At 39.7% G+C, this 72,089-nt stretch overlaps 1 protein-coding gene across 1 annotated transcript; it reads right to left on the bottom strand.

Moving 5' to 3' along the window:
- Window positions 1–1,112: 1,112 nt before the first annotated feature.
- LOC139447104 (uncharacterized) lies at window positions 1,113–31,283 on the bottom strand. Its single transcript, XM_071228271.1, has 16 exons — window positions 31,212–31,283; window positions 30,920–31,040; window positions 29,686–30,466; window positions 29,434–29,564; window positions 27,420–27,499; window positions 27,228–27,291; window positions 25,692–25,747; window positions 16,021–16,093; window positions 15,778–15,827; window positions 15,484–15,541; window positions 14,609–14,847; window positions 13,633–13,693; window positions 12,979–13,082; window positions 12,576–12,639; window positions 9,787–9,843; window positions 1,113–2,977 (listed from the first exon to the last, which is right to left on the bottom strand). The coding sequence occupies exons 1-16, from the start codon at window positions 31,281–31,283 to the stop codon at window positions 2,298–2,300; spliced, it is 2,691 nt and encodes an 896-aa protein (XP_071084372.1). The 3' UTR covers window positions 1,113–2,297.
- Between the last annotated feature and the right edge of the window lie 40,806 nt (window positions 31,284–72,089).

The raw sequence follows: 72,089 nt of genomic DNA on the forward strand, positions 1-72,089 counted from the left end.
TCTGTCATCATAAAGCAGGAAAGGTGCTGAATGCGGCGTTAAACAAACAAACAAATCTGTAAACCACAACATGTGTCCTTTTGATGTCTCCATTTAACATAGTAAAGGAAACCCATTATGACCATGGACACAGCAGGTAAATGTACAACTGGCGAGTGAATGAAGCACAACTTGCCTACCTTCCATTTGAACTGATATATCGGTTTTTGTTTTAATTATATATGACGCTGGAAAATACAGAGGTTTTTTTAATAAACAACGACACTGATTCACACAAATACTGATAACTTGAGTAATATGATCGAATGTAATTCAGTGACCGACTGGTTGCAACTTCACCATTATAATGATCAATGATTAAAGTTTCCAATTCACATTCCAATTGTTGCTGTTACTAATGGTTTCAAAGGGATTCAGACTGCTTCCATGGTCTAGTAGAGCATCCGCTCAGAGAGCAGAAGGTCGTGGGTTCCATCCCCGGCCCTGTCATACCTAACAACGTTAAAAGATGGTACTTGTTGTTACCCTGTCTGGCGCTCGGCATTAAGGGGCTCAAACAAGGACTGGTCGGCTCGGAGTCGGTATACTGTTTCTGAGTAGGGTATTCATGTTTAACTGTGGCATGGAATCTCAATGAGCTAGCACTATAAATCGGCATCAGTCTGGACTAGTACAGGCAGCCACACATACACACACACATGCATGCATGGCGCTGTATTAGTGCAATACTCTTGGACGCGACTTAAACCACATTACACCTCACCTCACCTCACCTCACCTCACCTCACCTCACCTCACCTCACCTCATAGAGATTCATGATATGTTTGTTTGCATGGCACTGTAATCTTTACAATCTCCGAAATTATATCTAAGCCAATGTATTTCTTAGTCATACTACAAGTAAGTACATGCTTATGAACAATGTAAAATACATCAACAAGATATAAAAGAAAGACACCAATATGCTTTGAGATATTCACCAGATTTAATTTTAAACAAACATTTTTTTCGCAGGTCAGTATTTTATATGCCTCACTAAATAAATATTGACTATATAGATAAAATTAAATATGTGGTCTCAATATCTACATGTCACACATGTACATACATATACAATTACCGGGGTAGAATAGATCTTCAGCAACCCATGCTTGCCATAAAAAGCGACTATGCTTGTCGTAAAAGGCAACTAACGGGATCGGGTGGTCAGGCTCGCTGACTTGGTTGATGCATGTCATTGATTGCAATTGCGTGGATCGATGCTCATGTCACTCACTGGATTGTCTGGCCCAGACTTGATTATTTACAGACCGCCGTCATATAGCTGGAATATTGCTGAGTGCAGCGTTAAACAACAAACAAACACACAAACAAAACAAACATATACAATTACATATATACGTGACTAGGTACAGAACACCACTAGGGTCCCTGTATCAAGTACATCACCGTGGAATACTCATTTCTTGTTTGTTAAACATTTTGCCAGCATCAGACATGGAGGTTGACTTTCATTTTCTGTGGCAGTTTATTTTCCACAACAACATCAACAATCTCATCTAAACAACCTAATGTGTGGTTTTGAAATAATTATATTATAGCATTAAATCAATATATGCTGAAGAAATCTGTTTTGAAGCAACTTTTTTTTACATTTGGTCTGTGCTCATTTTTGTCTGGGCATAATTTCAGCAACTACAGCAATAATTTCATCATAACAAGTCATGTGGGGATTTAGAACACTAGTTTTATAGTATTAAATCAATATAAGCAGAAGAAATCTTGTTTTGAAAGAAAACATTTTGTCTGTGCACTCACTTCTGTTTCACATCAACATTTCAGAAAGATGTTGCTGTGGCATAATCTCAGCAACTACAGCAATAATTTCATCATAACAAGTCATGTGGGGATTTAAAACACTAATTTTATAGTATTAAATCAATATAAGCAGAAGAAATCTTGTTTTGAACGAATTTTTACATTTTGCCTGTGCACTCACTTCTGTTTCACATCACATTTCAGAAAGTTGTTGCTGTGACATAATTTCAGCAACTACAGCAATAATTTTATCACAACAATATTACTGTGAGTATTTAAAATGTTTTGCAATCCCAGGAGAAACCAGGAAAGTAGTGAAACCAGACATGTGAAGAACTTGGTTGTATCTTGTACACAACAAACAGAACACAAACCGAACACTTCTATGTCCGCTTCACTCACTTTCCCCGCCTGTCACTGAAACAGTTGATAGAAATCTCTCAGTTACACGGACAACTTTACATAACCAGTTTATTTACTATCTCAGGGCTTGGTAGACGAGGGCCCTCTTGGTGTCTGTCATGTCGACGTCCTCCCCGCTGATCAGACTCATCGACATAGTGCAGACAGATGACGACAACCCAACACTAAACACGGGGACAAGAGGTTCCCGGAACACCACATCATACTTGACAAGAACAATCCCCCTGTCCAAGTCAATGAAGGCCACTCTCCCCCTCCCCACATCCAGCACCACGCCATGGTGGAAGGTGGCCTGTGTGCCGCGAGTGGGGGACATGGTGTTCTGGAGACACTCGCCCCGCTCCCCTTCCCGACACACCGCGGTACAGAGACTCCCCTCGTGTCTGTCACATCTCCCTACACGGACACCCCAGGAGCGACGCTGTAGATAAACCCACAACCCACTGTCCACCTGTCCTGCCTCACATAGCCCCATCTCCAGGACATACCACGCTCCCCACTTCACCACCCGCACCCTGGTCCTTGTCTCCCAGTATGTAGGTGTGGTGGGGAGGGGGGTGAGGGTGGAGGGGGGTGGTAGAAGGGGGATGGATGAGCTACAGGTCCCCATGTACTTCTGTAGCCTGTTCTGCCCCTCACCCCGTGTGTCGGGCCACGAGTTGACCAGCTCACCGTCTGTAGTTACGTGGCAGTAGTCTGTGTTGGCCCGAGCCGCGTCCAGGTGAAGTTTAGGACCTGGAAATAAACATTGTATTGGTTGTGTAGCAAGTTTATTTCACTGTTTGTTACAAACTGAGATACAGAAAGAGATTTACTGAAAATATCGGCTGATTGTTTGCTGGTCTCCAAACAGCGCGCTGAATGTTCGTCTGTGTTTTTCATCAGTACAGAATATCTCCCTCAACTGCGCTATATTAGCGCGCTAATTACAATGTAAAACTATTACTACGAGAATTCAAAAATGCATTTCATAAAAAACAAATAGAATTATTCACAGAAAAAGGCAATATAAATGAATTTTTGGTACACCTTTGATTAAAACCCCATTTTGCAGATATCTGCCAGGCGTGGACGTGTTCGTGTATGAAATACGATCTCAGTGAGTGAATTTCCCAACAAAAGTGTTTGTGTGTGGATTCTATATGAATCTTTTACGAAAGAAGATAAATATAAACCACAAAATTTCATGTTTTAGGATATTTTTTACATTTTTGTGTTCAACATACACCGCATGAACAGGTATATTCTATGTCCGCTTCAGTCACTTTCACCGTTACACCGTCACAGTCTGTGTGTGGCGGAATGTTCACAAGCGCTGGTCAGTGATTGATGTCGCAAGTCCGTCAACAACGCCAGCTTTCTGAGTTATTCCAGTGTATACTGAATAAGATCCATGATTGTATAATTGTACTTACACTGGTATAGAGATTCAGTCAAAGCTGACAAAAGCCTATTGCAATAAAGAAGGGGTTTGTTGTTTAACGCCGCACTCAGCAATATAACCGCTACACGGCGGTGGTCTGTAAATAATCGAGTCTGGACCAGACAATCCAGTGATTGATATCATCTGCATCGATCCACGCAATTGGGAACGATGACATGCATCAACCAAGTCAGCAAGCCTGAATACCCGATCCCCTTTGTCGCCTCTTACGACAAGCATAGTCGCCCTTTTGAGGTGAGTGACTGTCAGAAGGGAGTCTATGGATACTGAGATGAGTGACTGTCAGTACTGAATCTATGAATACTGAGGCCAGTGAGTGTCAGTAGGGAGTTTATGAATACTGAGGTCAGTGACTGTCAAAAGGGAGTCTATGAATACTGAGGTCAGTGACTGTAAGTACTGAATCTATGAATACAGAGATGAGTGACTGTCAGAAGGGAGTCTATGAATACTGAGGTCAGTGACTGTCAGAAGAGAGTCTATGAATACTGAGGTCAGTGACTGTCAGTACTGAATATATGAATACTGAGGTCAGTGACTGGCAGAAGTGAGTCTATGATTACTGAGGTCAGTGACTGTCAGTACTGGATCTATGGATACTGAAATGAGTGACTGTCAGTGGCGAGTCTATGAATACTGAGGTCAGTGACTGTCAGTACTGAATCTATGAATACTGAGATGAGTGACTGTCAGTACTGTATCTATGAATACGGAGGTCAGTGACTGTCAGTATTGAGTATGAATACTGAGGTCAGTGACTGTCAGTACTGAAACTGTGAATACTGAGATGAGTAACTGTCAGTGGCGAGTCTATGACTCCTGATATCACTGACTGTCAGTACTTGATCTATGAATACTGAGATGAGTGACTGTCATCAGCGAGTCTATGAATACTGAGGTCAGTGACTGTCAGAAGGGAGTCTATGAATACTGAGATGAGGGACTGTCAGTACTGTATCTATGAAAACTGAGGTCAGTGACTGTCGGTGGCGAGTCTATGAATACTGAGGTCAGTGACTGTCAGAAGGGAGTCTATGAATACTGAGGTCAGTGACTGTCAGAAGGGAGTCTATGAATACTGAGGTCATTGACTGTCAGTGGCGAGTTTATGAATACTGAGGTCAGTGACTGTCAGTACTGAATCTATGAATACTGAGATGAGTGACTGTCAGAAGGGAGTCTATGAATACTGAGATGAGTGACTGTAAGAAACGAGTCTATGAATACTGAGATGAGTGACTGTAAGAAGGGAGTCTATGAATACTGAGGTTAGTGACTGTCGGTGGCGAGTCTATGAATACTGAGGTCAGTGACAGTCAGTACTGAATCTATGAATACTGAGATGAATGACTGTCAGAAGGGAGTCTATGAGTACTTAGATGAGTGACTGTCATTACTAAATCTATGAATACTGAGGTCAGTGACTGTCAGAGGCGAGTCTATGACTCCTGATATCACTGACTGTCAGTACTGAATCTATGAATACAGAGGTGAGTGACTGTCAGAAGGGAGTCAATGAATACTGAGGTCAGTGACTGTCAGTACTGAATCTATGAATACTGAGGTCAGTGACTGTCAAAAGCGAGTCTATGAATACTGCGGTCAGTGACTGTCAGTAGCGTGTCTATGAATACTGCGGTCAGTGATTGTCAGAAGGGAGTCTATGAATACTGAGGTCAGTGGCTGTCAGTGGCGAGTTTATGAATACTGAGGTGAGTGACTGTCAGAAGGGAGTCTATGAATCCTTAAGCCAGTGAATGTAAGAAGGGAGTCTATGAATACTGAGATGAGTGACTGTCAGAAGGGAGTCTATGAATACTGGGATGAGGGACTGTCAGTACTGTATCTATGAATACTCAGGTCAGTGACTGTCAGTATTGAGTCTATGATTACTGAGGTCAGTGACTGTCAAAAGGGAGTCTATGAATACTGAGGTGAGTGACTGTCAGTGGCGAGTTTATGAATACTGAGGTCAGTGACTGTCAGTACTGAATCTATGAATACTGAGGTGAGTGACTGTCAGAAGGGAGTCTATGAATACTGAGATGAGTGACTGTAAGAAGGGAGTCTATGAATACTGAGGTCAGTTACTGTCGGTGGCGAGTCTATGAAAACTGAGGTCAGTGACTGTCAGTACTGAATCTATGAATACTGAGATGAATCACTGTCAGAAGGGAGTCTATGAGTACTGAGATGAGTGACTGTCATTACTGAATCTATGAATACTGAGGTCAGTGACTGTCAGAGGCGAGTCTATGAATTCTGGGGTCAGTGACTGTCAGAACTGGATCTGTGAATACTGATATGAGTAACTGTCAGTGGTGAGTCAATGAATACTGAGGTCAGGGACTGTCAGTACTGAATCTATGAATACTGAGATGAGTGACTGTCAGAAGGGAGTCTATGAATACTGAGGTCAGTTACTGTCAGAAGGGAGTCTATGAATACTGGGATGAGGGACTGTCAGTACTGTATCTATGAATACTGAGGTCAGTGACTGTCAGTATCGAGTCTATGATTACTGAGGTCAGTGACTGTCAAAAGGGAGTCTATGAATACTGAGGTCAGTGACTGTAAGGACTGCATCTATGAATACTGAGATGAGTGACTGTCGTTTGCGAGTCTATGAGTATTAAGGTCAGTGGCTGTCAGTGGTGAGTCTATGAATACTGAGGTCAGTGACTGTCAGTACTGAATCTATGAATACTGAGATGAGTGACTGTCAGAAGAGAGTCTATGAATACTGAGGTCAGTGACTGTCAGAAGGGAGTCTATGAATACTGAGGTAAGTGACTCTCAGTACTGAATCTTTGAATACTGAGATGAGTGACTGTCAGAAGGGAGTCTATGAATACTGCGGTCAATTACTGTCAGAAGGGAGTCTATGAATACTGAGTTGAGTGACTGTCAGTACTGAATCTATGAATACTGAGATCATTGACTGTCAGTATCGAGTCTATGAAAACTGAGGTCAGTGACTGTCAGTACTGAATCTATGAATACTGCGGTCAGTGACTATCAGAAGGGAATCTATGAATACTCCGGTCAGTGACTGTCAGAAGGGTGTCTATGAATACTGAGGTCAGTGACTGTCAGAAGGGAGTCTATGAATACTGCGGTCAGTTACTGTCAGTGGTGAGTCTATGAATACTGAGGTCAGTGACTGTCGGTGGCGAGTCTATGAAAACTGAGGTCAGTGACTGTCAGTACTGAATCTATGAATACTGAGGTCAGTGACTGTCAGGAGGAAGTCTATGAATACTTCGGTCAGTGACTGTCAGAAGGGTGTCTAAGAATACTGAGGTCAGTGACTGTCAGAAGGGAGTCTATGAATACTGCGGTCAGTTACTTTCAGTAGCGAGTCTATGAATACTGAGGTCAGTGACTGTCGGTGGCGAGTCTATGAATACTGAGGTTAGTGACTGTCCGAAGGGAGTCAATGAATACTGAATTTCAGTGATTGTCAGTGGCGAGTCTATGAATACTGCGTTTAGTGACTGTCAGTAGCGTGTCTATGAATACTGAGGTCAGTGACTGTCAGTACTGAATCTGTGAATACTGAGATGAGTGACTGTCAGAAGGGAGTCTTTTAATACTGAGGTCAGTGACTGTTAGTACTGAATCTATGAAAACTGAAGTCCGTGACTGTCAGTAGAGAGGCTATGAATAGTGAGGTCAATAACTGTCAGAAAGGAGTCTATGAATACTGAGATGAGTGACTGTCAGTACTGTATCTATAAATACTGAGGTCAGTGACTGTCAGAAGGGAGTCTATGAATATTGAAGCCAGTGACTGTCAGAAGGGAGTCTATGAATACTGAAATTAGTGACTGTCAGTTCCGAGTCTATGAATACTGAGGTCAGTGACTGTCAGTACTGAATCTATGAATATTGAGGTCAGTGACTGTCAGCAGCGAATTTATGAATACTGAGGTCAGTGACTGTCAGTAGTGAATCTATGAATACTGAGATCGGTGACTGTCAGTAGCGAGTATATGAAAACTGAGATGAGTGACTGTCAGTACTGAATCTATGAATACTGAGGTCAGTGACTGTCAGTACAGAATCTATGAATACTGAGGTCAGTGACTGTCAGTACTGAATCTATGAATACTGAGATGAGTGACTGTAAGAAGGGAGTCTTTGAATACTGAGGTCAGCGACTGTTAGTACTGAATCTATGAAAACTGAAGTCCGTGACTGTCAGTAGAGAGGCTATGAATAGTGAGGTCAATAACTGTCAGAAAGGAGTCTATGAATACTGAGATGAGTGACTGTCAGTACTGTATCTATGAATACTGAGGTCAGTGACTGTCAGAAGGGAGTCTATGAATATTGAAGCCAGTGACTGTCAGAAGGGAGTCTATGAATACTGAAATTAGTGACTGTCAGTTCCGAGTCTATGAATATTGAGGTCAGTGACTGTCAGCAGCGAATTTATGAATACTGAGGTCAGTGACTGTCAGTAGTGAATCTATGAATACTGAGATCGGTGACTGTCAGTAGCGAGTATATGAAAACTGAGATGAGTGACTGTCAGTACTGAATCTATGAATACTGAGGTCAGTGACTGTCAGTACTGAATCTATGAATACTGAGATGAGTGACTGTCAGAAGGGAGTCTATGAATACTGAGATGAGTGACTGTAAGAAACGAGTCTATGAATACTGAGATGAGTGACTGTAAGAAGGGAGTCTATGAATACTGAGGTTAGTGACTGTCGGTGGCGAGTCTATGAATACTGAGGTCAGTGACAGTCAGTACTGAATCTATGAATACTGAGATGAATGACTGTCAGAAGGGAGTCTATGAGTACTTAGATGAGTGACTGTCAGTACTGAATCTATGAATACTGAGGTCAGTGACTGTCAGTACTGAATCTATGAATATTGAGGTCAGTGACTGTCAGCAGCGAATTTATGAATACTGAGGTCAGTGACTGTCAGTAGTGAATCTATGAATACTGAGATCGGTGACTGTCAGTAGCGAGTATATGAAAACTGAGATGAGTGACTGTCAGTACTGAATCTATGAATACTGAGGTCAGTGACTGTCAGTACAGAATCTATGAATACTGAGGTCAGTGACTGTCAGTACTGAATCTATGAATACTGAGATGAGTGACTGTAAGAAGGGAGTCTATGAATACTGAGGTCAGTGACTGTCAGTACTGAATCTATGAATACTGAGGTCAGTGACTGTCAGAAGCGAGTCTATGAATACTGCGGTCAGTGACTGTCAGTAGCGTGTCTATGAATACTGAGGTCAGTGACTGTCAGTACTGAATCTATGAATATTGAGGTCAGTGACTGTCAGTACTGAATCTATGAATACTGAGATGAGTGACTGTCAGAAGGGAGTCTATGAATACTGAGGTCAGTGACTGTCAGAAGGGAGTCTATGAATATTGATGTCAGTGACTGTCAGTAGCGAGTCTATGAATACTGACATCACTGACTGTCAGTACTGAATCTATGAATACTGCGATGAGTGACTGTCAGAAGGGAGTCTATGAACACTGAGATCAGTGACTCTCGTTGGTGTGTCTATAGATACTGAGGTCAGTGACTGTCAAAGGCGAGTCTATGAATACTGAGGTCAGTGACTGTCAGTGGCGAGTCTATGAATACTGACATCACTGACTGTCAGTACTGAATCTATGAATACTGAGATGAGTGACTGTCAGTAGTGAGCCTATGAGTACTGAGGTCATTTACTGTCAGAAGGGAGTCTATGAATACAGAGGTCAGTGACTGTCAGTGGCGAGTCCATGAATACTGGGTTCAGTGACTGTCAGTATCGAGTCTATGAATACTGAGGTCAGTGACTGTCAGTACTGAATATATGAAAACTGATGTCTGTGACAGTCAGTAGCGAGCCTATGAATTCTAAGCTCATTTACTCTCGGAAGGGAGTCTATGAATACTGAGATCAGTGACTGTCAGTAGCGAGTCTATGAATACTGAGATGAATGACTGTCAGACGGGAGTCTATGAATACTGAGGTCAGTGACTGTCAGTACTGAATCTATGAATACTGATATCGGTGATTGGCATCACTCACTCACTCACTCACTCACTCACTCCAGGAAATAGTTACATGAGATAGCTGCAGGCCGGCATTCAGCTCCAACAATATGTACAGTGCTTCCAAAATCTGAAAAGTAAATTGCAATTTTATGAATTCCTCTTCAACAACAAAAATAAGTAACCGATAAATCTAGCTTCACAAATTGGAACTTTACTATGTGACTTTAATCATGAGATATATTCCATTATACAGTAAACTACGGTTTTATCGAACACGCTTATAACGAAATGGCGGATATAACGAACTTACTTTTTTGGTCTCAACTATTTGCTGTAATTATGCTGTATTTATGCTTATAACGAACTACGGTTATAACGAACTAAAAATAGTAGTCCCTTTGAGTTCGTTATAGCCGTAGTTTACTGTACATGTTTACAAGGATTCCGACAACCCGACGTTTAATAGCTCGCCCCCTGGATAAAGACAAGTCGTAGCTAGATAAAGCCCTGCATGATACTGCATGAACTACCTACCATGCAACAGTGAGCGGTAGGTGAGGTGAGGTGAGGTGAAATTGGGTTTGACGTCACGTCCAAGATTATTGCACTTATATAGTGACACATTACACTGACTCCGAGCCGACCAGTCCTTGTTTTAGACCCTTAATGCCGAGCGCCAGACAGGGTAGCAACAAGTACCATCGTTTAACGTCTTTTGGTATGATGCAGCCGGGGATTGAACCCCGAACCTTCCGCTCTCCGGGTGGACGCCCTACCACAAGACCACGGCAGTGGTCGAAGAGAAGAGAGAGCTGACACACTATTTAATCTAGAATGAACTCCACATGTACGTGTTACAGATTTGGACATATTTCCCCGGGATCGAACCCCCGGGCGGACGCTCTACCGCTAGGCCACGGAGGCGGTCGGTGAGCGGTAGGATAGTCAGGTGGTTATTTCACTCTCTCCTCGCGAAGACGAGCCGGGTTTGATTCCTAACATGGGTACAAAAAGTGTAGACCATCCACACTGATCTACAAAGCAGCGAAAATCTAACTCACTATCACTAACAAGGTTTTAAGTTACACCAAAACAACACGTGCCAAACTGTGACATGTTAAGATATAGGTACATATATGCTCGTAGACACAGAAATACCCTTAATGATTATTAGTTACCAGCAACACGTGATTAGATCTAAATAGATCGGGTTGTCATAGCCGGTGACTTGATTGATACATGTCATCGTATCCCACTTGAGTGGATCGATGCTCATAATGTCGATCACTTGATTATTTGGTCCAATCTGGTCCAATCTGGTCCAATCTGGTCCTATGATTTTGTATGGCATTGTATATTTATGATCATGCGGCGGCCCGCTGAAGACACCATCTACGGCGTCTGGGGGGCTGTTGCTTCAAATGTCAACCAAAGATTGGCCCTACTGAGCTGGCGTAAACTGGCCAAATTGAACTGGCGTTCCAACTGAGCTGGCGTTAACTGGCCCAACCGTTCTGGCGTTAACTGGCCCAAATGAGCTGGCGTTAACAGGCCGAACTGAGCTGGCGTTAACTGGCCAAACTGAGCTGGTGTTAACTGGCCAACCCGAGTTGGCGTTAACTGGCCCAAATAAGCTGTCTTTAACGGCTGGATCCAGTCCTGTCGTAGGTGTCGTTCAGTCTCATTTCATACATGATATATTGTCTTGAGATCTGGAGAAACAGCCAGCCATGGCAGCACAGAAATGACCGTTGTGACACTGTAACATATTGGCGGGTATTATCCTTCTGCAACGTGACGTTACGTCCCTGCATTTGCGAAAAAAATGGAAGAGAATGGTCTCGAACGACTGAGGTTACGCAATTGTCCATTAACTATGATAAGTTTTGTTCTAATATAAGATGTGATGCCAACCCATACCATTACACTTATGTCCCCAAACTGACGACGTTGAGTAACGCAAGCGTTACACGCCTTGGACAGTATACTGTTCACATATCCGGGATTGATTTGGATAGCTCCCATGGTCGTGCACGGCGTCCAAGAGAAGTTTTTCCTCAGTTATTTTCCCTTTACGCCCAGTGGAATCTGTTTCGGCAGAAAACCTAGGCTAGATATTCTCTTGCAATGACAATTTATAAATGTGAGTTACGATTGCGTGCACGACCATCGGAGCTATTCAGGTGTAACCTGGACTCATCTGTAAACAAGTATACTGTCCCAAGCCTGTCTTCTGAACCTCAGATGCTGTCTACACCAAGCTAGACGTCCCTGATGTTGACGTGGAAAGTGGGCGTGTCGCTGGACGTCGGGGCCGGATGTTGTGCTCCCTCAACCGGTTGCTTTGATTTTCGGCAAACCGTGGCACAGGGCAAGGGTTATTTACGGTAAGACAAAAGTGTTTTTTATGAGCACTTGTTAGCTAACAATCAGTGTGTGCAGTTTGCATTGTGTGAGTATCAGGCTTCCAACAAACACGCAAACATTCAAATCGTGCGCTGTGCATCTTAATGTTGAGGGGATGTTCATGAATATCTATTGAAAGATGCATTATTTAAATTTTAAATAAATTTAATTTTATTGAACTTTATATGAAGAGCAGTTACTATTATTGCTTGCATATAAGCATTCGCGATTTACACACCCTTTTGCTTAAAACGGGGTAAAACATATGATTGCCATCCGTTTTTAATGATAGGATACTGTTCTAATTACATGCTTGTGTGGGTATGGCGATATTAACCTTTAAACTCCACATTTGACATACACGTAAATATATGGTTCAAGGTGCCATATAAAAGAATTATTCAAGGTATACTATGAATAATCTGAATGTACAGCTATATAGAATCTGCAAACCTTTTTCCAAGGAGGCATTCTTTGCCGTCAGATCCGCGAGTCGTTGCTCGTCTTCTGCCATCACCTAGAAAACATTGAAGAGTACGTTAGGGCGTTCAGAGCCAGTGACAAGCTTCACAGTGTGACATTGAATACATATTTGGATGTTACAAATACCCTGGCCTTGTTGGGCATCACCTGGTTCTATATCGCATCCACTGGACTTCAGACTCCTCATTTGTCCTTTACTCCTTGTTGTTGTCTAACCTTATCAAACCGCAGGTTATAATAACTTTGTAAATTAGTTTTTCCATGATTGGTAAACAAATATTAACGCAAACAATTAAAGTCGAAACATAAGTTCTGTTTTCTATTTCCGACAGTACCTTTTCAGTGGTGTTTCACCTTATGTCTCCATTTATACCTCAAATGTAAGTGTGGTCAAATCTCTTTCCTTCAGGGAGCCCTGCTGGTACCTCCTCAAAAGATGAATAAGACCTGTAGACATGTAGGGACTGTGACACCAATCTGTAGATTACACAGAACACAACGTGTTGAGAGAATGTGTTGATACATGTGTTAGATAGGATGTATAGACTTTTTGAATAGTTGCTGTACTTTTCCATGTGTTTAAATACAAGTTAATCACATCCAATAAATACAAGTTAATCACATCCAATTGAGGTTTCACTATACTGACAGGAGTGAGGGAGTTAGTTGGGTTTAACGCTGCTTTTAACAGTATATCGCGGCGTGTCAGCTTAATGTGGGAGGAAAGCCCGAAGTATTGCAGGTCTCAGACGTGAAGGTTAGGTTTACCACTTCGGTGAAACCCATGAGCAAGGGTATGGTGCTGACAAACCTAGAAACATAATCGGGGCGAACCGGGATTCGAACCCACAATCATAGGTTTCTGGCTTGCCCAAGGGACGCAACTCTGCACAGCGAATCGCGGCACCTTAGACGACTGGGCCACCCGTGCCCCTATACTGACAGGCAGATGACATGATTTTATTTATAATGCCTGCCAAGTCAGCTATGCAACTTATTTCATTCTTTGACAATGATCCATTCATACCTTTTGCAGTGTATCCAGCTTCCCTTTCCACTACAACCAGTTTTGATGTTGCGCCAGAGAACTGTAAAAAAGTAGACAACATCTGAGAAATGCAAGGATAATTATTCGGGGTTTTATTTTGTCACAAACGACGCTTCTCGCACATTGTACACATAGTCATACCTCTACAATCTCTGTTCTGTATGTGAAGCATTTACACTTGGCATCGTGTAGTTTCAATTTATCACCATCAAATATCTAGAGCTAACATAGCTCTAAATTAAATGTTTTTATCTCAATTCTTCCATGACAATATGAACCATGTAGCCATCGGTGTTACTGATGAGAATGAGTGAGTGAGTGGATAAGTGAATATAGCCGAACATCGCCTTAAACAGTATTTATGTTGCATTACAGCCTGTCAGGTTGATGATGTGGGAGGAATGCTGGAACTGATGCAGGTCCTAGACGTTTACCTGTTCACTGAAACCCACGAACACAGGTATTGCGCTGACAAGCCAAGAAACTGATTATGAGTGAATTCACATCGGTTGATTCTAATGTTTGGCATAGGTTGCCGTTAACATCAGCTGTATCAATCAGCTGTTGTTATTGTGTTGTGAAACATCTGAGTAACCAATTGTTGAATGTACAATGTATCACTGGTATGGGTGATATATGTACACAAATATTTGTCTACAGAAGCAGCTAGAATAGTGTAACTGACACCAATGCCTGATAGAAACTTAATCATAAGAGTCAAATCCTACATAACAGGACAGTCGCATAGCCATCAAGACACTTTTAACTCAGTTGGAATCTCAATATAAAATTGATCATATTCTGCTATCCTTAAAGACTGTGCGGCATCATATACTGACAAGCACCATGATAGAGTCGAAATATTTCTTACAGCAGCGAAAAACAATTATATAACCAATATACGTCAGCCTGTATATGAACATATTGTAGCGTATTAAAAGAAGGCAATTGTTACCTTCTGCTTTGAGTCTTTCGTGAAGTCTGTATTTTGTCTGTGTGTCATTCTTCTTTGCAAGTTGCTCTCATCTTGGTCTTTTCGATGGGGAATGCAGACATTGTCCTGTCGTGGCAGCTCCACCTTAGTCTGGGATAGAACTTCCGGGTAATTGATCAAGTTGGTTGGTTGGTTTGTTTGTAGTATGTTGTTTGTTGCAATATTGCAGTTATATGGCGGCGCTCTGTAAGAAATCAAGTCTGGACCAGACAATCATGTGATTAATGTCATGAGCATCTATCCACGCAATTGGGATCGATGACATGCATCAACGAAGTCAGCGAGCCTGACCACCCGATCCCGTTAGTCGCCTTTTACGACAAGCACACTCGCCTTTTACGGCAAGCATGGGTTGCTGAAGACCTATTCTACCCAGGAATCTTCACGGGTCCCTCATCAAGTAGTCACTGAAGTACTGCCACTCAACTGGAGGATACAAGGTATTAATCATAACATGTGTTACTAGACACATGGCGCATCTTAAGCTGTTTTTTTCTGCTCAGATACATTTTTATTAAACTAAAGAAATATACAACCGAACTCAAGCTAATTCACCATTAGTATATTCATGTCGTTATCACTCCGTAATTCATGACAAAGTGCTGAATACATGTTCAGAATGTATCTCAATAGTATTTTGCGTTATATGAACAGACCGTCGGTTTCTCTAACTTGTACCAATATATAAACGTAACACTTAGGAAAATTAGTCGGGTCCTCTTGTGAAACATGTTCCTGCATGTTGATATAATATAAAATAATAACGCCAGGGAATAACCAGTGTTGATTCGCGAAAAGGAAAACCATGTCATGCCCTAAATAAAATTTACACTTGCCGTCTTTCCACCAATCAGTTTGTAGTTTGTTGAGTTGTCTCGTTGTGTGATCTCTGTTCTGAAACCAAATGAACTTGCAGTAGCAGTAGCAGCATTATATTCACCAGCCTCATCGTTTTGATCAAGATTATAGGTTAAGTCTCATCATATTTCTCTGCTGAAGATGATGTAAAAGTTTATTATCAGTTAAAACATCTGACATACATGTAGTTTGAACAATCGACCTAAAGATATTGTTTCTTGTATGGGTAAGAGTGTAAAATTCTTAGAGTGTAAGAATATGGAAATGGTTACCGATTTTAAACTGCCCAATTCTTCATTTAGAGATTCAATCTCTTGCATACCTGTAGAAGAAACAATTACTGTAATATATACAACAATGGATATGTTTTCACGTGACTGACTGAATATATCATGTTCCCTGTGCTGAAATTAACACTAAAATTCGTGTTAAAAAAGGTTTTACAACAAAATCTCGATTTGTTCATAAATGATAATAAAATCTGATTTAGTCGGTTAATTGAGACAGATACTTACGACTGTCTGCCTCGCCAACATCTGTGTGCTGGAGCTCCGGCCTGTCCTCACTGTGGGTATCGTTCAGCTTCTCCTGAAATTAGTTTCAATTTTAAACGTCTTTGCTTTGAACCGTGTCAATATCAACCTCTATATGAACGGTGTATGTAATGCATCTTATCGTCATGATCAGTTTCATGTGTGCAACAAAGAATGTCAGCTGCTTCCGGTATCCAACAGTAAACCAGTGTGTTGTTGTAGTACACAACACAAACCCAGGGTGTTGTTCCAGTACCCAACAGAGTGTTGTTGCAGTACCCAACAGTGACCCAGTCTGTTATTGCAGTACCCAACAGTAACCCAGTGTGTTGTTGCAGCAACCAAGAGTAACCTATGCCAATGTGTTGTTGCAGTACCCAATGTAACCAAGCTGTTGTTGCAGTACATAAGAGTGTGTCGTTGCAGTACGCCACAGAAGCCCAGTGTGTTAGTGCAGTAACCAACAATAACCCAGTGTTTTGTTGCAGCAACCAAGAGTAACCTATGCCAATGTGTTGTTGCAGTACCCAACAGGAACCCAGTATGTAATTACTGTACCCAACAGTAACCCAGTGTGTTATTGCAGTACCCAACAGTAGCCTAGTGTCTTGTTGCAGTACCCAACAGTTACCCAGTGTGTTATTGCAGTATCCAACAGTAATCCAGTGTGTTATTGCAGTATCCAACAGTAATCCAGTGTGTTATTGCAGTTCCAAACAGTTACCCTTTGTGTTATTGCAGTACCTAACAGTAACACAGTGAGTTGTTGCAGTACCTAACAGTAACCCAGTCTGTTATTGCAGTACCCAACAGTAACCCAGTGTGTTGTTGCAGTGCCCACCAGTAGCCCAGTGTGTTCTTGTAGTACCCACAAGTATTCCAGTGTGTTGTTGCAGTGCCCAACCGTAGCCCAGTGTGTTGTTGCAGTACCCACCAGTAGCCCAGTGTGCTGTTGCAGTACCCAACAGTAACCCAGTGTGTTGTTGCAGTGCCCAACAGTAGCCCAGTGTGTTGTTGCAGTACCCACCAGTAGCCCAGTGTGTTGTTGCAGTACCAAACCGTAATCCGGTGTGTTGTTCCAGTACCCACCAGTAGCCCAGTGTGTTGTTGCAGTACCAAACCGTAATCCAGTGTGTTGTTCCAGTACCCACCACTAGCCCAGTGTGTTGTTGCAGTACCAAACCGTAATCCAGTGTGTTGTTCCAGTACCCAACAGTAATGGAATGAGTTGTAGTAGTGCCTAAAAGTAACCCAGTGCGTTGTTGCAGTACCCATCAGTAATCCAGGGAGTTGTTTCAGTACCCAACAGTAACTCAGCGTGTTTTGCAATACCCAACAGTAGCCCAGTGTCTTATTACAGTACCCAACAGTGTGTTATTGCCGTTCGAAATAGTAACACAATATGTTGTTGCAGTACCCGACAAAAACCCAGGGAGATGTTACACTACCCAAAAGTAACCCATTATGTAGTTGTACTACTAAACAGTAGCCCAATGTGTTGTTGCAGTACCCAACAGTGTGTCGTTGTAGTACCCAACAGTACCCAACTGTGTGTCGTTGTAGTACCCAACAGTAACCCAGTGTGTCGTTGTAGTACCCAACAGTAACCCAGTGTGTCGTTGTAGTACCCAACAGTAACCAAGTGTGTCGTTGTAGTACACAACAGTGACCAAGTGTGTTATTGTAGTACACAACAGTAATCCAGCGTGTTATTGCACTACCAAAGAGTAACCAAGCGTGTTTTACAGTACCCAACAGTAGCCCAGTGTGTTATTGCAGTAACCAACAGTTAACCCATTGTGTTATTGCAGTACCCAATACTAACCCAGTGTGTTGTTGGAGTACACAACAATAACCCAGCTGTTGTTGCAGTAGCCAACAGTAACCCAGTGTGTTGTTGCAGTACCCAACAGTGTGTTGTTGTAGTAACAAACAGTAACCCAGTGTGTTGTTGCAGTACCCAACAGTAACCCAGTTTGTTTTTCCAGTACCCAAAAGTAATTGAGTGTGTTGTTGCAGTACCTAACATTGTGTTGTTGCAGAACCAAAGAGTAACCCAGTGTGTTGTTGCAGTAGCAAACAGTAACCCAGAGTGTTGTTGCAGTGCCCAACAGTAACCAAGTGTGTTGTTGCAGTACCCAAAAAGTGTGTTATTGCAGTACCCAAAAGTAAAACAATATGTTGTTGCAGTATCCATCAGAAACCCTAGGAGATGTTGCAGTACCTAAAAGTAACACAGTGTGTTGCTCGAGTACTCAACAGTAACCCAGAGGGTTGTTGCAGTACCGAACAGTGTGTCGTTGCAGTACCCAAATTTGGCCCAGTGTGTTGTTGGAGAACCCAACAGTAACCCAGTGTAAGGTTGAGGTACCCAACAGTAACCCAGTGTGATATTGCAGTACCCGACAGTGTGTTTTTGCAGTACCAAACAGTGACCAAGTGTGTTGTTGCAGTGCCCTACAGTAGCCCAGTGTCTTATTGCAGTTCCCAACAATGTGTTGTTGCAGTACCCAACAGTAACACAATATGTTGTTGCAGTACCCATCAGAAACCCAGGGAGATGTTGCAGTACCAAAAGGTAACCCAATGGGTTGCTTGAGTACTCAACAGTTACCCAGTGTGTTATTGTACTACCCAAAAGTAACCAAATGTTTTGTTTCAGTACCCAACAGTAGCCCAGTGTGTTGTTGGAGAACCCAACACTAACACAGTGTGATGTTGGAGTACTTAGCAGTAACCCAGTGTGATATTGCAGTACCCAACAGTGTGTTGTTGCAGTACCAAATAGTAACCCAGTGTGTTGTTGCAGTACCCAACACTCGCCAAGTATGTTGTTGCAGCACCCAAAAGCAACCCAGTGTTTTGTTGCAGTATCCTACAGTAGCCCAGTTTGTTGTTGCAGTACCCAACAAGAACCCAGTGCGTTGTTGCAGTAAGCAACAGTTACCCAGTGTGTTGTTGCAGTGCCCAAGAGTAACCCAATGTGTTATTGCAGTACCTAACATTGTGTTGTTGCAGTACCAAACAGTAACCCAGTGTGTTGTTGCAGTAACCACCAGTAACCCAGTGTGTTGTTTCAGTAAGCAACAGTTACCCAGTGTGTTATTTGAGTACCCAACAGTAACCCAATGTGTTATTGCAGTACCTAACATTGTGTTGTTGCAGTGTCCAACAGTAACCTAGTGTGTTTTTGTAGTATCGAACAGTAACTCAGTGTGTTGTTACAGTAGCCAACAGTGTGTTGTTGCAGTACCCAACAGTGTGTTGTTGCAGTACCCAACAGTAGCCCAGTGTTTTGTTGGAGAACACAACAGTAACCCAGTGTGTTGTTGTAGTACCCAACATTATGTTGTTGCAGTACCCAACAGTAACCCAGTGTGTTGTTGCATTACCCAACGGTAACCCAGTGTGTTGTTGCAGTACCTAAAAGTAACCCAGTGCGTTGTTGGAGTACCCAACAGTAATGCAGGAAGTTGTTGCAGTACCCAACTGTAACCCAGGCTATTATTGCACTACCCAAAAGTAGCTCAGTGTGTTACTGCAGTACCCAACAGTAACCCAGTGTGTCCTTGCAGTCCCCAACAGTAACTCAGTGTGTTGTTGCAGTCCCCAACAGTAACCAAGAGTGTTGTTGCAGTCTCCAACAGTAACCAAGTGTGTTGTTGCAGTACCAAATAGTTACCCAGTGTGTTGTTGTATTAACCAACAGTAAGCCAGTGTGTTGTTACAGTAGCCAACAGTAACCAGTGTGTCGTTGCAGTACCCAACAGTAGCCCAGTGTTTTGTTGGAGAACATAACAGTAACCCAGTGTGTCGTTCCAGTACCCAACAGTAACCCAGTGTGTTTTTCCAGTAACAAACACTAGCCAAGTGTGTTGTTGCAATACCTAAAGTAACCAAGGGCGTAACAGTAACGCAGCCTATTATGGCAGTAACCAAAAGTAACCCAGTGTGTTGTTCCAGTACCTAACACTAGCCCTGGTTCTTATTGCAGTACCAAACAGTGTGTTGTTGCAGTACCCAACAGTAACCAAGTGTGTCATTGCAGTACCCAACAGTTTGTTGTTGCAGTACCAAACAGTAAACCAGTGTGTTGTTGCAGTACCCAAAAGTAACCCAGTGTGTTGTTATAGTATCCAACAGTAACTGAGTGCGTTACTGCAGTACCGAACAGTGTGTTGGCGCAGTACTCAACAGTAGCCAAGTGTTGTTGGAATACCGAACAGTAACCCAGTGTGTTGATGGATTACCCAACAGTAACCAAGTGTGTCATTGCAGTACCCAACAGTTTGTTGTTGCAGTACCAAACAGTAAACCAGTGTGTTGTTGCAGTACCCAAAAGTAACCTAGTGTGTTGTTATGGTATCCAACAGTAACTGAGTGCGTTACTGCAGTACCGAACAGTGTGTTGGTGCAGTACCAAACAGTAACCCAGTGTGTTCTTGGAATACCCAAAAGTAACCCATTGTGGTGTTGCAGTACCCACGAGTAACCCAGTGTGTTATTGCAAAACCCAACAGAAACCCACTGTGTTATTGCAGTACTCAACAGTAACCTACTGTGTTGTTGCAGTAGCCAACAGTAACCCAGTCTGTTGTTGCAGTATCCAACAGGAACACAGTGTGTTACTGCAGTAATCAATAGTAACCCAGCTGTTGTTGCAGTAACCAACAGTAACCCAGGGTATTATTGCAGTACCTAGCAGTATCCCAGTGTCTTATTGCAGTACCCAACAGTGTGTTGTTTCAGTGCCAAACAGTAACACAGTGTGACGTTGTAGTACCCAACAGTAGCCCAGTGTGTTGTTGCAGTACCCAACATTGCGTCGTTACATTACCCCACAGTAGCCCATTGTGTTATTGCAGTATGCAACAGTAAACCACTGCTTTGTTGCAGTACCCAAAAGTATCCCAGTGTGTTGTTGCAGTAACCAATGTAACCAAGCTGTTGTTGCAGTACATAAGAGTGTGTCGTTGCAGTACGCCACAGAAGCCCAGTGTGTTAGTGCAGTAACCAACAATAACCCAGTGTTTTGTTGCAGCAACCAAGAGTAACCTATGCCAATGTGTTGTTGCAGTACCCAACAGGAACCCAGTATGTAATTACTGTACCCAACAGTAACCCAGTGTGTTATTGCAGTACCCAACAGTAGCCTAGTGTCTTGTTGCAGTACCCAACAGTTACCCAGTGTGTTATTGCAGTATCCAACAGTAATCCAGTGTGTTATTGTAGTATCCAACAGTAATCCAGTGTGTTATTGCAGTTCCAAACAGTTACCCTTTGTGTTATTGCAGTACCTAACAGTAACACAGTGAGTTGTTGCAGTACCTAACAGTAACCCAGTGTGTTGGTGCAGTACCCAACAATAACCCAGTGTGTTTTTGCAACAGTAGCCCAGTGTGTTGTTGGACTACCCGACGGTAACCCGGTGTGTTCTTGGAGTACCCAACAGTAACCCAGTGTGTTATTGCAGTTCCCAACAGTGTGTTGTTGCAGTACCCAATAGCAATTCAGTGTGTTATTGCAGTAAACATCAGTAGCCCAGTGTGTTGTTACAGTACCAAACAGTTACCCTTTCTGTTATTGAAGTACCCAACAGTAAACCGGAGTGTTATTGCAATATCCAAAAGGAACCCGATTAAAGTTGCAATACCCAACAGTAACCCAGTGTGTTGTTGCAGTACCCACCAGTTACCCAGTGTGTTGTAACAGTACCCAACAGTAACCCAATGGGTTGTTGCAGTTCCTAACAGTAACCCAGTTTGTTGTTGCTGTATCCAACAATAACCCAGTGTGTTGTTGCTGTACCCAACATTTACCAAGTGTTTTATAGCAGTCCCCCACAGTGTGTTATTGCAGTATGCGATAATGTGTTGTTGGAAGTGCACAACAGTAACCCAGTGTTATTTTGCAGTACCCAACATTGTGTTTATGAAGTACTCAACAGTAACCCTGGGTGTTGTTGCAGTACCTAACAGTAACCCAGTGAGTTTTTGCCATTTGCGACAGTAACCCAGTGTGTTATTGCAGTACCCAACAGTGTGTTGTTGCAGTACCCAAGAGTTATCCAGTGTGTTGTTGCAGTACCCAACAGTAACCAAGTGTGTTGTTGCTGTACCCAACAGTAACCCAGTGTGTTATTGCAGAATCCAACAGTAACCCAGTGTGTTATTGCAGAATCCAACAGTAACCCAGTGTGTTTTTGCAGTACCCAAAAGTGACCCAGTGCGTGGTTGCGGTTCCCAACAGGAACCCAGTGTGTTGCTGCAGTGAACCGCAGTAGCCCAGTGTGTTGTTGCAGTACTCAACAGTAGCCTAGTGTTCTTGGAATACTGAACTGTAACCCAGTGTGTTGATGGATTACCCAACAGTAACCAAGTGTGTCATTGCAGTAACCAACAGTGTGTTGTTGCAGTAACAAACAGTAAACCAGTGTGTTATTGCAGTACCCAACAGTGTTTTGTTGCCTTACCAAACAGTAATCCAGTTTGTTGTTTGAGTACCCAACAATAGCCCAGTGTGTTGTTGCAGTTCCCAACACTAACGAAGTGTGTTATTGCAGTACCCAACTGTGTGGTGTTGAAGTACCCAACAGTAACCCCGTGTGTCGTTGCATTACCCTACAGTAACCCAGTGTGTTGTTGCAGTAGCCAACAGTGCGTTTTTGCAGTACCCAACAGTAACACTGGGTGTTGTTTCAGTACACAAAAGTAACATAGTGTGTTGTTGCAGTACCCAACAGTAGCCCAGTGTTTTGTTGCAGTATCGAACAGTAACCCAGTGTGTTGTTGCAGTATCCAACAGTAGCCTAGTGTGTTGTTGCAGTACTCAACAGTAGCCCAGTGTGTTGTTGCAGTACCCAACAGTAACCCAGTGTGTTGTTGCAGTACTCAACATTAGCCCAGTGTGTTGTTGCAGTATCCAACAGTAACCCAGTGTGTTGTTGCAGTATCCAACAGTAACCCAGTGCGTTTTTGCAGTACCAAACAGTAACCCTGTGTGTTATTGCAGTACTCAACAGTAACCCAGTGTGTTGTTGCAGTACCCAACAGTAACCCAGTGTGTTGTTGCAGCACCCAACAGTAACCCAGTGTGTTGTTGCAGTACTCAACATTAGCCCAGTGTGTTGTTGCAGTATCCAACAGTAACCCAGTGTGTTGTTGCAGTATCCAACAGTAACCCAGTGCGTTTTTGCAGTACCAAACAGTTACCCTGTGTGTTGTTGCAGTACTCAACAGTAACCCTGTGTGTTGTTGCAGTACTCAACAGTAACCCAGTGTGTTGTTGCAGTACCCAACAGTAACCCAGTGTGTTGTTTCAGTATCCAACAGTAACCCAGTGTGTTGCTGCAGTACCCAACTGTTACCAAGTGTTTTGTTGGGTAACCTAACATTAACCCAGTGTGTTGTTGTAGTATCCAAAAGTAACCTAGAGTGTTATTGCAGTGCCCTACAGTAATCCAAAGTGTTGTTGTAGTGGCCAAAAACGTGTTGTTGCAGTACCCAACAGTAATCCAGAGCGTTGTTGTAGTACCCAACACTAGACCAGTGTGTAATTGCAGTATCCAACAGTAACCCAGTGTGTTGTTGCAATACTCAACAGTAACCCAGTGTGTTGTTGCAGTACCCAACAGTGACCAAGTGTGTTGTTTTGCTACCCAACATTAACCAAGTGTTTTGTTGTAGTGTGCAAAAGTAAGCTAGTGTGTTATTGCAGTATCCAACAGTAACACAGTGTGTTATTGCAGTACACAACAGTGTTTTGTTGCAGTACCAAACAGTAATCCAGTTTGTTGCTGCAGTATCCAACAGTAACCCTGTGTGTTATTGCAGTACCTAACAGTCACCCAGTGTGTTGTTGCAGTGCCCAACAGTAACCCAGTGTGTTTTTGCAGCACCCAACAGTAACCCAGTGTGTTGCTGCAGTATCCAACAGTAACCAAGTGTGTTGTTGCAGTACTCAACATTAACCCAGTGTGTTGTTGCAGTACCCAACAGTTACCCAGTGTGTTGTTACAGTACCCAACAGTAACCCAGTGTGTTTTTGCAGCACCCAACAGTAACCCAGTGTGTTGCTGCAGTATCCAACAGTAACCAAGTGTGTTGTTGCAGTACTCAACATTAACCCAGTGTGTTGTTGCAGTACCCAACAGTAACCCAGTGTGTTGTTGCAGTACTCAACAGTAGCCCAGTGTGTTGTTGCAGTACCCAACAGTAACCCAGTGTGTTGTTGCAGTACTCAACATTAGCCCAGTGTGTTGTTGCAGTATCCAACAGTAACCCAGTGTGTTGTTGCAGTATCCAACAGTAACCCAGTGCGTTTTTGCAGTACCAAACCCTGTGTGTTATTGCAGTACTCAACAGTAACCCAGTGTGTTGTTGCAGTACATAACAGTAACCCAGTGTGTTGTTGCAGCACCCAACAGTAACCCAGTGTGTTGTTGCAGTACTCAACATTAGCCCAGTGTGTTGTTGCAGTATCCAACAGTAACCCAGTGTGTTGTTGCAGTATCCAACAGTAACCCAGTGCGTTTTTGCAGTACCAAACAGTAACCCTGTGTGTTGTTGCAGTACTCAACAGTAACCCTGTGTGTTGTTGCAGTACTCAACAGTAACCCAGTGTGTTGTTGCAGTACCCAACAGTAACCCAGTGTGTTGTTGCAGTAACCAACAGTAACCCAGTGTGTTGTTGCAGTACCCAACTGTTACCAAGTGTTTTGTTGGGCTACCTAACATTAACCCAGTGTGTTGTTGTAGTATCCAAAAGTAACCTAGAGTGTTATTGCAGTACCCTACAGTAATCCAAAATGTTGTTGTAGTGGCCAAAACGTGTTGTTGCAGTACCCAACAGTAATCCAGAGCGTTGTTGTAGTACCCAACACTAGACCAGTGTGTAATTGCAGTATCCAACAGTAACCCAGTGTGTTGTTGCAATACTCAACAGTAACCCAGTGTGTTGTTGCAGTACCCAACAGTGACCAAGTGTGTTGTTTTGCTACCCAACATAAACCAAGTGTTTTGTTGTAGTGTGCAAAAGTAAGCTAGTGTGTTATTGCAGTATCCAACAGTAACACAGTGTGTTATTGCAGTACACAACAGTGTTTTGTTGCAGTACCAAACAGTAATCCAGTTTGTTGTTGCAGTACCCAACAATAGCCCAGTGTGTTTTTGCAGTACCCAATAGTAACCCAGTGTGTTGTTGCAGTACCCAACAGTAAACCAGTGTGTTTTTGCAGTACCTAACAGTCACCCAGTGTGTTGTTGCAGTATCCAACAGTTACCCAGTGTGTTGTTACAGTACCCAACAGTAACCCAGTGTGTTTTTGCAGCACCCAACAGTGACCAAGTGTGTTGCTGCAGTATCCAACAGTAACCAAGTGTGTTGTTGCAGTACTCAACATTAACCCAGTGTGTTGTTGCAGTACCCAACAGTAGCCCACTGTGTTAAGCTAGTGGTAACATGGCAGTTCTTGTGTTTGTTTCCACACAAAATGTAACTGACTACAATCAACAATAGATGTCAATAAACATAGCTAGCAGTATACAATGACACTACATATTCATATTTTACTAACTAAACTGTTAAACCAAATTTTACATTATGTAATGACTGTGGACAGGCAGCAAGATAATAACCAATAACATGTCACCTACCGTTATAGAAGTTCCAGTTTTATTTTCCGCCCTCGTTTCAGGGATCTTCTCAGGATCTAAAACAATAATATAAACGTCATACTATATATTTAATATGCATTGACAGACAAAAACATTACACTGTTTTTAAAGCATTTAGACATTGCTTGTAAACTAGTTAACAAAAGGTTTGTAAAATGTAAATTCAGATTTCAATTTATCTACATCTTTGCAGCATAACAATCATCGAGCGCAATTTCAATCATCGAGCTAAATGAGCTTAATTGTTTATCTACTAAGATTTAATTCGGGTGTGTCGGTGGAGCCTTCTTTAGATTATAGTTCATATCGTCTACATTTCGTATGAAGCAATTGTGGGAAGGTGGCGTGATTCAACTACATTCAGTCTATCCCATCCCTCACTTGATTATGGGCAGGTCCAAACTCCATATCACCAGAGACAAAACTTTAATAGAACTTAAAAATGATTTACAATATTCTGCTCAGGAATATCTTAATAGTAAAAAAGGGGAAGCACTCTTTGACTAAAACAACAGTTTTTTTAAGAAGCTTAGCTGTCCCTTCTGAGTAGTTTCTCATAATTCTTTCAGTTGTTTTAATATAAAAACATTAAACCACTGATTATGCCGAAAATGTGGCTTACTAAAAACAACAAAAATGATTATTTATTTACACTTATAGGAGTTCAAAGCCAAGGATTAAATAACTGCTTTCCTTTGAGTAAGCAGATTTCTCAAAAACACAATGCTGAATCAATTAATTATCAGGAGATGTGTTTTTAATAACTTACTGTAACTAAACGTATATAGAGTCTAAGTGTTTTATTTACAATATGCATTTGGTTAAACCTGGTTGAAAGGTTGAACTGTTGACAGTACAGAACACGAAGTATTAGGTTTCAGAATTACATTGATATTATGTACTGGTTATTCTTCTGCAGCTGCAGTACAGAACAACTATTTCTCAAAAATAGTTTTGCTGAAATGTTAGATACATGTTCTAGTGATAGTTCTTGTTGACTTGGGTCACTCACCTAAAGGCGCTAGAGTTAGCCTTTATCGACCTGACTCTTGGCCTTCAAGCGTCTTACCCGTGTACGTCGTTTCACCAATATGCTCAAAGTCTACGGCCTGGGAGGGACCTTTATGTAGCCTAGTGGTTCAATACTAACACTTATTGACGATAGTCACTTTAGGTTTTCTTTCTTAAGTTCAGTTTAACACATTGAGTAATATCATTGAAATACTGTTCCACTTTCCTGAAACCTGACTCTCACAAACACTGGTAACTTTAATGTAAGTCACAGATAAATCCACTCAAAAACATGGACATATACATTTAACTGATACATGTGTGTAAGAATCAAAACTGCACAGCAAAAGTGTCTGTCGTCAACAAGATATTTTCACTCAGTTGTTGCAATTACCAAGAGACGAATAGAATTAGAAACATAACAAGTCCAACTGATATTACTCAGAAACGCACGTTTGTCTTTAATATTCTTGAAAACGTCGAAAGATGATAATGTCTGCTTACCTTTCTTTAGGTAAGTCATTTTAACGCCTTGATAGACAAGGTTGGTTCTGTCCTTTACCATAACCTGGAAGAAAGAAACAAAATAAACAAAACATAAAAGGGTGGCAAATTAATTCAAATATTTGTACAAACCGCGTGTTATTGAAACATTGTGTTTTGCTATTTGTTTCTCATACAAACTTGGACTCTTACCGATCGTAGAAGAGGAAAAACATTCTTTTCTTGTTCCACTCGTTCTTGCCATGCAATCAGCTCCGCTTCTTGTACAAACGCTGAAAATAAATTTGAAAATAATAAACATACATTGTATGTAACTTTAACAAAAGTACATGATAAAAAGGAATTAGTAATAGAACACGTGTATGTCTCCTAGATTATGATGCAAATTGTCAGTTAGTCTAGTGTTTTATCAATAAATTTTGCAATGTATTTTTTGTCTTTTAATGACTCACACTTTGTTTCATGGTAATGTTTCTGATGACTCGTACCTCGAACAGCGCTAAATTGTTCTTAAGAGCATCTAAGTTTATCTTTTTCCAAGAAATTAGCTTGTTCATCAGTACAGTGTGACAAAAATAAAAATATAAAAAATGGTAAAAAATGATTTGTACACAGTTTCCAAGATATTTATAACTTCTTAAACAATCACCCATAGGACACCAGTTTAGTGAAGCAAGTCATCTAAAAATAATATAAAAGCAGGGGTCAGTATTGCCAAAAATATATACTCAACAACGAAAGTTCCTGTGACACCAATATTTTAGTGTATTTTTCAAACAAGTAAAGTTTGGTTTTCAATATTAAAGTACATGTATGGAATCAAGTCACTAAAACGCAACTGCTACAGAAAAACATGCATTCCATGCAAACGTTGACTTTTATGCTAGCCCCATGCATTTCACTACCCAAGAATGGGTATAAAAACATGTGCGTTAACGGGATTCCATGTGCATTGTTTAGCATCGTGCTGACAACAACCACTCAGAAAAATAACAACATTACGCAATTATTCAACATTACGAAATGCCACGCCTGTCCGCAAATGAGCGACTGCGAGGCATTGGTATGCTTGAAGCAGGATCGAGTAAACGTGGTGTTGCAAGACAATTTAAAGTCCACAGAAACACCATTTGGTGTTTATGGCAACGTTGGCAACAGTCGAATGCAGTCAGAGACCATCCCCAGAGTGGCAGGCCACGCGTAACCAATAATCGACAAGACAACTGGATTCGAACAACCGTACGTCTCCGCCTCAGATGTGCAGGGATTGTCGCCAGAAGACCAGCCAGACGTCCCATTTTGACAGGAAACCACCGTCAAGCATGTCTACAGCGGTGCAGACAGCGTCTACGCTGGACGGCCATGCAGTGGGAACAAGTTCTATTCACTGACGAGTCTCGTTTTCACCACAGCCACAGCGATGGACGGATTCGAGTGTACCGACGTCGAGGTGAACGTTACGTCACATCATTGTGTCATGGAAGAAGACCGGTTCGGGGGCGGCAGCGTTATGGTATGGGGCTGGATTACAGCAAAGACAGAGGACCCGTTTGATAGTTGTAGAGGGAAATCTCAATGGACAGCGGTACCGCGACGAGATCATCGGCCCTGTTAATCTACCGTTTTTGCGTCGTCATTGCCCAGGCATTACCTTTCAACACGACAACGCCCGACCTCATATTGCTTGACTTGTTCAGGATTCTCTTCAACAAAATAACGTGAATGTCATCCTCTGGCCAGCTCGCTCCCCTGATCTCTCACTGATGGAGCACTGGGATGAGACGGATAGGCGCCTTCGACGTCAACCACGTGTTCAACAGACACTCCAGGAACTTCGAAACATGCTCCATCGGATATGGACAGATATCCCACAGGCCTTTGTGCGACGCCCAGTTCATTCCATGAGACGAAGATATGTTGCTTGCATCGCAACCAGAGGTGGACACACTCGCTATTGATTTGTAAACTGACATTTTGGCATGTTCATGTGTTTTTATGAAATCACGCATTTTCAGTTAGTATGGCAAATTAAACCATTAAACCACTTACAGGAGTCTTTTATCTGTTGCAAACCGAAATTGTTTCAGATTTGGTAAAACAGATAACTTTGCATTAAATCTTATTCAATGTCACAGGAACTTTTGTTGTTCAGTATATTACGTGTACGAGTTTTGGAAGCCAAAGAAATAATGTTTGAGACACATACAAATTGCAAATTGCCAATGGTGACGTCTTGTTTCCGGTGTCACACTGTTTGTTTCATCAACAATGTTCACGTATGAGGACAGATCCAGTTTGCTGAGGTCGTCCACTGATACCACTGATGCATATGCTGACCTGAAAGTATGATCGATTAAGTCATTGATAGAAACAAACAGAGATGATTAACGTATTCTGAGGCATTCGAGTAAATAGCGTGTTCATATTTTTTAATATAGCCCCTATGATATCTACAAACCTGAGTCTGTCCCTCTCTTCCCGTGACCTACACACCAGTAGAGTGCCCCCCAGCCTGCTCAGTCTCCTGGCCACCTCCAGCATCAACGTCGTTGCCCCGCTACCTGGCACAAACCGGACCTGGACATCCTTACTGTTGATGTTCTCCACCAGAATGATACATTGTTCTTTGGTGAGGAATCGTATACAGTCATCGCCTTCACCATTTTCTCTTAGCACTGACTTTGTCTCAGCAACACCTGCCCAAAACGCTGTAAGGACTCTATCATATCTCCTAGGATTCATTAACAATGAAGGCATTGGAACAAAATGAGAAGAATCGTCAGCCAAAACTTTCAGGCGAGTTTTGAATGCGACACTATCCTTGAGAGTCGACGTATTGATCACTCCATGTATTGAGTTCACATCTTCATCCATGAATCTGATGAGTTTATGTCTCACTCCTCTCGCCACAGACGTATTGTATGCCAACGCTTCCCTTGACTCTTCATCACCATCAACGAGTGACAGGACCACAGTTGGCTTAGAAGGGAAGACGATGAACACATCACACACGGCAATATTTGGACGAGGTGATGTGTTAAAATCCAGAGCAACTGATAAGGTTTCTGATAAGAACATGAAACATGGCTCAGTCTTTTGATGGTTCTTATTGTCTACTTCTTTATCAGTTCCGGTATCCAAACCTAAGACAAACGCATGATTTTGTGCAAGTCGTAAGAGACAGTCTTTCACTTTTGCTAAAGAGTTATCAAGATTGCGTGGTGTTACCGTTCGGTCGTCTGAAAAAAATACAAATATTTAAAGGAACTACATGTATTCTCATTTTGTATCTAAACTTAAGTCTTTCTGGTGGTAACAGAACTGAGTTCCCTGTTTTGTGCATCTGTCGACTGAATTGTACTTGAGCATCTATGACTTTGAACAACGGTACCAGTTACAAGGCTCTCAACACATCAAGTTAGCTTCTCTTTCGGCATGAATAAAACTCAAAGGGTGAGAGTTCGCTGCTGTTTTTGGTGAATATTTCACATGACTTTGCATGTGTTTGTGACGGATGCCACAGGTAGGGGAGTATACATTTTTGCAAGTTCAATGCTGTGTCAGATTTTAGTTTTATGTCACCAATCACTTCCTTTTTAGAACATTACTTTGGCAATATATGCAAGTTAAATTGCTGTCCAATGACCAGAAATATCATCAAATCCATTGATCTTAGTGCATAGCTTGATTACCTTCAAAAATGAAGTGTCTCCTGATCTCAAATATGCTGTTTCCAATGTGCTTCAAGTCAGGTCGGAAGAAATCGTTTGTTGCTAAAGTAAAGTCATTCTCTTTCTCTTTGGCGATTTGTTTCTAGAATATGGAATGAAAACATCATAATACAGAATTGTCATTTCAAAAATTCATTTTGAAGCTAGATAAGATATGATTTTAACTCTGGTGGTAGGATATGTGTTTATGACAATTGATATCATAAAAGTGATAATCATTAATTTTACTTTTGGAGACAGAAGCCATACATACCAGCAGCTTCGACATTTTGACGAGGACATGGCTTGGTCCTGGAATCACAAACCATGAATTTGAAAGCATCATAAAACTACACACAGTGCTCTGTGCATAACATGGTTATGGCAGTCAATAAATAATAGTGATAAACCCATTTTCATAACAAGAAATCTCTGACAAAAGCGGAGCCAATTGTACGAAGAGGATTACACCATAAACATGTTTTAATGAATCACCATAATAGTGATGAAGTGTTCACGAAAAGGTGAACGTATCCTAGCCCACAGGTGGAACCCGTCACACACATATTCACCCGAACAAACATGGAAACAAATGATAATGCAACTAATCAAGTAAATCCTTCGACATTTTGGAATTATATTGAGCAATATTAGGAATAAGGCGGGGGAAGGATAAGACGAATCTCGACTGTGAGATCACTGCTTTTGTTGCCATCCCCTGGTTATTGACTGGTTATTCTAATGGCTCGACAATTATATTTCCATCAAAGTCACATACAAATCTTCTGATTCAATGTATCCATTAGATGGTCTTGATTATTAATAATTTGATCATAAAACAACTGTCTTATCTTAACCATAAGGTATTGCACCTTTTGACAAAAAAGAACTTCAAAAAACATTTTCTTCAGAAATTGGTCCTCATTAACATGGTTAGTCACCACTTTAATAATATAGTGTTTTCAGTTTACAAAGCCTTTGAAGAAAGATTTGGTACATCGTATCTAAGATAATGAGATTCTGAAACATTATTGATTGATGATTGATTTCGATCTCAATTTATGCATTAGGATTTTGATTAACATGATTCGGAAGCTTCCGTTTAAAAGAAATCGAAAATAGAAGGTAGAACAATTAATAAACAATTAGGATCTGTTACCGTCTTTGTTGTCCACTGCATCAGCTACGCTTGGCTTTCAGGGGGCTTTGTGAAAGCATGAAACCATTCATGGATTTCCATCCGGGTGACAGACTTGTTTGTGGGATCATATTTGTAAGCCAATGGTCCCCGTTGATCATAAAACACTACACCATTCACGTGTTTTACTAAAATATGAATAATAAATTGTTCTCCTGTTTCTAACTTGTGATTTCTAAGTTCATCACTGCAACACGGCTCTGTAACATTTGGCGGGCAGGGAATAAAACGTATGTCTACTGTATGTGCATCAGTCACTTTCTTTCCATCAAAGTCACACACAAGAACAGTCTCGCAAAGCTTCTGCTTCAACGTATCCTTTACACAGTCTTGATCATCAACACAAACAGGCTGGAGACGGATTTCTTTAGACTCGTATCCATATTCCGTTTTAAAAACGCATTCCTCTTTTACACCATATAGGAAAGAACCACCCTTTTCAAGTTTGCTCATTGCACTTATGTACTCAGAAAGTTTAAGACTCTTAATAATGTAAGCAACTATTTCATGATCTCCTTTCTTTTGAAGAAAGTGACTTTTCATTTGAATTGACCTGTTTCCATGTAAACTTGTAACATCATTTACAGTTTGTATTTCTGAAGGCAGTGAGTGGAATGTTCTTCCGAATTCTCCTTTTTTTCTTATAAATGTCCGTAGTGTATCTGCAGAAATATTTACAATGCAGTCGTCAAGTGCAACCTTTGTATTGAAGTCAGATGTTGTAACGATGGAAGAAGCAGTGACATAAAGAGCTATAAAATCATGGAAATCACAAAGCACTCTATGGCCACTCAGCTTTTCCTTCCGGTAAACATCAGTAAATAATTGACCATCATGAATCAAGTCGTGAAGTTTTGCATCCACGAACTCATCGAATGCGCCACTAAAATGATCCTCTGGTGCTAGACCAACAAGATGAATCAGTATATATCCCGAGTTGGAGTTGCGCAAAGCTGACACTTTTTTCAAAAACTGGTGGAGTTTACGATCTCTTTTCTCCCTTTTCTTCTTTTTGTTATCTTCCTCTCGTCCTACACCATACAGGTATTTAACGTGGATCCCTATAGGCAAGATTATTTCAGAGGAAGACGCACACTCTAGAAATTCACGAACTGCTTTCTCGCATCGTGGAATATGTTCGCTGAAAGGGAAACATACACAGAGTAAGAAGTAAATAGCAGGAGTGTCAGAACTACAAAACAGTCTCTCGGGCATCTTTGTGGTCAGTCGACAATACCGACAATATACATTTTCATATAGTTATACATTTTTGGAAATCGGTTGAGTTCCGTAAGTGAAATGGAACAAATACCAAATGCGGAATATAAATTACATAACTATACTCAACAGACAAGTTTCAACAGTGCATATCGTTCACATCAGATATTTGAAATACTCACGTTAGACACACTGTGTGAACGATCTGTTTAGGTTTTGATTTCTTGGTGCACGATTCGAAATCATTGCATTCTTTCCTGGCATAAACACGCACAGGGACAAAACCAGTTGGGGCTGTACTTTCCTTAGAATATATTAATCCTTGTTCTTTGGCATGGACAGAGACAGATTCAGAGCCTGTTGGTACGTTGCTTCCCTGTCTAGTATATATGACACTGTCACCATGTACCCATACAGTTACATGTTCATACGCTTCTGGTATATCACCACCCTTTGGTATATAACACACTTCCTCATCTTTGTGATACACAGTTACACTTTGTGTCTTTGGTAGTATCTCATCCCCACAGTAATCACATAGTAACATGACATCTGGAAGGCTGCATTTGTCAAACTGCGTTATAGCTAAGGTTGGGTTGTTATGTATACATTTGACGTCAAACATGGATACACATCATGTGATATTCAGCCAATCACTGCACTGAATGCGTGTCTGCCAGTTGAACAACAACAACCACACTGTCGTCGCCCCTCACGACAGGTAATAGAGCCCCGGTGACCTATTTAAATCCGGATCCCTACGGAGGCCTATGTCTAAAATTGCAAGCTATTACCCCAAGTTCGCTCTTTGAAGATCACGCCGTAAACAAATTTGGAAGTTTTCAAAACTCTTTTTGGATGAATAATTACTGTATGCAACGAATGTATTTGTAACATATAATATTGAATACATCTAAAATGTAAACATACAAATCAATAATAAGGATATTCTGTAAAGAGAAGAAGCCCAAAGGCACAAAATCTAAATAACAGTGGCAAACAAAGGGAGTGGGGCTGGGATTTTGCCTTGAGATTAGGTACTTTTTTAGCTTGAGCTGCGAAACCAGATAGTTTTTTATTTAAAACTATGAGCCTGCATATCTTTTACGCAAAACACCTCGCAACAATGCTATTATTGTGGCAAAAAGTTTTTTTAAGCATAATTATCTTATCATCAATTTTCAAGCACAATGTATTCTTTTCGATAAAATTACAAACCCCTGGAATAAAAACAGCAACGATTCTTTACAATCTTGTGAGGTATTAATAGTAATGCTATTTCAAAACTATTGGAGTGATTATTTAATTATTCATTTATGGTTACCTGAAAGTAAATGTGGTTTTCGAGAGTTTCAAGGTAAACGAATCCTCACTTAACCAAATACCTCGTGCAATGACATGATAATCAAATACTGAACACAAAACTGAAGCCAAAGAAAGAAAATAGATATGCTGGATCAATGCATTCTGATCAGCCTCTATACGACACAGAGGTTATTGACCGAGTTTCCCAATCGTAAATGCAACATCTTCGATTATATTGTGTGATGATTGATAACAATCGAATTTTGTGACGTATTTTGTAGCCTTCAGTAATTTTAGTAACCGCGCATGAACACATTGCCAGATTACAACGAACTATGTACTATACAGTGCTAACTGATGTGGAGCCAGGTTTCCAGCACTCTCACATCGGGAAAATCCCTACCTTGTTTTATTGTGAAAGCTATGCACATCGATGTATTGAGGTCATTAAAAGCAGTTCCTGCAATGTGACTTCATTTGCACGTTAATCCTTTTGCGATTAGCAAGTTTATGGGATCAGCTTTTGGCATCGATAATATAATTTATTACATAGCAAAAATGTTTATTAACAACTGTTGGATTTATTATCTCTTTTCTTCTTTTCCCTCGTCCCCTCCTCTCGTATTGAAACGTTCCCCCTAGGGGAAAAAAGCGAGCACAGCAAACTGAGTTTTAAGGTACACACCACTATTCAAGTCTTCATTGCAGTTAAAGGCCACAGACATACAGGAAAAATCTGTTTGTGTTGTAGATGATTTGTCTGATAGTGAGTGAGTGAGTATGGTTTTTATGCCGCTTTTAGCAATATTCCAGCAATATCACGGCGGGGGACACCAGAAATGGGCTTCACACATTGTACCCATGTTGAGAATCGAACCCGGGTCTTCGGCGTGACGAGTGAACGCTTTAACCACTAGGCTACCCGACCGCGCCTTGATAGTTTCTAAACTTCCTTGCATTAAATATGTTGTTGAGGACAATGATAGATTTGTTATTTACAGACGACATTAATACAACATTCTTACAGATATTTGGAAAGTGTTACACTGTACATTGTACAGACCATGTGTTTATGAATAAATATCAAATAGTGATGATACCAGGTGTTCTGAGACAAAAATGATGCCTGATGCATTTTCCCATCTTGACTGGTACCATATGTTACCATATGTGCGTGCGGGTGGAATTATCACCATTTTATTCATAAACACGTGCTTTTGATATAGTCGGAATCGTATAAAAGACTCTGTCCTCAGCGGAAATTATTTATGAGTGTAGAAATGTTTTTGTCGTTTTTTATTGCTTGTCTTTTCTTTAAGGTCGCACTCAGCAATTGTCCAATTGTATGATGACAACCTGTCAATAATAGCATCTGAACCAGGTAACCCAATGATTGATATTATGAGGAGTTGCGGGGAAGGATGACACCAAGTCAGCCATGTCATCAAGTCCACCGGATCATTTCGTATAGCTTGCTGGGGCCTAGGCTAACCAAAAATTACTAATAGAGTTTCCAAACAATGTACATATTGGCATTGTGTCAATGTACCGCAGGAATAATATAGATTAACACGAAGACATCACCATCATCCCACCCCTATGATGTAACTACCCACACGTGTGTCTTCCCTGCGTGACATCTTGAGCCCAAGGCGTTTGCCCGCAGTTTATGCCAGTATGTGTAATGATATATTATGTTTGTTGTATCAGATAAAAGAAATACCTGAAAAGCAACCGTGAAACTTAGTTGTCATTTACACACTCATGTTCGACAATACATTCCATTCGCTCCTTTATTGGTACTCACAAATTAATTGATTATACTGTTATGGCATTGTAATATTTTGTTCAACAGTGGTACAATTGTATTCCATTGTATACCATTGTTTCTGCTAAGGTTCAGAAGAACGTCATAGCATTAGGTCGACGCGTAACAATGCTATCATCTATATTGGCTTTTCGCTTTTAAGCCCCCAAACAGATTTGACGCATCAGTGACAAAAATTATGGTCGTTGCAATTCCCTACCTTGACTTGTACCATATGTTCCTGTGTTTATTTCAGGTGAACAAATGACTTGATTTTGTATGTGTTCGTGACGGGCGCCAACGGAGGAGTAGGATACGCTCACGAGCATACGAAGACCTGGTATCATCACTATTTGTAAGTGAATCATACAGTCGGAATTGTACAATCGACTCTGCCTTCAGCAGAGATTCCTGGTGGCTATGAAAAAGGGTTTTGTCCTTTTACTTTCATGCATGGTTAAACAGAATACAAATAACTAATGGCAAGGCGTATGGATATGTGTCCGGGCTAACGCTACTTTGAAAGGTATTTCAGTCACTGTCATAGCTGTGTCTAAATATAGAAGCACCCTACAAGCACGAGTATAGTGCTGAAAGGCCAGGACGCATAACCGAGGCGAGTTTCAACCAATGATTATAACATTCTGGCACGCAAAGGACCTAACATTGCAGTGTAAATGTGACACACAGAAAGAGGTTCTTTTTTGGAGAAAAAAATATTTCAATAAAATACTTATTCCTGCGACATGCTATTTTAAAACGTCAATGTCTTAGTCATAGTAATATCCATATTAATGAAGGAGAAACAAAATTTAAAGAACATAAAAAATGCTCCTCTCAAGTGAAACACACAGCATGTGAAATCAACCACACACAAGCACAAAACAATATACAGTGAAATAGGGACATTTTCCCGAATGGTCGGCCATATAGCTTCACTGTCTTCATTGTGACAAGTTATGTTTCTGTCAAAGTGTTTATTCAGTATCCAAAGGTCTGGACAGACAGGGATGCATTTCCTTCACCGATTTCAGGCTGCGCTGATCGCATCTGGTGACTTTCTAATCTCTACTAAAGAATAGGCCTGACGGAAACAGGCACTTGTTTGGCAGATAGGTTTGATTAATGGTGTAATGGTTGTTCTCGCTTGTTCTCGCGAGATTTGGTGAAACTTTATACGTATATAATTCGATGTTACCCGACTTATAATAATAATCCTTATATGCTCTTCAAAAAAACGCATAGCCAGATTTGTGTGAGGTAGGAAAATACATTCATACGAAGAACCGTACAAGGTATTGAGCCACAATGTTGTGGAGAGAACGGTTAGTGATTGTAGTCATCTCAGTTATCGGTACACAGGAAAAGTCCAAGTAGAAGGTCAGCTACCATCAATAACGCGTATGTTCCCCGTTGTATGCGAATCACATCCTCGGGAATGGTAGCCCACTCGGCCTGCAACGCAAACGCAAACGCCAACTGCTGCAACGTCTGGGGTTGTGGTTGACGTCGGCGTAGCCGTCTATCCAATTCATCCCACAGGCGTCTATCGGGTTCAAATCCGTGGATCTGGAGGACCAGGGGAGAACATCAACGTTGTTGTTGTGTAGACAGGCTCTTGTGATCCGTGCTGCATGCGGTTGCCTTGCTGGAATACACCGTTACCGTTGTTTGCAATTGGGGGGACGTATGGTTGGAGAATCTCGTTGATGTATGTTAATCCATAAGATTGCCCTGGATAGTGGCTAAACCTGTGTTGCCATGATGAGAGATATAAGCCCACATCATAACGCTACCCCCATCAAACCTGTTCACTTCCTGTACGCAGTTTCCGGCGTAACGTTCCCCCCGACGTCTGAAGACCCTTGCTCTTCCATCCCCTCGACGGTGGAGAAATCTTGATTCGTCGCTGAACCAGACATCTCTCCATCGCAGTTGAGGCCATACCCTGTCGTTGCAGCCATACACCAATGCAGTCGTTGTTGACGATGTTGTCGACTCAATATGACGCGTGGATGTAGTAAATTTTTGCAGGGGTGGTTACTCTTGGTCGTCCCGACCTTGGCCGACCCATGCTGTTGAAACCGATCCCATAGCCTTGTGATGGTGCTGGGCGCTACATTGAAAACCCTGGCTACAGCTGATCGGGATTCCTCTGCCTTCAAGCGGCCTATGACGTTGTTTCTTTGCATTTCTGTTAATCTTGGCATGTTGTTGAACTGTCACTGTTCGACTGACGCAGATGCAAGGCACGCGTAGGCCCTGCACTTAAATACCGTTCTTAGTGCTGCTGCACGTGCAGTACGTGCAGCTCCATGGCTCTCTTGTTAATTCACTGGGTGCGGTTTTTTTCGATTCGTACGTGTTTCCCGACTAATTGTTTGGATGTCCTTGTAGTGATCATTTTGCACCTCTTGGTCCGCTAATTTTACTTTTATGGCAAAAATATTTCCGTATTACGTTTCATTTTTTGAAAGGGTATACCTCATGTTTATAACGTGTCACGTCAGGAAAGGACAACTATTTGTGATATACATATTATCTCACAGTACACAATTTATGAATATTTGCACCTCTTTCCTTTCTCACAAGTCAATAGGCTTGAATCCCATTGACTTTTAAATGAACTATTTTGGTTCAACACATTTAGTTATTTTTGACGCTTTCCAAATATATAGAGATATGTGTATATAGATGTACATCGATTCATACATTAATGCCACACCCATTTGTTTTACACAATTAACAGAAGCATTTATTTCCCTATTGATATCATATGTATTGCTTTTCTATTCTATGAACATTTACCTAGTCTATTTTCTGTGTTTAGCAGGGTTTATTTTCCGTACTGTTCGCACATTGTTACGTGTCGATTACAAATTGAAACAATAAGTAAACTGTCATACAAATAACAATTGTATTATAAAATGAATTCGATTTATAATTCAATACAAATTACTGCAATTTAATTGCAATAGCAATACACAATAGCCTGTCAACACAACATTTAATTAAACTATGCAGAATTTGTATAAAATATGTTCCATATTGTTTGTTGATTCTTCATTCACAAAACGTATTGGCTTATAGTAAATCACAAAACGCATGTAGTTCGAACCCTCCAGGCTTCAGAATATTTAAACGTAACAACAAATGTTTAGGTGAATTGGAAAAGTGCCAAGTATAACGCTTAAGGTTGAGAATGTCGTGGCTATCTTGTCATGTTGCTTTCCCGACGCTTTTAGACTATCGTGTCATTGGATGTGTTTGCTCGATCACTTGATTGGCTAGCTTGGACGCCGTCGCATGGCAGGAGTACTGTTGTGAAGGGTTGTAGTCAACAAACAAACACTCACTATTTCATGCAAATTGAGTGAGTGTTGGGTGCTACGGGGGGACAGTACATGCTCATCCTTTGCAACTCTTAGTGCATATTAATTTATTTTTCACATATAATTCACCGCTTTTTTGCTTTTTATGCCAAACATTTTGTTTGTTGTTTAACGCCGCACTCAGCAATATCCCAGCTATATGACGGTCTGTAAATAATCAAGTCTGGACCAGACAATCCAGTGATTGATATCAAGCGCATCGATCCAAGCAATTGGGATACAATGACATGCATGAACCAAGTCAGCGATACCAACCAAGTCATGGATACTCTTTGTGTGTTTTATGTCATGTTCATGTCGTCATTTATGTCAATCAGGCTGGCACATTCTTTGTATTGATAATCGTGTATATGCTCAAACAGTTTTTGTTTTCACATTGTCAATTCAAATTGAAGGAACATTATCACGGCCCCAAACGTTCACTTCTGCCTCAAGTCTGTAGACACACTCTGGTTCCACTAGACGGTAACTGTAAAATAACTTGGTTTATCAGGGTTGTGTTATGTACTCCAAGTTGTGGGGAAAACTGATGAAACATATGGCTGACATAATGAAAGCTTGCTGATCCTTTGATTCTCGTTGTACTAATGACTATGTTTCACTGATTGTGGCCAAATGGTAACAGCAGCCTCTGTCCAGCCCAGAGACAAACATCAACGCATAGAGGTCAGGAAGTTATGTAACCGTCAAGGCAATAAGAGACATGTGGTGGAAGGAATAGCCTGGCTGTGGACTTACTGACCTCATGATCAGTCTGACCAGAATAATTGGAGCGCCATTTTATCTCATTTTGCTGTTAACATTCTGTTTAAATATGTTTGTCCTATGAAGTAAGACGACTACGTCACTATAATTTACAAGCTTCGGGTAATCGGGCCACAATAGATAGATCTCATGTGTTAACAATGAAGACCATACACAAGGAGACAGTCCTTGGTTAAAGAATAACACCCGCTGCAAAGACCTTGACGTGCAACTTGTGTGCAGAGGTTTCTACCACTACATATTCGTGTAACACGCACTTAAGAAACAAAACCATATCTGGAAGATTATTTCGGTATGAACTGTATGTCACCATGATACATGTCAACTTATGAAAAAACGTCAAGTTGTGTGTGTGCATAAAGTTAAACTGAAGCATTTTGAAATAATACCACAGACATTGTGTAGGTTTTAAGTCTATGTTGTAGTTATGAATGTAGGACACTGAAATATAAATAATCAGTCAGGCGTTGTGAAGGGTAAAATAATTTGGAACAAGGGGTATTTAACTGGATTTTGTTTCCAAGATAATTAATATACCTCACAGATATTGTCATAAGGACAAAAAAACAACATTTTAGCCAAATATAGGAAGAGTAATCCATGTCAGCATCTGTGCTATTGGTGTTTATGTAAGTTGTTACAGTGAATTTGTATCACAGCATGAACTCAACAGATCATTATTATATGCCAGTGTTTTTTTAGAGTTATTTAATCGCGTGTTCCTTTTTAAAACTTACAAGGTTCTTGTAAACTCACATACAAAAACAAACAAACACACATATACGCGCGCACATACACACCAAAATTTGAACATAGCACAGCACCATTGGCAGATCCCGATTGCAATTTTAACTATATCCATATATTAAGTGAGCACAGGTCGTTCACCCGAAATTCCCATAGACGACTACAATCACATTGCAGAGAAGTGTAAGTTTGCTAAAGTTTGATATAATTCCTTTTATATTGATTCATATTCGTATCGGATAGACATGTATTTTATCTGTAGAAAGGCGGTCTAGCATACCGTACAATTCACAGTTACAATTAATTTATCAACTACATCAGAACAAAATGAAATGTTTCATCCTTTATCCTTTAAGAATTGAGGAGCCCCCATGACGTAAATATTTTAAAAATAGTTCTCTTGTCTGTCCAATAATGAAATTGTCTTATTTATCATTACGTAAATTGAGACAATGTTATCACAAGGCCCATCTGCTTACTGGGATAGATTACAGCCTCGGATGAAATAAACCATGACCGGTATTTTCAAAATTGCAGTTCTTAGTTTGTATGGCCTCAAAGCAGTGGCGTGGGGGGAATTCGAAGCCCGTAATAAAAGAACATGATATATCAATAATACGTGTCTTGGAGTCAGATATGGATCTATGACAACGTGTTATTGTATTATCGTATGGTAATATAAGGTATTATTCTTTTCATATCGAAACCAGAATGATTTTGTTGCTATATTAGTATCAAAATAATTTAGATATTAGTATCAAAAATAATTTAAGGGTAATGAAGACTTATTTTATCACAAATCTCCTGGTGTTTATTAATATATGTGTCATATATACAATAAAGAATGTCACCAATTGTAAAATCATGATTAAAGTAAGCATCAGTTCTAAAAATTGGAAATAATATACATTCGAGCATAAAAAGTTTAGTATCTTCAAATGGGTCTCCATATGGACAAGACGGATCGGGGAAGATTTGCCATTAGTATCGTCGTACCTTATTTCACAATTGCAAGTTGTCTGTTAAGATACTTAAATTATATGAACTATATGATCGTTTATGATACTGTGTCATAGACTACAAGAACAAATGTTAAGTAATTATATGAAGGTGATTTCATGAACATCATTTTATCCACAGCTTATTCTATTCCGTTAGTTTAATTCCAACTGAAATGTTCGTGCATCAATCTTTTATGAAGTTATGTACAAACGTAGATTTGTACCCTTTGTAAATGCATATAGCTGTATTTGCAAACAGACAAAACGATTACTTGCTACACCTGAAGCAGATGACATCTTTACTACCTTTGCGTTACAAAAGAAACTGAACATATTCTATCCCAGTAGATGGAGAAGAGGATAATCCCATTGTTGTTTGGTCAGTTAAGAGAACTGTTACATGAGAATCATTTGCCAGACATTCTCATTCACAACAAACCAAACACGAATTTAATTATTATATTTACTAAATAATGCATCCATTATATATGATAAATACACATAAACCACATAAAGGCATATTATTTTATTATGTAGGATACATTGCCACCAGCCTACTCTAATTGGCATATAAAAGTCAGCCAAGCATCATCTACGTAGATTAAAGTTTCATCGATCGCGACGTCGATGTTACTTTCATCTACGTAGATGATACATTTTCTTAGACCGTGGCCCTAATACGCTTCCTCAAGGTAGCAAACATGTATGAGATAAATATATCGAATCAATACCTTGCATACTTGATATGCGTGTTTTAAGTGCTGACATTGATTTAATTTTGTTGATATGACTCATGTCATTTGAATTGTTAGTGCTGTAAATAAACATATGAGTAACAGTTTGTGGTGTTCTTTCCTTACTGGCTGACAAATGGGTGAAGAAAGGGCTTAAACCGTAGGTAACAGGCATGGTATTAGTAATGAATCAACCATTACTAAAAGTGTCTAACGAGTGGGATGTCAGACAGATTAGAGGACACGAAATTTACGGGTCACCAATTCTCTAACAATGAATGTAAAGACACTGGACAACGACGACCACCGGACATTGCCAGATAGTGACGAAAGCCAGACAATTAAGCGAGAGGGAAACGGTACGGTCATTAGACCCTGACTGTACTGTTTTTCTCCTTCTTTCCAACATTTGAAATATTGGGTACACGTTTCTTTGTTCTCACAAATGTTGATACCTTTGCCATCAAGGCTCATATGCATTTACAGTATTCGTGAAGAATATGTAACAATTAGCCACAATTAGAGCCTTTGGTAGGAGTAGAGGGAATGATAAGCATAGACTTGCTAAGTATTTTATTATATTCATGCGAGTTCAAAAGAAACTTTGATTTATGTTTGTAGTACACCCCAAAAAGAGGGATTACACAAGTGATATATTAAGATGACATACAACTTATACATACTTACATGTATAAACTACAATCAAACAGTGAGGATAACAGGTGTTTCCATAGAGGTGAGCGTATCCTGCACCACCGGTCTAACAAACACATGCAAAGGCAAGTTAGTTGTTAAACCCGAAAAACACGGAAACGTTTGGCACAAGTCAAAACGCTCGGCACATACAGCACTCGGCTTTTCTTCACCAGACAATCAACTTGTTGAATCAACTCTAAATTTAAATCTGAGAAAGCTGTGTAACTGGGCAAAACGCTGGTTGATTAAATACAACCCAGATAAAACAGAAGCGGTTATATTTTCCTTAAAAGATGAATCAGACCTTATTACCTTATACTTTGATGAATGTAAAGTTAAGAATGTTCAAAATCATAAACATTTGGGTATAACGTTTGCATCAAACGGAAAATGGTCCTGTCACGTAGATAACATAATTAAATCAACATCAAAAATGATAAATTCAATGAGAAAATTAAAATTCATATTGAACAGAAATACATTAAATAGAGTATATACAATCTTTATAAGACCCCATTTCGAATATGCGTGTGAAGTGTGGGATGGGTGTAATATAGAATTATCAACTCAGTTAGAAAATCTCCAACTTGAAGCTGCCAGAGTAGTTACTGGGCTCCCAAAGTATACTTCGCACACACATCTGTATTATGAAACAGGATGGGAAACGTTAATAGAACGAAGGAGGAAACGTAAGCTATGTTTGTTCTACAAAATACAAAGTAATATTGCCCCAACTTATCTTAAAGACATCGTACCCACCACTGTAGGTTCAAATGTATCATATGATTTAAGAAATTCAGACAATATTGAGATTCCATATACTAGATTAAAACACTCAACGTGTTCTTTTATTCCATCAACTGTAAGGTTATGGAACACTATTCCTGCAGCAGGTAGAAATTGTACATCTACATCCCAATTCAAGACATACATACAAAAAAAGCAAGTCAATGCACCTCCATATTTTTCCTATGGTGTTAGAAAGTTGAATATTTATCATACTCGATTAAGATACATGAAGAGCCAGTTAAATTATGATTTATACAGAATAGAGATAAAATGTGATCCAATATGTCAATGTGGTAATCCATGTGAAAACGCACATCATTATTTATTAAAGTGTCCATTGTACGTCCACCAAAGAAAAACTATGTTAATAATAATTCGGGACTTTTTACAGAACGCCGTGAACAAAAATGTTAAATTAGATTTAAGTTTGATGTTAAACGGAAATGAATGTTTGTCCATTATCGAACATCAACACATCTTTAAAGCAGTGCAAATAGATTTGGGTAACACTTTAATATACATATACTAGTCTCTCTCTTGTACATTTCTTGTTATCTTTACACTCATCTTCTTTTCTGTTTTCCTTGTATATGATTTACTGTACAAGCTTTGTAAATACCATGGAGAGGGAGTCCTAAGTTGGATAACTTGTTCCCAATCCATTTCAATCTGAATAAAATATGTAAAATAGTCAAAACAGAGAATTTCATCGGACATAACTCCATTTGCTACTTCTGTGGTAGTCACCAATCAACCATTTTTACTTCCAAAAATAGCTTTAACCCTTTTAAAGCTTTTGAGAAATTCAACAGTGTGGGTTTGGTCTGACAAAGCAAGAAGCACAAATGGGGCATGTTTCGGCCAATGATTAGAGCATTCTTGCAAGTCTAAGGGTCCAACAGGAGTTATTTCTGCGACATGCTATTTCAAAACCCAAAATTCAGAGTGATATTTATGAAAAGAAAAATTGAAATAATACAAATATAAATTCCTTCCAGGTGAAGGCTATCACTTGAAATCAAATTAACAAAGCAGATTTTAGTCAATGACACATCTCTTGGGGTAGAAGTTCATCTCTGTCACCATTCTATGGTATTTCTGGAATAGAAAGTTAACTTACAAAGTTGTAATATACGTGAAAGGCTTAATGTTGCTGATTAAGCGCAAAGATATAAACTCTAAATAACTGACTGCTCAGTAACATTCATGTAATATTAGTAATATTTAAATAAGTGTACCTGTTCTAGGTGTGTGTGTGTGTGTGTGTGTGTGTGTGTGTGTGTGTGTGTGTGTGTGTGTGTGTGTGTGTGTGTGTGTGACGTGGATACATATATATAAGCGTATAGAAGAAACGTCAACAAACTTGTAACTATGTATAAAATAATAAATAAGCAATGTCCTTCATATGTAACTGATCTTATACCACCAGCTGTGTCACAGAAGGTCAATTATAATCTCAGAAACCGCCATGATTTTGTAGTTCCATTTGCACGGACATCTACGTTTAAAAGGTCTTATATTATAGATACAGTAGGAAAATGGAATAATCTATCATCAGGAATCAGGGATAGTCCGTCAATATCGTATTTTAAAGCTGTCGCATCTGAGCAGCCTACATCACCACCTATGCACTATCATTGCGGTGAGAGATCTACAAACATATTGCACACTAGATTGAGACACAGTTGTAGCACACTAAATTCCAACCTGTTTCGTGTTAATTTATCTGATACTATTTCCTGTAAATGCGGAGCTCCTTGTGAAAATTCATTCCATTTCTTCTTCGAAAGTACCTTATATGATGATATTAGGGAGACATTACTGACAGCTATCGATAATATTGGAGGACAAAAAACTCTACATAGTATTCTTTTTGGTGATCCAAACTTAGATGTTTTCCTGAATACAAAAATATTCTTTTCTGTACACAAATTTATAGAAACGACTTACAGATTCAGTAGCTAGCATATTATTGTTTCCAAACTGTTAATCATTAATATAGTTAAATCTATATACAACACTAACATGTATATGTATTATATTAGCATATGTATGAGATGCACACTGTCTTCACTTTCCAGCACATTGTACATATCCTTCATATGAGCACTGTATATAAATTTATATTGCGCACTATGTTTCCACAATGTGATGCTTCAACTGTAAATTGTTAATTTTCATATGCAATATTATGTACAACTGTATATAGGGAGAATGCGGTAATAAGTGCTGCAATTGTGCCCAAACCCTTTGTCTTTTTGGCCAATACAATATGTTTAATAATAATAACAATAATAATATGCAACCAATGTATTATTATCAGGGCCCATTGGTATCCCTTCAGCAAGTGCGAATCAGGTCCTAACACATCTGTTTTGTCATTTATCACGCGCTATACAGTCGAACCTCGCTTATCCGGACAATTGCTTTTTCTAAAATGTTGTCCGGATAAACGAGTTTCTTGATATCTGAATACCTTGTTAATTGACCAGAAGTCCTTCCCCTACCTCAATTCTACCGAGGCATATGTGAAATGAATGGCAAAAATATGATTTTTGAAGGATCAACCAATTACTAATAAAATACATTGTACTGTACAGACCTACGCAGCATGCTGTAACAGCGCAATGCATTATTGAAACGGCTGAGGAAATGTATATGTAGCCTAGTTTAGACTATGAACTTGTTTTGTGAACAGATGTGACAGCGAGGTTAGGGCAACCTGACACACATGAGCATTAATAGCCATGTTTACCTGTACTAGTTGACAGCCAAGGTTGAACTCTTCATGTGTGAAAAATGCTGTCGCGGCATCTGTACATCTTCTTTGTCGAATTGCATTATTAAAGTACATCAAGATGAGACATCATATACATTCATATATATTTGTTGAGCACGAAACCATGAAGTGTAGCCAGGACATTTCCTCGAAACTATGGGCGGCCATGTAGCTTCAATATCTTAATAAATTATATCACTGAACATAGGTCAAGGTGTATTCAGTAAACAAATATCTTCAGGGCTGTTTTCCTTCATCGAACACACTATGCGTTCATCACAGATTGTGACGGATTGCGGATACGAACGATCTAGCACTTGTTTGGCAGGTAGGTTTTGTTAAGATTTGTTATCTTGTTCTCTCTCTATCCTCTACTTCCTTAATCACAATTTAAATCCCAAATAGACTTTCGGGCCTAACACTGTGGCAATTTTAGACCCTCTGTTTCTGTATTTACTGAGAGCTCATTTACCCTAATGTTTACATCATCTCATAAGACTAAGTCATCAATGATGTCAAAGCTGTCTGACATGTTTCTTATGAACAGTTTATGAAGCTAAACAATGTCCAAGTGACTTAAGCCAAAAATACGCGCTATCCATTTAATCGACGTTTGTATGTGATTTTTGGGGAGAGGAGGTGCTAACTACTACTTAAAAACAGAGATCATATTAGATTACTAATGAGATGGTGATAAGGCTCAGGTTATGAAACAATCTGAACTCACAGTCTTGAATTACTACACAATACACTGCCTGGGACCCAGCTTCAATGGCTACAGTGTGCAAAGATTGTTAGTGAATGATATAGCAGTCCCCTTATGTACTCAATATATGCTATTTCAGTATCCAAGTATCTTCAGGCGACATTTCCCAGACAGTGGAAAATATTCATCCTTATTCCAACACAATATTTACAAGCAAATGAGGAAAAGAGACAAACAAATTCTGTGATGAGTGAAGCACCGTATGTGTGTGTGCGGGTGCGTGCGTGTGTGTGTGTGTATACTTATTGCCACTTCCACGCTATATATTGTATACAGGTTGTAGGTTGTAGGCATATATATATTTAAAAAGGGACATTATAAAGTATCTCTGCCACCCACGATGTGGGTTATAAGAGACCATACATAACACATAGTAAAACAAATTGAGTTAAAACATATAAAAAGCAGTATAAATATATATGGTGTTATTGGTAGTGAGATTTTCTTCGAACAGCCATTTTTTAGCACATACTACCTAGTGTTGAAATAATATTATAATCATTTAGAATATATACAAGCTCAATATTATCACTTAAGTTGCCATTTGTGGGGTTAAATACTTGTGGAAGGTTGGGTAACACGAATATCATCATAAAGTGAGCAGTTGAGAAGAAAGTGGGTTTCATCTTCTACACATCCAGGGCAATATTTACAAAAACGTTGGTTAACTGGCACAGGAGGATTAGAATAACGTCCCAATTCAATCTCGAGCTTCATTGAACCGCATCTTAAAGATGATAAAACCGACCTTTTATAACGGGGAAGGAGGCCATAAGGCTCTGTATAAATAGCTGTTTTAAATGTTCTATAGGTTCTCATTTTCAGTCGGGGGTGATTGCATTGCATTCTTTATTATAATCACTTGAATGTGTTGAAATCGATTTGTGCTGAGCTCAGATTGGTTTGTATGGGATGGCGCGAAATGATTTGTAACATGCTCTCGCGCGCATAGCAGATTAGCCAACTGAGTGGATTGCACAGAGGATGAAAGCTATATCATTATTACTCAAAAGTGTTGAACTTGGTTTGTACGGTTTTATTGTACGGTATACATTGTTATGGTGTAAAATCTCCGCTGAAAATCGCGTTTTTTAAAACAGTAGTCCTCGGGAAAATCATCCTACGCGTAAAAATATAATCAAAGATTTAAAAGTACTACGAAAAACCGTCGCGGACTGTCCTGTTTTTGATAAGAGCTTTCAGCACCAAACCTCCCTTTATTATTAGTCATAACACAATACTATTATTGTCTGATCTTAAGTTTCCGGACATCATACGTTTTCTATCACGAATACTTGCACTATAACAAGGGGTGTGGCATCACACAGAAATTGTAAATACTCCGATCATGGCTTGTTTTTATGATAACGTTGTCTTTTATAAATGAATGAGATGTTTTACAGTTGTTCATGAGAAAAACCTATGAATGTTCATTCAGCGTCCGAAAACTCATAACACGGGGATATATGTTGTATTAATGTCCTATGTTTTACAAAAGGTAAATAAGTACGAGGTAAGTTTTTCTCAATATGCTTTAACCTGGGAAAAGGTCAGACATTGCACGTTTGTAGCAGTATTGCTCGCAGACCTGGCGGGTGCGCTGAAGCTATTCCCAATTTTCTTTAAAGTACTGATTTAATTTCGAAATTTTACTGCATCTGCCATCTTTGTTTATTTGACTTTACTTTTGCCACTGACTTATTACATTTGTTGGTATGAATATTGTTCAAACGGCACGAAATGGCTAAAAATGCAATGTTTAAAATATTTCTGGGGGCTCAGTCAACAAACTACGACTGTAAATGTATTGTACAACCGATGCAAGAAAATAACAAAAGATGTTACAAATCCATATTATGAACATGTGGAATATGAATACTAATACCTGTACTTTTTAGAACAAGAAATGTACACATTGGCGTATTCAGATTTAATGGATATTTTGCTTTACTTATATAAATGCGAATTGCTTTTATTGTGTTTCTTCATCTACAATTCCACAAGGCACAAAACTTGCTTACATTTAAAACAAATAATACTCTGGTTATTGCTCAAAGAAGAATCCAGTACCAATGAAAGTACCAAAGCAATCATATAACATATCGGAACTCATGGTTGTTAACAATCAGGCCGTCAACGTAATGACGGTATTAGTGGGCACATCGTAGTATTTGAAGTTAAAAAATGATAACTTCATATTTATACTCATACAAAATGAACTCTTGTAAAGTAATTGAGTTCATGCTTTCATTGGCAGCTTCAAGATATATATTGTGTATGATTAAAATAGATGAGAGAACAACAGTATCGCTAAATGATCCCCCGTGTCGTACCATTTCTAGGAAACGAGTGAACAGTTTGGTATCAAATGCAACTGTTTGGTTTCGCAAGGTTCGTAAAACATGGTATTACACATAGGCTCGTTTACTGTATCTCTTCGCGTTTAAACAAGGATTGATCCCTTGTGAGTTGTTGGTGGGACATGTCAATTAATATCTGGAAGTAAGGAATTAGCCTTAGTCACTATAAATTAAGATTCACTGCAACACAATAGTTTATCCATCAATATGCCTTTAATAAGAAAGTGAGAAAGATTACTAAACATTGAATGGTACATAACGGGCCGTGCCTGCATTATACATACATACATACATACATACACACACACACACACACACACACACACACACACACACACACACACACACACACACACACACACACACACACACACACACACACACACACACACACACACACACACACACACACACACACACACACACACACACACACACACACACACACACACATACATACATACATACATACATACATACATACATTCCATTTTGTAAACCTCTATCATTCCACAATTCTGAATACCAATTATGCTCATCTAACGCTAATAACTTATATTTTAGACGGGTAAAATCGAATTGGGTCAAATGCAGACCGTCAGAGACAGTTAGATCTAAACTATTAAGCAAATCCAAAACATTGTTTACCCAGGGTTTACGGAATTTTGTAGACCATTTTCTAATCCAACAAAGAAGTCTATTTGGATCGACCGTTTGAATTCGAACAACTCTGTTTTGAACAGAATTAATTCAGCTGAATTGCTTGCCGAACCGTTCGAAAGTATAGGCCGAACAAGATTATCATAGAGTTTATCAAAAACTGAAAATTACATACCACCCGCTAATTTAAATTTACAGATAAGAACACCAAGATCTCTATTTCACTGCATACACGAAAACGTCGTTTTTTCCGTATATGGTCATTGGACGGAAAAACGACTAAAAATTCATTACAATCACCTTTCAATGATCGGCCAATTGATCAGTGATGACAAAGGCTTGAAATCGCCACAGGTTAATTAACAACTTCGGAAATATCTCCCGTCACGTTTATCGTGTCGGCCATTTTTACGTCTTGTACTTGATGTAAGTGTATTACGACGCTATGTCATTGTGATTGACTTACTGAGGTAGTTCTTAACAGACCTTCTCATCTAATGAGGTCATTTTTTGGAATATATTTCTTGTAAACAAACTAAAACAAATGTTCCTCGCTTTTGGGGAACTATTTATTCCCGGAATAGCCTATTAAAGCTAATAGTAAGTCAAGGCACGGAAACACACAATGATGCCCGTCCTCACTATTACCGAACATGTAAATTGTATTGTCCGTCAAAAACATGGACGAGTATAAACAATATGTTCCTACAGGTAATACATGTCATACATTTGACAAAATGTATTGGCTCAGAGCATTATTGTTAATCACAGCGTATACACTCGGCATTCAGATGAACTCATCAGCGCATTTTTACACTTTATCTTTTAATTGGCATGTTAGACTTCTATTTCATAACTTATTTGCACGGATCACTATGGAATCTTGGAAGGGACATTGTCGCGTTGTCGTATTGTCGCATTGACGCCCTTACAAAAACAAGCAAAACGTGTCAAAATTAACCAAACCGTGACAATTCGACAACGCGACATTTTGGCCATTTGTCGCATTGTCGCGTTGTCGGGTTGTCGCATTGTCGCTCTTTGAATAATCTTTTTTCTATATTTTACAAAAGGGCGACAATGCCGTAACGCAACATTTTTCAATGTCAAAATATGTCTCGTTATCGCATTGTCGCCCCATCACAAATATGTATAAGAGGCGTAAAGTGCAGTTAATGTTACAGTTAGGGAGCGGTAACCAAGTTATATCTGTCGTAGAAGTTCAAGCTGATACATGTGCGTCTTGAATTGAAAACACAAGTCCGTCCACGAGTCAACAACATTTTATGGTGCGCTCTTCTCTATAAGTGCTTATAAACCTATTATCTGCACGTGCAGTCCGCGCAGCGGCCCGCGATAACAACTGTTATAAAGCGTGTCTCGTTATACCGCGCTTATTTGCGACCCGTATACCGCGTAAATATAAGCTCCAAAAATGACATAGATTAATGGATAACGGTTTATAAGTTGGACAAACCATTCCACCTCAGGAATGGTATGATTGTATAACCGGGTAGGCACAGAAAAGGCCGAGGCTTTTCTGTGCCTACCCGGTTATACAATCATACCATTCCTGAGGTGTCATGGTTTCTCCATTACTTAGTGTTCAACTCCCAGTTCCAAACACGTTGTACCTCATCAACAATCCACATTCCTCTAGTGCAGTGATCGTCCGGAAGATCTTACTCATGACCCTATCTCCGGGGTGAAATAGGTCTTCAGCAACCCATACTTGCCGTAAAAGGCGACTATGCTTGTCGTAAAAGGCGACTAACGGGGTTGGGTGGTCAGGCTCGCTGACTTGGTTGATACATGTCATCGATTCCAATTGCGTGCGGCGTTAAACAACAAACCAACCAACCAACTTGACCCTATCAGACAACTGACGAGTGCACGCCTGACCTGTGACCTCGTTACACCCCCAATGAGGTGTTTGCCGAAGGCAGAGGGGCAGGAAATGTGTGCTCCTGCTCGCGACACACTGTATACTGCATGTTGTATACAGTATATTGCAGCTGATATACTGTATACTGCATGTGATACTGCTTTGCGGAAATGTTATAACTTTCAAGATTCAAGATTCAATTTGCATTTATTTCATATACAACAGACCGCCGTCATATATCACTGGAATACTGCTGAGAGCGGCGTTAAAACAATTTGTTTTCATAATGGAGCGCTGCAGTCATTTAAAATGGAACCGTATACCTGTGTAGTACCAACTCAATCACTCTGTTTCGAATATACAGCAGCAAAAATATATATTAACCAGCTTTGAGGAGAGATATACGATTTTTATAAGCAGTCAAATAGGGATGATAAAGGACCCCTCACTGCTTATGTTTTTGTTTACTTAAGAGCAGAGTTGGCCATGTTAGATGATATAACCCAAATCCAGGAGCTCCAGAGAGGGGGCAAACTGGTCTCGTTATTGTGTGGTATGAGCTGTGACGTAGATCCAAGAGAATAAAGTAAAAATTGAGACCAACGCAAGGCTACAATGATTGGGAAAGTCTAGATTTCCACAGCTCTAGCCTGTATTAAGAATCGTTCTGCCCTCCTTTTTAATTTTTGATTCATTTTGTAGACATGGATAGACCAACCAGGAAAGAAATTGATGGAATATTAATATCACATGTCACCAATGATCCAGTTAAATTCATCACACAATCACATATTAGTATTTGATATTACGAAGGGCATGATCAGGTACATGTTCACCTGTAGTAATATACATACTAATCAACTTGATTATAATGTTTATTATAGTGTAGCGCGGCATCAACGATTACTATATGATATCCTCACTTGTCATCAATGTATTGACATCGAACAATGGACGATAATTCGAAATTCTTATTCGAGCCATAAATAGCTTCAACCGTGACACTACCGGTGTCAGTAAAATTTTCGTAGTTAAAAATATGTATCTACAAAATATAATCTAAAGGAACCAAGAACAATATTGTTTTATTAATGCTTACTTCCACTGATAGAATTGATGCAATCTGGGTTTGCCAAATCGTTCTAGGCTTGAGCTGGATTCCTTTTAAATTTGTTCTCTATGGTCTGGTAGACGTACAAGGGTGTCAATATCGCATGGAGAACTGACGTTTGAGAGAATCCAGCTGGGGCCAGCTAGGGTCAGTGTAATCGGATATATTGTGGAGTTTCGGGTTTGGTCCTGTTTGCTGAATATAACAATGGCTCACGAACAAGGGCACAGTGTACGCACGCACGCACTCGGGGGAGCGGGGGCGCCGCAACGCGGTGGGGGGGGGGGGGGGGGGGAGTCAAGGGGGAGCGCACTTTTTAACTTAGGACTTTCGAAATCAGTTGCCCTGTACCTGGCATACTGGTGCGCTCCTCGTTGAAACCGCCCACGGCCGTGCCTGCACCACGAGGTATGTATTTATGTATATGTGTCTATGGATGTATGTATATGTGCGGTGTATGTTTAGCTCTCTCTCTCTCTGTCTCTCTCTCTCTCTCTCTCTCTCTCTCTCTCTCTCTCTCTCTCTCTCTCTCTCTGTGTCTCTCTCTCTCTCTCTGTTATTGTGATTTGAAAATCTCCTTTTGAACAATTGCGAGTTATTGTATACTCTGTATTCTTTGGTCATGGTAGAATTTATGTTTTTTATGTTGCTTTTTGAATTATCCACAAATTATGAGAACTACAATGTAAACATCTATCTGGACATATACAATAATACAACTGAAGGGCATATCTGAAAAATGGGACTAGTCGACTAATATTTATTTCTTAAACACTTTCCGTTACAGGCATAATCATTATATTATAATTTGTATAGTTTAAAAGTTGAGAAATATTGCATTTCAAATAATGGCAAATTGTGTATCTTTCTACATTATGAATTCATTATAATTTCTGCAATAGAACCTTAACATCAGATAGTGATATATACGAATATGATCTATACTATGATAAATGAATCTGACCACCCGATTACGTTAGTCGCCTTCGTACAAGCATGGGTTTTTGAAGGCCTATTCTAACCCGGATCTTCACTGGTATTTTTTTTTTTTTTATGATAAGGTACAATGGAATTCTGTATATGTCCATAATAAGTGTGTATAAGAAAATGGATAATATGTCCATACACGCCAAATAAATGGGTTAGACTGCATATGGTTCATTGATGAACTCTTTTACAAGTCTATATTTCAAGACATGTATTTGATATTCATAATAACTCCACAATGGCGACAAAACGGTACCAGCATCACAGATACCTATAATACATTTTTAAACATGAGATAATATAAATACTTTAAAGTTAAGTCATGTATCTAAATAGTAAATTAGAAGGATTAAAAATATACACCCGACATGTTTCGTATTTATTTTCGTTTGGAGAGAGAAGTAGTGACAGTAGTGACTGGTATCTGATGTGTGCAAACAGGTGTCGAGTCGCTGTCTCAGATGTCTCTACTTTCGTAGCTCTAAAGATCACGACGGCGATACAGGCCGTGAAGTAGTTTGTGTCACACTCCCTGAACAATATTATTTTCCCTTTCCGCCATGGCCTTACTGCAATGCTATAGCCCCAAATGAGTGAGTGAGTGAGTATTGTTTTACGCCGCTTTTAGCTATATTCCAGCAATATCACGGCGGGGGACACCAGAAATGGGCTTCACACATTGTACCCATGTCGGGAATTGAACCCGGGTCTTCGGCGTGACCAGCGAACGCTTGAACCACTAGGCTACTCGACCGCCCCTAGCCCCAAATGAAACAAGCCTAGATGTTCAACAGGTTCAGGCTGAAATTACCATCTTGGGCTTCTTTTAGATTTATATAGTTTCTCGTTTTAACCAAAATAGTATTTTTTCAGAGACTAAGCGTTAGTCTAACCGTGAAGTACAACTATCCAACAGATCCCATGCATGTCTATATGTCAGACTCTCGATATGTATCAAAAGACAAATGAATTAAATATTACAGCACTGGTGAATAGGTTAAAAGCGCATGTCAGCGTCGAACCTACAATATCCTTATACATATACTGATGAATTAAAGTTGATTATACTACGCAAATATATGTCCAGTTGTATACATCAGCTTCATCTCGTGATCTTTATTCGTGCGTTTAGCTCTTTTTCTACAGGAGATTATGGGGTGTTACATCACACCAGAAGGCCAGGTCCAAATTCAAGTCATAATTTCATGGTCCGTCTTGTATGTTGGAAACCAATATCGCAATATGCCTGAATATTGCTAAACGTGGTATTTACCCGATTACTCACATTCCAGTTTCTTCATGCACTTTCTACAATCATCTACGATCACTATCTATAAGGAGGTATATCTATACTCATCCAAATGTCCATACATATATGTCCACATACATATGTAATTAAGCAAGTCCCACATTCTTCCTTAAAAGATAAATGCTAAGCATTTCCTCTGTATGTATTTATATATGTAAATATCGTTTTTATGTCAACGCTGATGCAGTGTACGTACCACAGACCTGATGCTAGAATAACATCTAATCTCTGAAATGAACATATTTTACAGAAAAAAAACAGTTGTTAAACAATAGTTATAAAATATAATATAAAGGAGCCAAGAGACTTTCTTCATTTTGCCAAATGTTCGGCTGTATTGGACATATTTGTTTCGGGGTCTGTATGACAGATAAACCTAATGCTTTTAAGCATAAAGATAAGCAAGTATAGATGTTGCATACATTCAAATATGTTTGTGATTAACCCGACCTTAAATATATTGAAGGATGAGTGGTAACTATTTATGTCATTATTTCAAATTAGAATGATAGCACATCAGGAAGGCATGACACTTTAATATACGTATCTTGTTAGCCCAATAGTGTTTTAAGTAAGAGCAACATGTATATCGAGAATATAGGTTTTGTGCGTGACTTATCACACATTACTGTCAGAGTGAGTGAGTGAGTGAGTATGGTTTTACGCCGCTTTTAGCAATATTCCAGCAATATCACGGCGGGGGACACCAGAAATGGGCTTCACACATTGTACCCATGTCGGGAATCGAACCCGGGTATTCGGCGTGACGAGCGAACGCTTTAACCACTAGGCTACCCGACCGCCCCCATTACTGTCAGAAAGTGTGCATATTCTATTTATCGGCAATAAATGACATAAGGCGATTCATGCGGGTAAATACGATTTACTTCAGAAATAGTATAGATTACTTTAGGTTAGGGGAAAATGTATGTTATAAACAGAACTTTGGATTTCGGCAAGCTTCGTGCTCAGGATGTTGTTTGGGCGGGTTCAAAGGATTCGGATCCTGGCTTTGGCTTTGTGCTGGACGTGTAGACGGCATTTCCAGGTTTGACGTATCAATGACCAAACTGATGTCTGATGTAATTCTCTTTGTCGGAATCGTGCAGTTGGCGCTAAGTTTGGCAAGGGGTTCTTGTGATGATGGAACGGCTAGTGTCAGTGTATATGGTCATATAATTAAGAAACAAACCGCGAGTGGGAGTTGTTTATTGTACGATACACGACGACCACGACTCGCTTATTTCTTATATGAGATATCAACATTACGTACAATCTCTTTGAGGGTGTTAAATTATATTTACCCGTACTTAAATTATGATGACTTCCTGAATAGAAGCCGACCGCGTCATTGCCAGATGAATCGATTTTATGAACTGGAGAGTTTGAATGTGCTCTTTCCCGCATCTTCGCACACTTTTCTCGTCGATTATATGTACCTTTTCTCCACATACCGATTGTCATATCGCTCTCACTTTCGGATGCGATTGTTCCGGCATTGCATTTATCTACCTTCCCAAGCTACATCTATTGGGAACAACTCACTAGATACTTCCCTCGCACAAATAACGTCAAATTTACGACGTCCTCAAGTTGCGAGTGCATGTGCGAATCTCCATAAATGACGTCATGATAGAACAATGTTTTATCGTGAAATATATATCGCTTTCTTCTTCTTTGTTCTTTGCGATTTATCGCGTAGCTGTCTTGGGTCGCCTATAACGGCAAGCATGGGTTGCCGAAGACCTATTCTAACTCAGATCTTCAAAGGTCAAGTGGGATTCAACTGATATATTAAGATAAAAGTTTGTAAAATTGTTACAAAATGTTTGGCCACAGCAAGGCTACGTATTCACAACATATTGTGGTAGGTACAGTATAACTCATGCTTGTTGGCTGAGGGAGGGCCTTATTCCTCCTTGTGGGTCACCTGCTTGGCAATATGGGACGGAAAAACTGCAGGAGGTGAGGGCAGTTAAGTTGATGGTACAGACAAATAACAGAGATCCTTTTACAAATGTGAAACCTCATTCCACAAAGGAAGAGGCGAAAGCTGAAACTTGGTGAGATTTACAGAACAAAGGCAATTATTTCTAGTTTTTTACTGACTCTCGAGGATACATTAAATAAAACGACTGTGTGTGTGTGTGAGTGAGTGAGTGAGTGAGTGAGTGAGTGAGTGAGTGAGTGAGTGTGTGTGTGTGTGTGTGTGTGTGTGTGTGTGTGTGTGTGTGTGTGTGTGTGTGTGTGTGTGAAGAATAATAATTGTACAGCATAACAATGGCTACGTAGTTCGGGTAGATATGTAGAATGCCCGGCAAGTATGACCTTTGAGACACCACATTTTCAGTCATTAAATTGCGTAAACGATTTATTGAGAAAAAGAAAACGTTATAAGTGAGTGAAACAAAAGACATCAGTACAGGCACATCCCCAAGTCTGCATGTATCAATACTCATACCTCCCACACCCTCAAGCACTTAACTTACTTACACAATCATCTCACTACATGTTCGCCAACCCTCGTATCACAACGCACGCACGCACTCACGCGCACACACATCGCATTCATCTTTCCCCTTTATCCCTACAACCATCTCATTATGTCTACGTCAGCCATCATGGATACATGCGCATGCTTACATACATAATCCATCCTCCCACCATCCCCAACATCCATCGACCTATAACTATATCCGCCCTCATGTATCGGTATTCGTGCTTACATACATACACCCTCCTACCATTCCCCTACATCCATCGCACTATAACTATAACTATAACAGCCTTCATGCATCCGCACTCATGTTCACATTCCATTGCATGCATCGAATTACACGTTTAAAATATCGTAAATATTTTACAATATGTACATATTAAATATCAGCAAACAGAGAGTATTATAACGCAATTGATTTCATCCGTCAAAACATCACAGAAAGAAGGGCAGCCTGGAATTTTACAATGGCATCGGAATGCACTAAGACGTTCAGTTGGTCAAGAAGTGAGAGTTGCGGAAAATTACTATAAACTTCAGTTACAGATCTCCATTACGAATATCTTAAGGGTGAATAAAGATCAAAGCTTGCTATAAATTGTACTTCATCCCTGCAGATTTAGCAATTTCCTTAGCTGTATAATTTAATGCTAAATGCTCATGTAGACAAAGACCCAAATATTTATAGGCATAATCATATTAAATTCCACGCAAATATCTCCACATTTAAAAACGAAGCTAGATTGAGGCTTTGAAGGCGTTTAGAAGCGATACATGAAAATGTATGGATGTCAACGTCTTTTTGTTATGAGGAACACAACGTTTCGGAGTAAAAACTTACTCCTTCATCAGGTGAATTAATGCTATGAGGCAGAGAAGATATATATGTACCTGTTAGAACAACAAAGTAAAAAGATAGCAAAGGAGAAAACGTAACAAGGGAAGCCAACATGTAATTGGCGCTAATTACTCCGGCCTTCCGTTTGCCCATTGTCCATTGCCCATTACCCAATAATTCATAAGATAAGTTTTGGCTTTAATTTTTCCATGGATAATCAACCCATCATCGTCTATTATCTCAACCCTAAAAAGTACGAGAATCTGTACTTTATTGAGAAAGTGTTATCCAAATATAACATTTGTTACATTTGACCACGTTCTCAATGGCATTGTGTGTTCGAAGCTTTCGGCCATGGAAGCCGTGCCATTTTTCACTTGTCAGAGGGGTACACAAAGTACGTGATCTGGACTAACAGTTGTCTGACTTTTATGTTTGGGGGAAGCATCGGTGGCTGGGTTAGATCGCTGACTTTGTGTGCTGGTGATTGGGTGCCTCACTCTCAGTGTAGGTTCAAATCCCAAAAACGTACGAGCATCTGTACTTTACTAAGAAGGGGTTATCCCAATTATAACATTTGTTGTCAAGAAAGCACAATAAATGTATATTCGGCTGTGTGTGTGTGTGTGTGTGTGTGTGTGTGTGTGTGTGTGTGTGTGTGTGTGTGTTCATGCACTTGTGCTCCCTAACTCAAGTTACCAAACACACCCTGTTTACACATTTACAAGATATATATTACGCTGAGGAGAATTTACGATTATACGTTGATACGTCTAACCGCTGGCCTGGTTTGTTTGTTTTGTTTGTTGTTTAACGCCGCACTCGGCAATATTCCGCCGGTCTGTAAATATTCGAGTTTGGACCAGACAATCCAGTGATTAACATCATGAGCATCGATCCACGCAATTGGGATCGATGACATTCATCAACCAAGTCAGCGAGCCTGACAACCCGATCCCGTTAGTCGCCTTTTACGAGAAGCATAGTCGCCATCTACGGCAAGCATGGGTTCCTGAAGACCTATTATGCAATGCCATATTTCTTATCGCCAGGGATCACAGGTGTGATACCAGTCTCCCTCAAGGAGACGTCTGATTAAACTCTTTGCTTCGTCAATGGTTCGTCTCGCCCAAACTGGTAACTGTTACCACTAGCAGCGATACAATGGCGTACAAAGACTTACAATGAGTCAAGCATCCGTCACTCGATTTCCATTTTCTTGCATTTAGAAAGCATGATTGATTGTTTGATTGATAGGTTGTTTGAGTTAGTTGATTGGTAGATTGATTGAGTTAGCTGATTGAGTTGTTTTATCAAATTGATTAACGTGTTAAATTGATTGTATTGACATACTCTGGTGCCATCTGCAGAACCTTGGTTAGCAATGGCACAGTAATTTATGAGAGTTTGTGAGTGAGTCGGATTTTGCGCCGTCTTAGCAATATTCCAACAAAATAGGGGGGATTCCCTATGATATGCAGATAATCGAACCTGGACTTTCGGCACGAGGAGCGAACGCTTTTACCACTAGGCAACGCCAGTTGCCTTGATCATATGATCAACTATATGTGTTACATTTTTCAAATGTTTAAGTTTGCAATCACAGATAATGATAACCACTGTATAATGCAAGGATATCATCATTTCATCACCATCATCATCACCATAATCATCATCATCATCACCATCATCATCGTCGTCACCATCATTATCATCACACCCACCATCAGCATCAGCATCGCCACCGGTATCGTTATCACAGGTATTAACGAAGGGCATCTATTTGATCAGGGGTTATTTAAATATCTATAATAGCCGTGTGTCAGTATATCCGGTTTCTGTCAGTGAAGAAAAATACCAAGTCGGTCAGCTTTGACATACGGTTCTTCAGCATCGGGCATCAGCTGATTTTCTTACGTCCTTGACACACAAAGACCTCTTGACATAATGTAACTTACCAGGGAGAGGGGATAGTCGGATTGGAGACACGAGGGGGATGTCGTCCAAATAGCGTTACGAACTACCAGAAACCGTTTCATAGATCATGATTTCTGTCTAGGAAACTATTCATTACTGCTGTACAGTATCACATATATTAGAACAGTAAAAGAAAATAATGACACCAATTCTCAAACTGTTTAAAATTATATTCCCAGGATATTTAATTATATATATACACAACCGGGCAAAAGAAAAAGCCTGCCATTCTAATATCACTTCTGTGTACAGTGAATTTGCGACCCCCGTGTTCCTTAAGACGTCATGTGCACGTCACCTGTTATGAGACACTCATTGATATGATGCATGTAGTATCGCCCAAGATACCCGAAGCAAATATATCTCCATCGAATAACCATTTCTTGTTTGTTTCATTTTAAACCACCATGAAACACGGGTGTATACTTACTTTTGCCCGGCAGTTTACACAAGTTACAATTACTTCCCAATCGTTCGATCACTGAGACGATTTGAACATGGTGGCCGCAATTACAAATAGCACGGTGAGGTGAGGTGAAACGTCGCGTCCACGATTATTGCACTTTTATAGCGATGTGCATGCGTGTGTGTGTGTTTATGTCTGTTCTATGTGTGTTTTGTGTGTGTTTTGTGTGTGTGTGTGTGTGTTTTGTGTGTATGTGTGTGTTTTGTGTGTATGTGTGTGTTTTTGTGTGTTTTGTGTGTGTGTGTGTGTGTGTGTGTGTGTGTGTGTGTGTGTGTGTGTGTGTGTGTGTGTGTGTGTGTGTGTGTGTGTGTGTGTGTGTGTGTGTGTGTTGGATATTACATAAAACACTCATCTTGATGGTAGTTCGAGTTGGATAAGCATGTTAACTATGATCTTCTTAAGGTAGAGAATGCCGCGCATGGATGTATCAATGAGATTCCCAGGACATGGGGGTTTTCGGCAGGAATATCCACACAGAGGAGACTTAAATGGGGATCGGGTGAACATGATGTGGTTCCTGGTAGATTGTGTGTCATCAAACCGGACACCTTTGGTCTTTGACTGATTGTGGCATAAAACACACTTATTCATTTACTTGTATCGGAAATTGAATGTTCATGTTAATTGTTATTGAACACGTAATATATTTTTAAAGAAATAAAACAGTGACATAATAACTACAATTTTATGTGAGAACGAGTAGCTCTATTGGAGCTGGAGATGAATAAGTGTTATAAAGCTTCTTCACAACCGTGTAACCATGCATTGACTTTATTGGGTAATCCAAAAAGACATATCGACCTAATATAGCCAAATATCATACGATTTCACTTGTCCACCATCTTGGATGTAAGGCGAAAACATTTCAGCGCGTTTGAAGCTACTGAGAATGCCCCCTCAGATTGGACGAACATTCTGTGGTAGCGCGGCGTGGTTGACCAATATTGGTGAGCGCATTTTCTTATTTCTTGATTAATTACTGATTAACGATCAACGTTCAGTTTGTAGATCCTGCTATATAAGAAGGTTAATTTTCAGTTCATTCACTGCAAAATGGCAAATGCACAGGTGGATATTCAGTTCATTCCCAACAGTCGTGGTGGCAGAAGCCTTGTATATCAAGGTTATAAGTATCGTGTGAAGAGGACCAGAGGTACCAGCATCCACTGGAAGTGTTGCTTATCAACATGCCCAGCTACCATCAACACATCGAACGACTGCATCACCACAGTCAACAACATCCACAACCATGACGCAAACCATACCAAAGTTGCTGTTGATAAGTTTGTCGCCTCAGTGAAGAACATGGTTAAGAAGGACAGCAGATCCATTCCTTCAATTTACCTCTCAGAGTTAAATGGTATGCATGAGTTGAGCTTACCTCTTATTATAATGTCCATAATTTTATTTACTAAATATTTCAAAGATTTCAAACATTTGTAATGTGTATTTGTATCTTAAAAATTATTGTCTTATTTAACTTAATCTGGGTTTTGTCTGATTTTAGAACTGCGGAGAGATGAAGCAGATGTGATAGCAGAAGCGCCAACCTTCTACAGCGTCCAATCCAGTCTCTACCGTGCCAGGGCCAAGGAACTTCCAAAACATCCATTGAGTATGCCGATTCAGTGTCACATCTCACTGGACTGTAAATATGTGTATGAATGTATCAAAATGCTAAATGTAATGTTATTTAATGCTATGATATGAAGTGATATATAGAATAAAATAATGAAATAATGAAATACACTGTAAATATGTGTATGAATGTATCAAAATGTTAAATGTAATGTCAGATTATTTGCTGTGCAATGTATGGATGTATGAATTCTTAAAATAATCTGTATAACATGCAGTATAACATGTGTCTGCAGTATAACATGTGTAGTTATCAACTAATGTGCAATAAAATGTTGAGATGAGCCCTTGTGACTCTTATTGTTCTACCAATCACCACACATGACTGCATCACCTATTCCAAACAATAGGTGGTGGCAAAGTGAGGAGGCCCCGTTCGACTTGGTAGAAGTGTGTAATCAAACCGCACAGCATTGGTCTTTGATTGAATGTGGCGTCAAAACAAACTCATTCATGTACTTGACCTGATTGTTCATCTTAATTGTTATGGATAGTCACGGAGCCGTGATCCAGAGAACAGGGTGTCGTTAGATAAACAAAATAAAGTAATAATAGGATTACCAGAAAAACGATGTATAACACCCAAGCCAATGAGCTTCGCTCAAGAACACTAGAGCAAGTCAGTACAAGATTGAAAACTGCCCATTATTATGTATGACAGGCTAGTCGGGTATTGCTACTTGTATATGTGAAAACAAAGTTATTAAAATGAATAGCAAAACTGATGAAAGTCACCAATAAACGTGTATAAGTGTTATATCGTCACTGCAAAAATAATGAGTGTTTGTCTTTAGTATTAACATTCAAATACTCGATATCTTTATTAGCGCTATCATCTACGTTCCACCGGTGAGTAAGCGTTAGGCTTACTAATTCGTAGTATAAAGGTTGCAAGAAATTGTATTTCTGAAGACATCACGATACAGTTTTTACGATGCATCACGTCTGCACTAGCGCTTGATAACAGCCTTGTGTTTGGGTGTTTCGGTAGTTTAAATTGCTGCTCTTAATATTGTTGACTTGCTCTTGACTTTGATACTATGAACAATATATGGTCATATGAGAGTATGACTTTAGAACGGTAACATGCGTTAATGTATATCTATAGGATGACATAAATAGAACAATGAGTAGTACGTCCAGATTAGTGTATAGACAATATCTAATAATTAAATTCAACAACTCTCCTTTTAAGTCTTTTTTCCTGACTTAATAGTAAATGAAAGAACACAATCGTCCGGACTACAACGTATAATTCTAGTGCACTTCCATGTGACTATAGAGCATACAATAAGCCAATAAGCTTTCGGGTCCCGTTTGGATCGGCTTGGGTGGCAGCTTAGATATCCATAAAATAGGTTCATCTCGGAATCTCCCATATAACTGGGGCTCCTCTTCAATTTAAATGGAGTTTCTTGTTTCTTTCAAAACTATACAGTATTAGAGACTAAGCATTAGTCTGAATAGACATCACCAGTTTGGAATTTGAAACTAATCTGTTTACAGTAACAGGACTTTAAACGCTATGACTGCAAAACCATACCCGTGGATTTCCTAATGGATGAAAATTCACTTCCCCTAATCGAGCATACTATACGCAGGATAAATCAATCCCTGACAGATACAAGTGATATAAATCAAATGTATGATGACTTTGTGGATCTGATTCATAAGGAAATGAACCTCAAGCTGCCAGTGTTGCAAGACAAGAAACCAAATCGTGGAAACAAGAGGTCTTTCAGGAAGCCTTATTGATGTGAGGAGCTTCAGCAACAGTGGGGCATTATTTCAAAGTGTGAACGGGACTGGCTGCAGTGCAAAGACAGAACAAATGCCAAGGCCAAATTGAAGCAAACGTATTGTGCTGAGAGGAAAGTTTTTGACAGACTGAATAGAAAGCTGAAGCGGCGTCACCAAGTGGATAAACTGCATAGGTTACTTGACAAGCTTAACCAAGCCGATGGAGACTTTTGGAAGGTCATTGGTAATATTGGAATAGTGAATGACAGAAAGCCTAAGATTCCTATGGAAGTAAAACTGCACGATGGCACGATTGTCAGTGATATAAACTCTGTACTGGATAGGTGGCAAAGTGACTTCGAGGAACTATACTCGGGAACAAATGCTGCTCATTATGATAGCGGCTACCTACCTGACGTTCAGCGTGAGCTAACACTGTTAACTAACGGTAACGCCATGCAGCATTAGGCGAGTGCGCTTAACAGTCCAATTACGCAAGAGGAAGTTCGCGACGCGGTTAATAGAGCTAAAATCCGTAAGGCGGGGAGAATTGACAATATAAAAGCTGAAGTTTTAAAAAATGACAGTTGTGTAGATATTCTGTTCAGATTATTCACCGTATGTTTTGAGAAAGGTAAAATACCTAGTGCATGGAAGCAGTCGATCATAAACCCTATAGTTAAAAGTGACACTGACTTGCGACTGCCACTAACTTACAGAGGAATATCACTCATTTCAGCCCCTTCTAAGATCTACTGTGATAAACTGAATCATCGAATCTCTTCATGGTTGGACTCCAGAAATATTTTAGTAGATTCGCAGAATGGATTCCGTAAGAAGAGGAGTTGCTTTGACCACATATATAGTTTGTATACTATTTTGAAAGGAAGGCGTGACTCCAAAAGCTCAACTTATACCTGTTTCATTGACCTGAAGAAAGCCTTCGATAACGTTGACCGAAGTTGACTCTGGCTGAAAATGTTAAAAGCTGAGATCAACGGGAAAATGTTTTCCACTATACAGTCCTTGTATGCTAATACTACAAGCGCAATACGTGTTAGTAACTGCCTAACACCATTCTTTAAAGTATCAACAGGCGTCAGGCAAGGATGCACATTGTCTCCGACTTTGTTTTCGTTATATATTAACGACCTGGCAAATGAACTTGATGAGTTGAATGATGAAGTTACAATTGACGCGATGCGCGTTTCTGTTTTACTCTACGCCGACGACATAGATCTGATTGCCCCTACTGAGGGGAAACTACATAATATGCTGGATGTTGTATCAAGTTGGTGTAGTAGATGGCGTCTCAGCATTAACAGAGATAAGTCCAAAATAGTGCAGTTTAGACCGAAATGGGTGGGCCGTTCAGTCTTCCAGTTCAACTGCTGCAACGTGCTATTAGATTATACTCACTCATACAAGTACTTAGGATTGCGGTTTGAAGAACATTTGAATTTGAAGTATACTATCAAGGAAATAGCTAAATGTGCTAGCAGGGCCTCTTATCACCAAGTACAGGCAGTGTGGTGACACAGTTTTCAAAAAACTGTACGAATCAACTGTACAGCCTTTATTATTGTATGGTGCGCCTATCTGGGGACTGTATGGACACAGGGAAATAAGGAATGTACAGCAAAAAGCATGTCGTTTCTTCCTAGGTGTACCTCGAACTACATCAAACATCGCAGTACAAGGTGAAATGGGATGGAAACTTGCCTTACTTGTCAGAGAGTTGAAGCCTTCAGATATTTTGTCAAACTATCTCGAACACCAAGTGACATACTTACTTTTAAACTTTTTAACTGGCCTAAAGGTAGGAAAGGTTCCTTTGCCAGTAGTGTTCTCAAACTGGGTGGACAATTACAGGTAATGGATATTCTGATATCACCCGCATCCATCAAGAGAATTGTGTCCCAAATTAAACAGCGCCTCTGCAGACTGGATGAAGAAAAATGGTTTACAGAATTGTGGAATGACCGGAGAAATCCCAATGGTAACAAACTTCGCACTTACAGGCTGTTTAAGAAGGATTGTCGACCGGAGCCCTATCTACAAACCATTATATCAAAAAATAAGCGACGAAATCTCACTAAATTACGTTGTGGTAATCTACCCCTCCACATTGAGACTGGTCGCTATAACAAACCGCCCACGCCACGTCATGAGAGACGGTGCCCTCTTTGTAATCATCTAGAATCTGAAGTTCATTTTCTTTTTTTTATTGTAGCTTTTATGATGATCTTAGGTTTGAACGTGTTAATCTTTTAGATTTTAAATCATCTGATAAGACTTTTACTGTGTTAACTGACGTCATGTCAAGCTCTGACGCCTCGTTAATCAAACTTTTAGTATCAACTATTAATGAAATGTTTAACAGGAGTCAGCGTTTTACATAATATATGTCTTAGTCAATTGATATCTGTATATTTTGATACATTTTAATCTATTTTATTTTTCTATTAGGTATGATCTTACTAGTGTATATCTGTTTTAAAATAGTGTCTCATAAGCCTAGCTAGGCTGGATGGTATGATAAATTTAATATGATGTATTGTTATTGTTTCATGCCATGTGACACTTTAATAAACTATGTCTATGTCTATGTCATGTACAAATGAGAAAGTGGAATCCCGTCAATTAGGAGGGCGAACCTTAAAACTGTTAATAAACATTAAAATAAGCAATATCGTAAACATGTATATGCATATAATATCTTGCAATATACACCAAGATAAACTTCTACAAAAATAAGTTTTAAAAGCCCGTTGATATTCGTTTGCGTATTTGACGATTATTTAACTTTCGAAAGTATAAATCCTTTTCCTATACTCAGACATTCCTGAGCCTTGCGCTTTTCTAATTATTTTGACTAAAATTATTACCGTTATCATTTTATTAGTTAATGGGAAACGGGTGCCGATCAAGTACGTGCCATAAATTAAAGCGACAATGTACGATTCCGAACTTATCACGAGATTGTTTCTGAAATAGTAGTGACATAGTGGAAACAATACGCGAAATCGCGCATACACAGAACGGAAAATATGGACAAGGCAGTAAACAATCCGCATGCGCAGAACGATTGATTTCAGTACTTCCGCTAAGTGCTTCGAGTACAACGTCAAACTCGGGCCTGTAATCTAACACCCGAGAATTGACCAATGAAATCTGAGAAGTAGGACTACCGGTAGACGCTGTTCCTTGATTGACAATGTCAATCAAGAAAGGGAGGAACTTGATGATATCGTTCTCTCCCAGTAAATCCCGATGTCAAATAACGACGTTATTTGGACGGAAAAACGATGGTTTGAAAGCGTCCAAATAACGTCGTTTTGACCATATACGGAAAAAACGACGTTTTCGTGTTTGCAGTGTTTGCTTATGTTGCCAATTCTTTAACAGAGTAAGTAATATCCAAATTATATAGCCTGCACCTTGTTGCCTTTGAGAGAGTCTGTGTCTGTAGAGCTGGTTTTGTCCTTGTCTATTTGGTATTCACTCGCTGGAACACAAATATTGAATATTAGCATTGTATTGTGATGTTGAGCATCCGGGTGCATATATGACATGTAAATATGTTTCCGATTATAGTACTTGTTGTTCATGCATATGTCCCTAGCAATAATCAATTTCATAAATATTTGGTTTGCTTAATTTCTCTTTTGAAAAGCTTCGTTGGTCTGTATAATTTAGCACGCGCACGGTTGGGTGCAAACCAAATTATGTTTATTTCTCATAAATTAAACCACCAGCGGCGGTACTGGAGTATATATCTAATACAGAATAGTACATCAAGGATGCATTTCCATGTAAAGATTATGTATTTATGAAGCTTGAGTACATGAACTGGTTGAGTGACGTATTTTACGTGATTTACATCATTAAAATATAAAAGAATCTACACAGTGATACAGGTATAAATGGCGAGTTGTGATTTATTTAAGAACGAAGTCAGTAATTGTAGATTTCACTTGCTCTTTCCGACATTATGCGTATTTCGCACACGGTTAAGAACGAATTGTAATTCATCTATTCATCTACCCGTGTTGTATCTACTTACATGTTCATTAATACCAACACCACAGGACTAAGTAAATAGTTTGTTGAAAGTTGTTTCGTGAATACACATATTGCGTAACACATTCCAAGAGCACAAACCCAAACGGGCCGTCCCTTTGTGACAGGTATTGATTAGAGAATGAATTGCCACCACATTATGTCCCGGCACTTTTATGACATGTAATGAACCTAGTCAGTCCATGGGTCTGAAACAACTTTATAACATCAAAGCAACATGAATACGTAACTCGTATTAAATCAAAACTTGACTTATAGGTTATAACATGAATATTATTGCACTTTTGATGATAAAAGTGCAACTTTTGTTTTGGGATGAAAGTACAAAAAATACCATTAAAAAGACATGATTAAAGAATCTCAGAAGCAACTTACTGTATTTATGCACGACTTCAAACAAACTGAAAAAATATACATATGTTTATAAAGCTATATTTACATGCATGGCACAAAGATTAACATGAAATAATAATGTTGGTCATGTTTGTTAAGTTCTACATTTCATTGTTATTGGTATTCTGAGGATGTTGTAATTACACAAGGGTTCTGGTCTTCTTTGACGTAGAATACATGAACTGGTTGAGTGACTTCTGCCATCAACGTGAGAGGATTACCCACACATATACCCACAATCCTTTGACAAAGAGAAAAAAAAGGTTCATAAATCGTACAGATATCATATCTACTTGGTACTAAAAGTTCACTATCCATCTACTCTGATAACAAACTGTTACATTTTATATCCCCAAGCACCAATACTCAGTATGCTCATGGAGTAATTGTCAAAATCAGAAACCCGAATGAAATCCTGTCTACATGGTCACACCCGGTGATAGTTAAGAACTACAGATCTACTCTGACAACATGGCAGTCTGTATTCATTCATCCCAAATGTTCCCCAACAAACTTCCTCTTAATTATTCTTAGAAAAACAAAAAAGTGGTATTTTGGGAGATGTCCTACTGTGAATGGGAAATTGTTCATGCTTTTAACATATTTTTTATTCAGTAAATGAATCGGGATTGCTAAAAACTGCCCCAGAAACAAAGTTATAGTTATCAAGTGATATTGATATGTGTTGGTTTATATATATATACATATTAAAAAATATAATACATATATAAATTAAACAGAACACAAACGAGTGGCCAACAGTTTGGTGCGGTTGATGGAAAAATATTCAATTAGTCAGAAAAGCTATTTAAGTCTTTAATACTTAATACATATCTTAAATTATGAATTAATTCTTAAGAACGTAGGATGTACATAGGGACTAAATTCAAAATAGCTAAATTGACAGATTTTGTTCCCTATAAAGAACTGAATTCAAACTCTAACCTTTCGAACAGAAAGATGAATCGTTTCTTAAAATATTGTAGTTAGGGCATGTGAAAAAAATGCAGTATATGTGATAGCCACAAGAGCATGCATGATGCGTTATCTGAGATGTGTCTTTCAAGCCGATGGAAGTTTATCACTACAGCCGAGTCCGGGGCGATAAAGGATTATGTGACAAAATCTGGTATAACTGAATATTAGTAACATTGTCCAATTATAATAATAGTTTAATAATCCTCAGGTGACTATTCCAATTATTAATGATATCAGGAAGGAATGACTTGGCATAGCATTCTGTTCAGCAACTTTTAGCCTGTAAATTGGTTCGATTTCTTTAAAAGTAATCACTAACAGAACAGATGTTTTCAATCTTGTGAAATAGTGTTTTCTTTTGGCTATGTTAGTTTCGCTGTAAAGTTCCTCATGACCCCTTGTCGCCCCACAAATAGTCCGTGTAAACTTTCTAGGATTGATTCTTGTTCTTTGGTACAATTATCCCAGATATGGGAGCAATCACATGGGCAATATATGCTTGTAAATAACTTCTAACGACTTTAACTTGAAATTGAATAGTTTATGTTTTCTTTGTATTTCATTTTACATGCTTTAATCCAATAGGTAATTTTCTCCAAATTGGCATAAATATTTTACGCAGTAGTATTTGGAGTTGTCGATTTGGGGAATTGTCTGGGCCCCATCGCAAACGGTGTCTAGCCGGGAGAGCCACATTTCAGAAATGGCTATTGCCGGTAAAGCCACATTTTCAGCTGAGTGCATTTCACCTATTCTAGCAGGTAATTAATTAATCTGATTACCGATACCTTTATATGAGTGTCCCACATTTAAATTACTAAGCGTGGTGTTCTTTAGAGATACCTTTAAATGAGTGTCCCACATTTAAATTACAAAGCGTGGTGCAGAAAGAAGGTCTGGTGATGGACTATAAGGAAGATGAGGAGGTGAAGAAGCTGGTGAGAAGAGCTGCTGCCCTCCCTCTAGTACCTCGTGACAAAGTGGATGATGTGTGGCTTGATGCCATTGCTGACTCTCCTGCTGGCCCTAAAGT

The sequence above is a fragment of the Haliotis cracherodii genome, unplaced genomic scaffold (assembly GCF_022045235.1).
Source record: "Haliotis cracherodii isolate W230 unplaced genomic scaffold, xgHalCrac1.p SCAF_7, whole genome shotgun sequence".
Classification (NCBI taxonomy): Eukaryota; Metazoa; Mollusca; class Gastropoda; order Lepetellida; family Haliotidae; genus Haliotis; species Haliotis cracherodii.

Excerpts from the sequence above, each read along its gene's own strand:
- LOC139447104 (XM_071228271.1), bottom strand. The coding sequence starts at position 31,283 with ATGATGCTTTCAAATTCATGGTTTGTGATTCCAGGACCAAGCCATGTC. Across the intron at positions 14,848-15,483 it reads AACTGATTGGTGGAAAGACG|ACTTGATTTCTTACAGAGCG; the intron begins GCAAGTGTAAAT and ends TGTCTGGTCCAG. Across the intron at positions 12,640-12,978 it reads TGACCACACTTACATTTGAG|GTGATGGCAGAAGACGAGCA; the intron begins GTATAAATGGAG and ends AATGTTTTCTAG.